Below are 72089 nucleotides of genomic sequence, written 5' to 3'. Positions count from 1 at the left end.
GTATAAAAATAGCATGTCTTCTCTGAAAACAATTTTACTTGTTTATATGTATGTTTCTCTCTCTCTCTCTCTCTGTATGCATGTGTACATGTGTGCGTATGTGTCTGCCTATACACACAGAAGCCAGAAGAGGGTATCAGATCCCTCAGAGTGGGAGTTGCATAGCTTGTTATGTGAGTGCTGGGATCTGAACTCTGATCCTCCTGATTGCTCAGCAAGCACTCTTAACAGAATTCTGAGCCATCTTTCCAACCTGAAAATATTGTATTATGAGCTTCTGAATATCGAAGACAAACTTAGAAAGGAATAAGGAACACAAGGTTCATCTTAGCTAGTTTCCAAGTATTCCAATTATTAGTTTCATAAATTTTAAATTAATGATAAAAATTAATTTATTCAGACAACTTTCAAGGGGGTGTCAACGTGTTTGTTCCAAAGTCCTCTGAAAGCATGTGAGTTTTGTTTTGTTTTGTTTTAAAGATGAGCCATGCATGCTGGCTTCCAAGTTCTGTGCTTGTGTACTGATTAGCATTTTAAAGGAAAGCATGTTGTAAAAAGCCCTGAAGTACTGAGATGCCCCCAGGAAAAGATGGCTCCAGAGGGGAATGAAACAGTTTGAATTCTAACCTAGTGGAGGCACAGACAGGGATTTTCGCTAACTGAAGACGTCAATGAAACTTTAACCCGACACAAATTTCCTAGTTTGTTTTATTGGCTCTAATTTTAGGATTTAAGGGGCATGTTTTTTAATGTGCTTCTGTTTAAGAAAACATCATTATCCATTTAATTCATTCAATGTACAGTCATTGAGTTCTTGGCCCACTGACTGCTCGTGCTAATGGGGAAAATGACAGCGCTGCTGGCCAGGGTGATTCCATGCCAGCACCATCTTGGAGGCATGTGGCTTCAGCAGGCTTTTGGAATCTCATGCTAATCAGACGCATGAATCTCACATCGTGCCCTTTAGCATGAGGACAACAAACATTCTCTTTATTAATGTTTGAGAGTCTAAATCCACAGTCTATATAAAGATTCGATAATCTATTTTAAAGGCAAGGTAGGCACACCAGTCTAATGAACTTAGTACTAATTTGTATGTGCTGTTAAAATGTATATGAATGAGATTGGAGAGATGTCTCTGTGGGTAAAGTGCTTGCTGAATAAACCCGTCAACCAACAGTTTGGATCCCCAGAACCATGTAAAATCCATATACATAGTGCAAGCATTTGTAATCCCAGCTCATTCAGAGAGAGAGGTGGGAGATAGAGTCTGGAAGCTAAGGGAGCAGCTAGCCTGATTTATGTAGCAGTGAACACAAGAGACCGAACCAGTGTAGAAGGCAAGGACTGACCTTGGATTTTGTTCTTTGACCTTCACATGTGTGCTGTGGTATCCAACCACCCACATAAACATAAACATATAGGCACTACATACCACACACACAACTATATATATGTAACTATTTACACATAACAATTAATAATATGCCAGATATCAGGTCCTTTCCAAGTAGCACCTTTCCAATGTACCATAAAGTGTGCACCTTTTGCAGATGCCCATTATCAAAGTTTGAGTAAAAGTTCAGTCCAGCTATGCCGGTGTATGATCATGAGAATTCATATTAGAGAAGCCAGTTGACTGACTTCCAAGACTAACAGGATCAGGTTCTGCTTGGACCTCATCCTGGTACCGTTCTTACTCAGCTTCATAGCAGAACGAAAAATAATTTTCCACTTGCTGACGCCGGTAACATGGTGAATCCTTTCAGCACAGCAGAGAAGGGAGGAACCCACCTAATCATCCAACAGCAAACCCTAACTCAGGCTTTATGCAGAAAAATGCTCAACTCGGCCCATCCTATTAGCAACTGTAAACCACTCAAGCAGCAGAGGAGTGGAGAGATAATTCTTGAGTTGGATTGTCACAATTGCATAATTAATAACATTATGCGTGTCTAGCTAATTTTTTTTTATATATTTTTTGGTTTTTCAAGACAGGGTTTCTCTGTGTAGTTTTGCGCCTTTCCTGGAACTCACTCTGTAGACCAGGCTGGCCTCGAACTCACAGAGATCCGCCTGCCTCTGCCTCCTGAGTGCTGGGATTAAAGGCGGGCGTGCACCACTGCCTGGTGCTAATTTTTGATACTATCTTTTTTTCTCCCTCTGTGAAGTTCACCTTGATAAGCTTAGGGTAAACCACTTTCTCTCATCATGGACAACAACTAACATTTGGTTTTTTATTATGATTCAGACATTTGTTTACCACATGCCAGACACCTCTCTTGATGTATATGCTGCAATGGTTGATTTCCAGATTCAAGAACTATTTCTAACCCTTTATGTTTAGCTCGACCATCCAGTTGTTAGAGGACCTCTTCATGTGTGGAAGAGCATCTTGCACGTTCAGATGCCAAATTCGGTAGGTCTATTACTTGCTTTCCTCCTTGCTATGACCAACTACCAGAGAAGAAGCTACTTAAAGAAGGGAGGGTTTATTTTGGTGCAGTGTTCAAGTACATGGTGAGGAGAGCATGGTGGCAGGAATGTGACCCAGCTGGTCAGGCAGTAGCGAAGGATGAATGTTTGAGTTCATCTCACTGCTTCTTCTTATTCAGTGCTGAACCCTAGCTCATGCCACAGAACTGTCCACATTTAAAATGGACCACCCAACTTAATTAATCCAATGTAGACTCTTTCTCAGAAAAATACCCAGATGTTGGTATCCTAGGAAAATGCCCAGATGTTGGTACTCTAGGAGAAATACCCAGATGTGGTATCCTAGGGGATTCTAGATGTTGTCAAGAGTGATTAACCATCATGGTGGCTTAGTTCCTGCATCTCAAATTTGGGCTGCATCTCTTTATTGGCCGTATTTTCTGATATCTAATATAGCCCTCCCTTATCACAGCAAAAAATAAAAGTACAAACTGTTTGAAGCTTGCCCTTACAAAGACATGGTCAATGGATATATATCTGAGTGAGGAAGCCCAGGAAGCTGATGTTGGTCATATTTCAAAATAAATTATACAGTGACCTAGGGAATGATCTTGAAGCCAGAGATGTACAGCAAAATGGTTGCTGAGGAAAATCATAGAAGTATACTTGTTATTACCTGAGGTCCTGGACTACAGGGGAACCGAAATCTTCAATAGCTCACCCACCAATTTAGAGCAAACTGAATTAAACAAGGAAGCAAGTGAAAGGTAAGTGTAACTCCTCACTGCTCCCAAGGACTTGCATCACGTGAATGGTCACCTACACTTTCCTCTGCTATTTTTATCCTTTTCCCTTTTCAGTTGCATCACTTATGCAGACAGCATGAGACATCTGGAATTTCTCAAATAAATACCATCTTACACTCAGACCATTTTGAGCTACTCAAAATGACCCATGATGGATATTAGTAAGAAAAACTAGCTACATGAAAAAAACATTCAAGGATCAGAAAATAAATGAAGGCGATTGGGTGCACAGTTATTTGTTTGGTCTGCAAGGTGAAATATTTTTGTGTATGAATGATTATACAGATTTATTTTTCTTGGATGTAGAAAACAAAACTTCAGACTGCATGGTTAACATAGATCTTTTCTGCTAAACTTATTCTGAAGTTAATTGATCCTCTATTGTCAAGGATTATAGAGATCATGAAAGATGAAACAGAAGCTATTTTGGTAGTTTATCATTATTACTTGGAGTTCATCATTAAACCTGAAGACACTAAAATATTTTTAATCAATATCTGCTTTGTACTAAGGAGACAAATGACACATCTGGGGAGTGTTTGAACTAGAATTAATCAGGGTATAAATGATTGCTTTTAGAGGAAAATCCCATTGGTCTCTTCTAAAGAGAAACCAAGTCATTCTGTCTAAGGAAATCTTCAGGGGAGAAACATGTATGTTATCTCCTGGGTGATACTGACTCATTGGATAATTGGATCTTGTGTCATAATAAGAAAGAGTGGTTCCCCTGGGGCAATGGTGCACTTAAAAATAGGTCAGAGATATGAGTTTCCAAAGAGGCAGTCACAAAAATTCAGAGTCAGCTTAGAGACTATTGGAAAGAAATTTCTATCTCAGGAGAGAGTTTTGTTTTCATTAATAGGCAAATTCTCCTAAACAACTGAAGTTAGACTGCAGTCAGATCAATGCATGAGGACGCTGCAAGTCTATCAGAGTCCTGTCTTCATGTCCTGAATACATCAGCACAACAGAGCTACGTCATCAGAAGAAGATGGGGGTGCATTTGTGTTAGCTTCATCTAAGAGTAAAGTTTTTGGGCTGGAGAGATGACTCAGCACTTAAGAGCCCTGGCTGTTCATTCTTCTAGAGGATGTGGGTTCGATTACCAGCGCCCACATGGCATCACATAACTGTCTGTAACTCCAGGGGGATCCAACACTTTCACACAGACACACATGCAGGCAAAGCACAAATGTACATGAAATAATAACAATAAAAAATAGAGTAAATTTTTCTTCCACAAACCAAGTATGCACTGTACTGCTGGCCTCAGCTTCTGATATCATTGGTGCCTGCTTACTCTTCACTGTATCTCTAAGGCCACTCCAAGAGCCATTATCCTGAGTCACATCCTTCATCTCAGCCTGATACAAACTTTGAGAGACACTGAGGAATACTTCCATGCTGTGGGCATTGCTAAGAGGAGCTCACCTTGAAGTTGCTCTTTCCTTTACTATTTCCTGCTGTTGTGTATGCTGCTGTTTTCACTGGCATATAACTTATTGGACAAGGACTCTACCCTGTTTGTCTTACACTCCCTGTTCTTTGGTGCAGACATCAGCTTCTCCTACAGGGTCATGTATTGGGTACAAATTCATCCAGATGTTACACATCAAAGTTTGTAAAGCAAAGACAATATATGCAATATATGTTCTTGCTAACAGTTCCCTTATTTGCAATCCCCCAATCTCAGAGTCAGTCCGGCATGTCCCATCTTACTTTTTTTCCCCTGTTGATGGATTATGATGTAAATGAGAAAGTTAATATGAAAATCTAGATTCAGATAACAAGAACGTAATTATTAGCCTTGGCATCATCTCAGGACCAAGAGAGGCCAAAGTTACAGCAGCCTCCATTATGAGCAGGGAGCTATTGATAAGCATGTTCTAGCTTGCAGACTAAGCTTTGATTGTTTATTGCCCCACCGCACACATACTTTAGAAAACTGAGTCACTGTGAAAATGTCTGTGTGGTGATTTATGTAACCGTGTTCTGCACAAAACACAATGGTGAACTAAAGGCTAAAGAAACTACTCAGAATTGTGTGAGGCAGGGTCCACTGGTTTTGTTTAAATGTGAGTGAGACAAAACTGTATTGCCTGTGGTTCAACAGTGTGGACATCTCAACCGGGGCATCCACTATCAGTCATTGAATCCTATTTAGTATTTCCCGTATATTGGATACTAACAATGGTGTTTTGGTTCCAAGAACTACTGAAATGAAAAGAATGGAGCTGAGGAGTTGGTACTGTAGGTCAGAACAGAACACTGGAGGCATGTGCTTTAACAAAATTAAATATTAAGAGTCAACATTCTCTCTGTCAAAGTTTTAGGATACCACTTAGGGTAAATTTATATTCACTGATATAAAAATTAATGAGAGTAGTGGTTAAATATGAATTCAATTTCAATCAGCATCAATATGTAAGAATAGATATGGGCCGGGTGGTGGTGGCACACGCCTTTAATCCCAGCACTCAGGAGACAGAACCAGGCAGATCTCTGTGAGTTCTAGGCCAAGTGAGTTCCAGGAAAGGCACAAAGCTACACAGAGAAACCCTGTCTTGAAAAACTAAAAAAAAAAAAAAAAATAGATATGAAGAGTTAGGAATATCCTTGAATGGAAAGATAGAATATTTGAGTTCAGGTTTTTTGTTTTGTTTGGTTTCTTTCTTTTATTTTATTAAATTTTTTCATTTATTTTACATACCATCAACAATTTCCCTCCTCTCTTCTCATTCCCTCCCCCATGCCTCCCATATACATTCCCCTCATCCTTTCCTCCTCTGTTAAAAAAGAGGCAGGTCTCCTAGGGGAGTCCAGAAAGCATGGCATAGCAAGTTGAGGCTGGAAGTCCTCCCCCTGCTTCAAGGCTGGGTGAGGCATCCCATCATAGGGAATAAGTTCTAAAAACCAGCCCATTTGCCAGGGACAGGTCCTGATACCACTCCTAGGGACCCCACAAACAAACCAAGCTTCACAGTTGTCACCCACATGCAGAGGTCCAGAGTTTGTGAGTTCCCATTAGCTCAGGTCAGCTGTCTCTGTGGATTCCCCCATCATGATCTTGACCTTGCCCCCCTGCTCATGCAATCCCTCCTCCTTCTCTTCAGCTGGACTCCCGGAGCTGGACTGTGGATCTTTGCATATGATTCCATCAGTGACTGGATGAAAGATCTTTGATGACAATTAGGGTAGTCATTAATCTGATTACAGGAGAAGGCTAGTTCAAGTACCCTCTCCACTATTGCTAGGAGTCAGCTTGGGCCATCATTGTAGATTCCTTGGAGTTTCCCTGGCACCAGGTTTCTTCCTAACCCCAAAATAGCCCCCTTTATCAAGATATCTCTTTCGTTGCTTTCCCCCAATTAAAAAAATGGGGTACAGATTTAAACAGAAAATTCTCAACAGAAGAATCTCAAATGGCTGAGATACACTTAAAGAATTGTTCAATATCCTTAGCCATGAGGGAAATGCAAATCAAAACTACTCTTTTTTGGTTTTGGTTTTAGTTTTTTGTTGTTTTGTTTTTTGAGACAGGTTTTCTCTGTGTATCTTTGAGCCTTTCCTGGATCTCGTTCTGTAGACCAGGCTGGCCTCGAACTCACAGAGATCCTCCTGGCTCTGACTCATGAGTGCTGGGATTAAAGGCATGGGTCACCACTGCCTGGCCAAAACTACTCGTAACCTGTCAGAATGGCTAAGATTAAAAACACTAATGACAGCCTATGTTGGAGTGTATGTGAAGCAAGAAAAACATTCCTTCACTGCTGGTGGGAGTGCAAACTTGCACAGCCACTTTGGAAATCAGTGTGGCGGTTTCTCAAAAAATTGGGAATCAATCTGCCTCAAGACTCAGCTTTACCAATCTTGAACATAAATCCAAAGGATCTTTAGTCATGCCACAAGGACACTTGCTCAACTGTGCTCATAGCAGCATTATTCATAATAGCTAGAACCTGGAAACAACCTAGATGTCCCTCAACTGGAAGAAGAATGGACAAAGAAAATGTGGTGCATTTACCCAATAAAGTATTACTTAGCAGTAAAAATCAATGACATCATGAAATTTGCTGGCAAATGGATGGAACTAGAAAAAAAAATCATCCTGAGTGAAGTAACTCAGACCCAGAAAGACAAACATGGTATGTACTCACTAAGAAGTGGATAGTGGATGTAAAGCAAAGGATAACCAGGCTGCAATACACAGCCCTAGAGAAGCTAGGTAGCAAGGAAGACCATAAGAGGGACACATGTATTTCCCTGGGAAGGGAAATAGATAAGGAGATCTCCTGGGTAAACTGAGGGTAGGGGTGAGTGGACGGAGGGGAAGGATGGGGGGGGATGGGAACATGAGGGGTCAGGTTGGTCGAGTTGGAGGTAGAACATTAGAGTTTGAATTCAAACTTGGTCTATCTCTCATGATCTCTCTTGGTGATTATGGGCCCTGGACAAGTGGGTAGTATTTAGTTTTCATATCAACACTCTGAGGAAGGTGGAGTCTTAGCATATCAGCATGACAATACTGTGAAATCTGGAGATTCAATGAACTGGGCAGCAATATATGACTGTAACTTTTGGCTGTGTTGAGTCTGAGAGGCTTTCCTTTAGCAAATGCAACACGCAAGACTAGTGAGCTCTGAGCTATGCTTCAGGAGAGGGGATATGAAAAATCAAGAAAAGGGAGACTTTGAGAAGACTGGGGAAAACAAAAGAGAAAGACATCAACAGGGACTACCACTAGCGTCAAGGAGGTTGGCTCGAGGTCTAATACAAAATCGCAGGATTCGTTGGGAGGACCACCATGGAGTCCTTCTTCAACATTCACTGCAGTGAAAGGATACAACTTCATCTGCATGTGCGTACCAAATACAGGTGCACCTAAGACACATGGGTAAATAGTTGCAGAAGTTCTAAATTGGTTGGTTCAAGTTCTTTCCAAAGAGAAATTCAAGGTACTTCTGTCAAGTTAAATTTGAAATATTAACTGGATGTTGGTGACTGCCAAAGCAATTACTGCCTCCTCACTGCCTCTTTGCCTTGCAAACAGTTTTCAATGAACTTTGTTTCTATCCTCCACTACCCTCCCTCTTTTTAAATTAGAAAGTCTGCCTCATCCAGCGCATACAAATAATACCACACCAGTCAGTACCAGCTGTAGGAAATTTGCTGGAGAACTTCTAGATACTGTTTCTCTAACTAATGAAAGTAAATGTAAGGAAGAGCCTTACTTTGTCCTTGTCAGATATGGATAAGATGCGAGTGTCTGCAGCTATCTTGTAACCATGAGGAAAATAGTTTCTGTGGATACACAGCGGAGCAGAAATGAAACAAACACGGATCCATGACACCATTACCAAACAGTTCGCCACTGATTCATCTCTGGGCTTTTCTTTGTGTTAAGATTATCGGACTTTTCTATTACTTCGAGCTGAGTACAATACAAAAAAGGTTAAGATTATTTCCCAGCTTTTTTTCCTCTTAATTTTCTATTATTATCTTTTATTCAGCTTTTTTTTTGTATTTTATTCAGGTAGAAGAGTTCTTTTTATAGCAAATATAACTACTTTCTGTACAAGTCCAAATTCTAATTTCCACTTTTGTAATTATTGTTACAATTGAATTCTCAGCTGATTAGGTTTGTGGGAGGGGGCATAAAGAGAATATTCAAATAAAGGACTGGTCTATTATTTCCCAATTTTCCTCCCTGTAGAAGAGATTTAAAAGGCACTGTGTGTAACACTATTCCAGAGGAATTACACAAAGCCCCAAATCTTTATATAAATTTCTCAAGCCTTTTGTTTTCATTCCCATTTTATAGCCTTTTCCTCCAGCCTTGGCACTCTCTTTAATGAACACAAGCAAAGCCCCATTGTTCAATATGGCTCTCTAACGAGAAAGAATAAGACTATATATCGGGAATGAAAATTGTACGTTTTTATGTGGAGGTTTATAGACTATTACTTTTAATTGAAATTTGAAGTTTGCCTTGACAGTGAAGGTGGAGCAGCAAAATCACACACTGGGCCCCTCTCTGACATAACAGACTCCAGTGGAGAGGCAGACTTCGGAAATGCTAACACTCACCTGTCTGAAGCCAAAGAGAACTGCCCCTGTTTTCAGAGGCTATGGCTGAATGAAGGCTTATGTATATAAAGAGGCCATCTATGGTGGGCAAGGACCTGCAATTATTGGGAATTTTTTAAAGAGCTAAAAATGGAAGCCAAAGAGGAAATATATTAACGAGCTTGTGCAGGTGATGGAGGCAATTCCTATTTTAGAAAGTAAGTTTGCTAACTGTTTTTCCCTTAGCCCAAGAACCCTGGTGTGGAACCCTTGGAGGTACTGCAGAACGGACAAGAAGTATTGATACCAATCATTTCAGCAATTATATCAGAAAAATTTTATGATAATTGAGCTTTATATTTACTTTATATTTATATAATACTCTGAATATTATACTTCAGAGTAAGCTGGGAACTGTAGTGTCAATATCCTTCCTTTTATCCCATGTGTTCATTCTCAGTGGGGCAATATTGTCCTCTAGGGGGTAAAATAACTTCTTGGGATGGGGGTAGCAAAATATTAGAATATTACATTCAGGGTTGTCCCAATTTGCTTCTCTCTTGGCTGTGACAAAATTGTGGCCCAAAGCACTATTGGGAAAAGAGTTTATCTGGATTACAGATTCCCTTTATTTAGGGAAGCCAAGGCAAGAGCTCAGTGTGGGAACCTTGAGAGGCAGAAACTGAAGTAGAGACCATGGAGGAATGCTGCTTTCTGGCTTGCTCCCTCTGCCTTGCTCACCTGCCTTCCTTGTATAAGCCAGGCCCTGACTAGGGATGATTTGGTACTCCTACATCAATTGAAAATAAAGAAAATGCCCCAAACACATAGTCACAGGCCAATCAGATGGAGGTATTTCCTCAACTAGAATGTCTAGTTTTTGTTAAGTTCCTAAGGACTAGCCAATATGTGCTCATAAAATATCTCTGTGGTATTTAACTTTCATAAGGAAGGGAGTGATTTGTTGATCAAGTTGAATATGTTAAATGTGTTTGCTGTGCAACAGCAGTACGGACAAAAACAGAAGAAAATAAACAACTCTGGCACTAAATAGTCCATGAGTAGCTTCCAGAAACACTTTAATGACCCAGGACATGATATCTTGAATTGCCTTTTTCAGAAACTCATGACACTGCATCCAAACAGAAAATGTCATTGAAGTATTTGAAAGTGGATTTGAAATGGCCTTTCTTAGTGTTCCCATAGCTTCAGCTAAAGATTAAAGGTAAGAATAATGCTTCTGGTACTTCCATGGACCCATTCTGGGCCAGGGAAGGTTCAGCCAGCTGTCTGTGTCATACTTTCCTCCGTCCAAACCCCGGTAATCAAAAATATAGGAAGAAAGGGAATCCCACTCCAGCCTAAGGAGGGTTTAGCTTGAAGAGGAGTTCTGAAGATCTTCCCAGATGGGATGGCAGAAGAAGCTCCCAGAATGAATATTCATGATGGTGAGGAAGAACTACAGTGTGAGAGACCACCTTCCCATCTTTTACTGGAAACAAAGATGGATATCAGACATGCTGATTTGCATGAAGGAAAAGAAAAGGAAACAAAGAGAAGGAAGATGAAGGAAAAGGAAGGGCAAAGGAGAAGAAAAGGTAAGGAAAAGAAGTTGTTTGAATATCATTGGCCCCCATAAGCTCAAAGGAAGGGGCACTATTAGGAGCCATGGCTTTGTTGGAGTAGGTGTTGTCTTGTTGGAGGAAGTGTATCACTGTGGGGGTGGGCTTTGAGGGCTCATAGATGCTCAAGACATGCCCAGTGAGACAGACCACTTCCCATTGTGTGCAAAATGTAGGACTCTCAGCTACTTCTCCAGCACCATGTCTGCCTATACCCCACCATGTCCCACTGTGATGATAATAGACTGAACCTCTGAAATGTAAGTGAGTCACCCCAATTAAATGCTTTCTTTTGTCAGAGTTGCCATGGTCATGGTGTCTCTTCACAGCAATAGAAACCCTAACTAAGTCATAAGGGAAGCAAGAAGACAAGAAGGAAGAAGGGGAGGGGGAGGAATAATGAGGGGAGGGAAGGGGAAGGGAGGCAAGAGGAAAGAAAAATGGAAGAAGGGTTGATATTGAAGCATCACGAACTCCCACTACTGGGCCTGGTTTGCATTTCTCCATTAGTCATTATGGTGTCACAAAGATGGCCAGAGGTTCAGAGTACATTCACAGGGGAAGGAGCTGAGAGGGTTTCAAAAGAGCTCCATACTCCATCTCTCCAGCCAACAACTATGGGGTGGAGTTCCTTCCCATGGTGCCTGTTACAGAATTCACTGAGGTCCCCACAAGACAAGATTCAATTTCTTATCTCATGGAGGGGCATCAGAAGCCACAGGAAGAATACCATATCAACTAGTGTAAAGCAGTTCTGTCCTTTCAACCCTCCCTTCCTACCTCCTTCCTAACCTAGAGTAAGAAGCATCACAGCAGGGCACCATCATGCCAGGGCACCATCATGACAGAACACTGTCATGGGAGGGCACCATCATAGGGGACACCATCATGACAGAACACCATCATGGCAGGGCACCATCATGACAGAACACCATCATGACAGAGCACCATCATGACAGGGCAGCATCATGACAGGACAGCATCATGGCAGGGCACATCATGACAGAACACCATCATGACAGAGCACCATCATGACAGGACAGCATCATGACAGGACAGCATCATGACAGGGCACCATCATGACAGAACACCATCATGACAGGGCAGCATCATGACAGGGCAGCATCATGACAGGGCAGCATCATGACAGGGCACCCTCATGACAGGGCAGCATCATGACAGGGCAGCATCATGACAGGGCAGCATCATGACAGAACACCATCATGACAGGGCACCCTCATGACAGGGCAGCATCATGACAGGGCACCATCATGACAGGGCAGCATCGTGTCAGCGCACCATTGTGGCAGGGCACCATCATGGCAGGGCACCATCATAGGGGGACACCATCATGGCAGGGCACCCTGCAGTCCTCCCTCTGTAGCTTAGAAGCTAGGCAGGGTTTGCTTCTCAGTGGATCCATAAATAAAGCTGTCAGCTGGCAGGTACGTGACCAGCCTCCTGAACACCTGGATTTTATTGCCATCTGTGAGCCTTGCAACTGAGGTCAGCAATGGAAGTTTCCAAGAGATACAGCTGAAGACATGGAAGAAAATTCTGAAACAATTCCTTTCCCTCATCCTTATACTAGCAGCTCCTGTTTTAACAGCTCAATAAAAAAGAGAATATGTTAACTTGCAGTGAGACTAGAGAACCCTTTTGGTTTTCTATAGAAGTGCTTATGATCTTTTATTTTTAAATATTCAGCTAGAATTTGGCAATTCTCCTTTATATATTTATAGATCTTCTTTTACAATCTTACCTTATTGTCAGTATCTTCTTTTTCCAAAAAGATTTTACCCCAAATTCTCAGACAGACTCAACCACAGAGAACAACAGGACCCTTTTCCAATGCAGCCTGAAGGAGTTAGGTCTATTTTTCAGTATTGTTTTCCACACTTCCCTCGCCGGGAACTCATTGGGGACTGGATGTTGTTATAAATTCTGTTTCGGGGGTTATAAACTGAATCATGTCTTCCTATATGTTAGATGCTGGAGGTGTCTCCTTGTAATCTGACTGTATTTCAATACAGGGCTTCCAAGGAGGAACCTAAGGTTAAATAAGAACATAATAGTGGGACCCTAATCCTACAGGACGAGGGTCCTTACAGGTGGAGGAGGAGCCATTATATTCTGTCCAGTGCTGCCCAAGGAGGCCACCCGAGGAAACAGAAGGTGCTTATGTGTGGTTCCAGAAACCGAGGCTAAGCATCTACAGGATCCTGACTTGGGGCTTCTACACTGCCGAACTGTAAGAGGACAAATCTCAGAGGCCTGGGAATTCACTCCAGTAGACGAGCATAAGACCCTGGGTTGGCATCTCTGAATATAAATAGACAAATATTTTTAAACCTCTCAAAACACGCCGGGCAGTGGTGGCACACACATTTAATCCCAGCACTCGGGAGGCAGAGGCAGGCAGATCTTTGTGAGTTCGAGGCCAGCCTGGACTACAGAGCGAGATCCAGGAAAGGTGCAAAGCTACACAGAAAAACCCTGTCTTGAAAAACAAACAAGCAAAAAACCCAAAACACATAAACAAATTCGTCATTTGAGTCTGTCATATTTCAGCATTGCAGCTGGAGATGACCAAGTATGGAGGTCTTACCCTGGAGTCCCTAATTAACAATGTCTGAAATAAATCTGAAGAACTGTGTTTTATTGATTTAATTTTTTTTCCAAGGGAACCAAAGTGGTTTTTATGATCGAGTGAGTGTGAAAGTACTAGTGTCAAGGGTCACTCTTGTGGGCATTTCTGTTAGTGCGGATTTGTTTTAGAGTCCTTTTCTTTCACACTCAGGGATGTTTCTCCTCTCAAGATTTATTGATTCTTTTCTATTTTAGGTGATAAGAATATAACAGGAAATGCACATGAGCTTGTCCTTCTAGAATGTGACATTGGATCAGAGAAAAAAAGGTGCTTTTGAATGGCCACATATGCACACATCTATTATAGTAGTGGGAGAACAGTACAGAGTAGCGTGAGGCACTTTGGGAAAATAAAAAGAAGAGAGAGAGATGGGTGGTAGGGTGACTCTGTCTGTCTGTGGGCTGCAAATTTGGCTTACTGATAAAGTTATAATTGCCTGAAGTTTGAATGAACTTCCTGAAAGCAACCAAGGAGCAGTGCTTGGGGATGTGAGTGGGGTCAGTGAAGTAGAAGACTTAATTCTCTCAGGAAGAACTTAAGCTCCCAGGCAACTAGGTGGAGTCACTGAGGAGGGAGGGTGCAAGGTATCACAGAAAGAAAGCCTGGGGTGCTGTGAGGCAGATGTCAAGGGACTGGGTGGTGGAGGGCAGTAGGCTCTGGTTCATTGCTGAAGGCTTTAGAAGAGCAAGGGTGAAGTAGAAATCAAGGTAGAGAGCTCAGAAGCCATAGTCAAGGTGACTGCCATGGGTTCAGGTGTTCTGCAAGAGGGCACAGGTCAAAGGAAATCTGGAATAAGAGTCTGCAACATCTCCTACTGGGAAGAACTTCGATATTATTCCAACAGCTTAATAACCTTTGGATCCCTTGTGATCTTTCTACTCCTGTGGGTTTTCACCTGAGAGATCCACAGTGAATTTTCAAGCAAATGTCTTTTCTGGGCTTGGATCTCTGGCTCTGCCTTTGGATTCTGCCATCAGAGTAGAACATGTGAGCAATCACTTTGCTTTGCATGGTGTGTTTTAATAATATGAAGAGAAATTTCAGGAACATCTCTTCCCACAGATTCACAGAAACTTCTCTGGTGCATTCCAGATACCCATTCACACAGAGTTAGAAAGAGCTCGTTTGTGTACAATACAATTCCACCTTTCAACAGTTCATCGGCTATCTTTAGTAGGACCTAGCCTTGTGCTTTCCACAGGACAAAACAATGTCACAAGGATGTTATTGTCTTCTAGATTGGGGGTTTAAGGTGATTTAATTATAGTCACAGAGTATTGGTTTTTGTGTATCTTATTGACAAATCTAAACCATACTTCTGAGTTTAATGTCCTCTAAGGAGACATTGAGGGTATGCTGGCTGTTTTTTCTTCTGGCAAAACGTTAATACTAGGTAAAAATGCCTCTGATGGTATTTTAGGACCATTCTATTTTTAACCCTAATCCTTTCCTGTGCTGTGGTTATGGCCTGGAGTGTCTAAATTACAGGCTCTCCTGCAGTTTTGGAAGGCTAATTCGCACCACCGTGTGCATTAGAAAGGTGGTGTATGTAATATTCCACTAAGGGAGATGCTAGAAACATTAAAACCCCGCCAGTCAGCGGTCACGAGTCAGGGCTAGCACTGACGCTAGTCATTTTTCCTCTCTGACAAGTTTTCATTATGTGGCTTTCCCAGAACAATTTAGAAATTGATCCACAGCTGATGGAAGCCAGGATGAATTGGGCACAGAAGTGAACCCACAGCATTGGGCAAAGTCAAAATCAGTGCTGGGCAGGCGGGCGTCAGCTCCAAGTAGGAGGAAGCAACTCCCTTTCTCCCACTCCTCCCCCACCTCCATTCCCACAGTCAGCAGGCACAGATTTCTTTCTCTTCCCACTCTGGGGACATTCCCCCAGGTCTGGAGAGGTGATGTACACAGTCTTTCATCATCTGTTTGCTTATCTCTTGCTTAAATGGATCAGGCGTTCACACCCTTGAGAAAACAATTCCTTATTTGACTACTAATACAAAAAGAAGGTCTTTTGTTTCGCATAATTTTTATTGAAAAATCAAAGGCATAGATCTAGCCTTGCTCTGAGCACATGTGGGTCTGTGGCTTTACCTGATACATTGTTTGTGAAAGGATGTAGTTGGGCAAACCTAGGGGACCTGCAGAGAATGTGATGCTTCAGAAACTGGTCCAGGGTGCCTAAAAAAGCTCAGAGACATGTTCTGGTCTAAGGACACTTCAAGGTACTAATTGATTCGAATATTGAAAGAGTTCAGTCAGTGCTATAGTTTGAATCTTGATAGAATATAATAGGAGGAAGTGAGGCTATTGGAGGCCGTGCCCTTGAGAGTCATAGTAGGGTACTAGACTCCCAATTTCCTCTCTCTTTGCTTCCTGTCATGTTGAATGGGCAGCTGCCTCCAGCAGATGCTCCTTCCCCGGACACTGGCTCATGGGACCAATCTGCCATGGGCTATAATCTCAAAACTATGACCAGAATAAACCCCTTTTGTTTATTAAATTGATTATTTCAGATACTCTATCACAGAAAGTTAACTAACAAACACAATTAGATTACATTGCTGTTTGTGGTGGTGGGAATGGTGCTGTGTGTGTGTATGTGTGTGTTTGTGTGTGTGTGTGTGTGTGTGTGTGTGTGTGTGGAAAATAGGTAGAGGTAGGGGGAGAAAGAAATTGTCTGGACTGTAGCATTATTGAAACCTTAAAGAAAAACTCAGAGGCACCATAAAAATAGGAGTTTATTAAAACCAAAATAGATTGTTCCTTTATCCCATTCCACTTACTTTTGTAAGTGAGCACCTACCCAGTTCATTAGAGCTAGTTAGGATATCTCATGGTATGACTTTTTCCGTGAGAACAAGACTGATAATGGCAGTCATGGATGGAACCACTATCATGGGCAGGAAGAGAGCTAGAGGCTTCTTTGATATAGAACTGGTTAGGAACTGGTAAACTTGGATTTATAGAATCATAGTTTACATTTAAGAGCAGCTGACTTAGTGGTGGAAATTACACTCTCACATTTCCTTGATTGAAGAGGACCATCTTTGTGTGCACTAGAAGTGATTGGGACCATCTTAGAAGTGACCCCTGAAGGTAAGTCAACAGATTCCAGCCTTCTGAACCTTTCTCCTATTGACTGAACCTGCCCAGCCTACTGGATGCTATCCATCCAATGTGCTGACCCCTGTTCTGATGGGACCTTCATCTGTTTGTATCTACAAATCCATGTTTCTCAAGACATAACAGATGGAGGTGTCTGTGTAGAATATGACCGTGACTATTCTGAGAAATGACACACCACAATATGAGGAATTATCTCACACTTACTTTATAACCCAATCCTGAGCCTTCATACCTATACAAGGATGAAATATATATGTTCTGTCACTGAGTTCAAAGATAAATTTCCCCATTTGGTTCAAGCAAAATGCTGTATGCAAATTAAGCAATCATTCTAGTGCTTATCTGTGTTAGTTAATTTTTACATAAATGAGACGATATACTTGACACATGCGTGGTTAAGGAAAAGAAGGAAGGCACAGTGAGGAACATGAGGAGGGAGAGTCATAGCAGTAGAGAGTGAGATGACTGGTCACACTGGGTTTGAAGACAGGAAGCAAATTATGGCAAATGTTGACATTTACTTTGCTTTATTATTTTTTTTTTCAATTCAGATACACTCCATGGAATACGTCCACCCATATTCAGGGAAAACATCTCTCTTCAGCCAAACTTTTTGGGAAATAGCCAAAGGTGCATTTTCATGATAGTTCTAAACCCTGTCAGTTTGATAACAAAGATTAACCATGACACACTTTTGGAGAACTTGTGTGAAGATATTAAGGACTAAGAGAATTCTGTTTTCTTGGCTAGTAGGAAATATAACAGACAGTGAAAATCCAAAGAAATTGGTTGAAATTATTTCTTAACTGAGTCTTTATTTCCTTAATTGTAGAGAGTAAACACTTGAAGCCTGGGGTATTTCTTAAAAGTTTTTCTTCTACCTATAAATCATGTTCATGGTTGAGTAACTAGAGGAAGACACAATAATAGCCTGGATAGTCTCAGTGCAAGATCTGGAAACATCTTTAGAATCTCTTTGTGGAGTTATCCAAGGGAATTTGAAAATGAGCTGGGAAAAGCCTAGGAAAGGGTGGAGTGGTTTGAAGACTCACCAAGCCAAATTCATCCCCACTATATGTTATAAATGGTTTCAGCCTAAGTCCATTCCTTCTCCTAAGGCTAGAGTTTAGAAGTGGGTTAGTAAGTTGACTTCAAAACAGCACACCTCCCTCTTGACCTGACTTCAGCCACTGTGACTAGCTGAGAAGCACTAGTCTTAGCAAGAGGAAGGCTGCTCAACAAACATTTCCTTGGGAGAGTAAGAAAATAAATGAATGATTTTCATATTGCATGCCCTTCAGAGAAGAATGCTCATCCATAGGAGCCAATTTTAACCTAGGGAGAGAAACACTTGATTGATATAATCCAGTTATACCAAAGAGTTAACTTCTTCCTCTGATATTCAGGTAGAAAATGTATCCTCTGGAAGCTGCAAAACCCACTGTAGTTATCAGTTATACTTGGAGATGAATATCAGACTTGGGGACATCAAGTCCTTTGTGACTTCCCATACAGACAAGTGCTAGTACGTTGTCCCTTTATAACTCTTAGTTCTTTCATCTAAATAGTCTTCAGGGACTCTAGATATGACCAAAAAAGGCCAAAACTAAGATTTTTGAAGTAAACACTGGACAATGACTTGAATTATATCTCCAGAGTCCATGTAAAATACTGGGCATCGTGATGTGTATTTTTAAGGAGGAGGTAGAAATTGGGGCACGCGTGTGTGGGGGAATCCCTGGAGCTAGTTGGCTCCTCTAACAAGCCTAGCCTAATTGGTGAGTTCCAGGCTAATGAGAATCTTGTCTCAAAAGAAGGGGATGGTGCTCCTGAAGTTGTCTTCTGGCCTTCCAAGCTTGTTTACAAAGGTACATGTGCTCACGCACACACACACAAACACACACACAAACACACACACACACACACACACACACACACACACATACACACACACACACTTCAAACACTCACACAGGTATTAAAAATAAGCCTATTAAACTGTAGACTATTTTTTTTATTATTATGTGTTTTAATTTTATACATCAGCCATGGGTTCCCTTGTCCTCCGCGCTCCCGTCCCCACCCCCATCTTCCCACCATCCCCTCCCCTCCATTCCCATGTCCTTCAGGGCCAAGACACCCCTGGGGATTCATTTAAATCTGGTGAATTCAGTACAGGCAGGTCCTGTCACCTCCTTCCAGGCTGAGCATGTGTCCCTGTGTAAGCCCAAGGTTCCAAACAGCCAGCTCATGCACTAAGGACAGGTCCTGGTCCCACAGCCTGGCTGCTTCCCAAACACATCAAGCTATTCAATGGGCTCACTTATCCAGAGGGCCTGATCCAGCTGGGGGCTCCACAGCCGTTGGTTCATAATTCATGTGCTTCCATTTGATTGGCTATTTGTCCCTGTGCTTTTTGCAATCTTGGATTCAACAATTCACACTCTTATAGTCCCTCCTCTTTCTCAACAGTTGGACACCTGGAGCTCCACCTGGGGCCTGGCTGAGGATCTCTGCATCCACGTCCATCAGTTATGGGATGAGAGTTCCAAGACGACTGTTAGGGTGTTTAGTCATCTGATCACCAGACTAGGTCAGATCAGGCTTTCTCTCGACCATCGCCAGCAGTCTACTGCAGACTAATTTAAGGAAATGCTTCTCTATCATATCTTCACTGAAAAGGAGAAAGCAATCTCATAAAATACGTTGTTGAAATTAGACAACCAATGAGACAGTGTGTGTGCCAGGGCATTTGAAAAGATATGTAAAACTTTTCAAAGGGTAATACAGTATTATAACTATTAGTAAGTTTCTACCAGCTTTGTAATCTTTAGGATTGTTTTAATTGTGTGCTATTTAGAATCAGATGGCTGCTGGCTTATATTTTAAATGATGGTTATCCATTTTATGCCAGAGTTAATCTGATTACATGTGCAGTAATATGAACATGGAGCTGTGGGTTCTGTGTCTACCCACAAGCACTCATGTTTTGGGTGGGAAGTGAACTGTGGAGGCGCTTGTGAGTGAAGTCATTAGGATACAGTAAGAAAATCAAAGCTTTTGTTTTTAATCTTTGGGTTCAGCCTTGTACAGCAAAGCAAAAATTCCTTAAACTGATCATAAATGTCTGCAAGTGGCATAGAGTTTATTCCTGTTATCATTATGTTGAAACTATATTTAATTTTCTTCGACAAATATGCCTCAGAATCTTTGACATTTGACCTAGTACAAAGCTTGAAAGTCTCTAAAAGCATTGATTCACTAATTCATTCTTTTGCTGCAGTAGTGAACACCAACTTCGATGGGTATTAATTGAGGGGTATTTAATTAAATCAGTAAACGGAATTTCAACACTGTAAGTGACATTTCTCCCCTTCCTTCCAGGAGTCACTCTTCTGTTGGTCACGGTACTAAAATTATATGAGTACATCCCTTTCCAATGTCTATAGCCTGGATACAGGACAAAAACACATAAAAGCATTAGTCATACCTTAAAGTTATAACTCAACATGAAAATATGATTTAATACACTGTGTTCTGGCTTCCCATCTATCTCGACCTTTATAATGCTAAAAGAAAAATTTGAAACCAGGCTTAACGCTACTGTTTTTATAAGATTGGAAGTTTCTTGTTTCAATTTATTCTCCTTTTTAGCTAATTATCTTGTCATCTAAAAGGCTGAGAGCAAAATGAAGCTAGAATATCTGAGGATACTTTAATCAAAAATGTAAATAAAATTACATGTTAAAAATTAAATGTTATAAGTGTAGTTTCTAAAGTATTTCTTAATATTCAAAATATAGATAGTTTTAAAGGATAATACACCATTTACAATTATCTTATAAATAATTTTAATGAGAATATTTAAGGGAAGTTTCACTTCAATTTTTGAAACAAGTCTTATTAAGTATTCCCATAAAAATGACATAATTACTCTAACTTTCAAGGGTACGTGTCCATCCCATGGACATAAATATGTAAAAATTTAAGAAGAATAATAGTGTATAATATTGTATTTCTTAGCCACTGTGCCCAATTATGGGTAATATTGCTAATTCATGAAGCCACAAAACCACTGAGAAAGAATATTTCCTTATGGGAGACTGCTTTCTGGGTGGGTTGACAGGTTAGTAAGTATTACTGTTCTCGTACATGGTTCCTTTGATACCTATGATGTTTCTGTCCTTCAAAGAAGTGCCTGTCTTCCATGTCAGCAGCCTGACCTGCTGCAGCCCTCACTGAAGCCCACAGTTAATTGTTTTGAGGTAATAAGCATTCATTTCTCTAGGGCTTGTGGAGGTTGCTTGCACCAGATCTAAGGACATCATTTCCTGTCACAGACAATCCTGTGTCTTTAGTAACACCCAGGTCCTTGTGTCTGAGGCATATGGGCTCATGAAACTGCAGATGTGGCATTACAGAGCTCAAATGTGCCTGGATGTAAGGCATGTGTTGCTTGTGAATATTGCTAAGGATCACTATATGGTGCTCCAAGTTGATACAATGGAGAGAAGCAAAAACTGAACATGTAGCTAACTCATGATGGGGCATGAATCCCAAATCCCACTGCACTCCAGGCTGATAGTACTCCTGGGATTCCCATCCGATAAGACTATGACTTTTCCTAAGCCATTTTCAGTGAGATCCAGTCATTTGCAGTAGTAGATGAAATCACTTGATAGATCATAAACACAACTACCTCTTCCCAGAGTTCTAATAACTGACAAGGGTTTTGCCATGTCTGATCTCAAGAGGTAGCCAGGAACTAGGGAGAAAGAAACCACTGGATTTGACATTGATCCCTTTCCTGATTTGAATAAGCTTATTGTGAGCTTATCTTAGTTTTTACCAACAGTATCCAATGGGTCCATCTTCACTGGTGCCTTCTGGAAGGATTAGCTCTTATCTAGATGTCTAGGTAACTATGTACAGCTAGATAGGTCTCTAACAAGAGAACAGAAGAAGTCTGATTATGCAAAGAAGAAGGAGCTCTTTGGAAAGCACCATGACTCACACTGACATTCATCCATTGCATGTGGAATTTGTTAAAGGGGGTAAATACCTAATTTTATAGCCCACTGTAGAAGACAGTATTGCATTTCTTCAAACTAAACAACTACCCATTAATGCTTAATTCTCATGATTTGAAAATCTTTTCTAATCTCATTTTTCTTTCCGCCTCAAGCTGAGTGATTTTTTTCTCTATACATTTAATCATTAACATGGCATCAGTGTTGTTTGTAAGGTAACACTACCAAGAAGCCCGCCTGCACACTAATAGCTTAGTGGGGGGCTACACATTCCTAATGATTATACATTCATTTAAAGCCTGCATTGCACAGTAGCAAAACCCACTTGAAGAAAATCACAAACTTCCTTTTAGCCGGGGTATCACATATCAAGATTTTTATACGTACATGTTGACTTTTTGGTAAGGGTCCAACTTCTTAATCAGCTTTCCAAGAAAGGAGAGAGAGAGAAAGAGAGAGAGAGAGAGAGAGAGAGAGAATTATGAATTATGCCCTACACTAATAATCTATTTGAAAGAACACTTCTTTCAGACTACACAAAAATACAGTGATTACATTTTTACAAACCCACAGTTTATGGAGAAATTATTTTATGTTTAGCTATCACTCACTGGTTACTGGTATCAAGCCAGCCTCAGACATGCATACACACCAGGTTTTATACATTACATAGCACATAAGAAAGTTTGCTCTAAGCTGGCTAGTTACTTATAAATCTATATGCAGTTTAAGCTCTAACCCCATTTGGATAGCTCCCTTGCTCCTACATTTTAAAAAGAAATATTTTTTTTTTTGCCAAGAAAAGCAATGGGGATTTTTTTTTTAATATACCAAAAGAAATCAAATCATACATGTGCACTTTTTGCAAACTAGGAATTCCTGTTACTGTAAATCACTACCAGATGTCAAATAGCAAAATATTCATTACTCCCCTAAATAATAGAGTTGATTAATGAGGCACATTTACATTGTGGAATCTTGGTCTCTGTCATAACTAGAAAAGGTTTAAGAAGCCTTTTAAAAAATCATGCAGATGGGGAAATAACTTTAACTATCATGCTTCAAAGGCAAAGTAAATATTAGGCATCATGGGGCAGCATTTGGTCATCTACGGGGTAATAACTTCCAAATGAAACTGGTCTTTCTTCTCAAAGAAAAGATGTAGTAGCTGCATAAGAGACAGAAAGACAGATTTGTTTCTGGACAGTCGACAGCTCATAAGCACTAAGGGTTAGGAAGATTGTCCAGGGGAATCTTGGAATGGCAGGCACATTTTAAATGGTGACCTGCTTGCTCTGCTCTAGTTACCCAACAAATCAATTTATGTGGTGGTATTATTCGCAAGAAATATTATTCTAAAGAAGATCCACCTTGTCTACTGAATAGGTAGTCTTCATTTGAAAAACAACCCAATTTAGTGAAGTCACCAGATTGTAAATAAAATTTATTGCTATATGCAATCAGTTCTCTTGAACGGACCACCAGGGCTTCACGTCAAAATTTCTTCAACTAATGTTCAGTGTTATTCTTACTCCTATTAAATGGTAGACAGCTTTAAATGCATTCCTGGGTTTTGTATTTGTGTTCCATTCATGGAGATATACAATTCTATATATATGGTATTAGAAAAATTAGCACAGGGAAGACATTTGACATTGGCAGCTACTCAGAAAACCAGTTGGTGAAGAATGATACTGTGGGAGCTAGAGTAGAAGCTTGTATACCTAAAACTGTACACAGGCACCATGTCACCTGCATGCGTATACACAGCCTAGTTCTCCATCAGGTATTTCTTCACTTTAATATAGACATATTTTTCTGCAACATGTGAGCCAGCACATGTGTGTGCAGGCACACACATACACAGCGTGCAGATGGTATGGCAACTACTTTCTTAATAGTTAGCATTATCGGGTAATCATTAAAAACATTGGCTTAGTCACTCGTGATGTTGTACACTTATAGTCACAGCAATTGGAGGCAGAGGTAGGAGGATCAGTTTAAGGCTAGCCATATATATGTGTGTGTGTGTGTGTGTGTGTGTGTGTGTGTGTGTGTGTGTGTGTGTGTGTAGGGAGAGAGAAAGAAAGACATTATCTCAAAAACAAACAAACAAACAAAAAAAAAAACCAAAGGCAAATTGCCACACAGCACAGTGGTTTTGATATTTAAGGCACACACAAGTTTGAACCCCCAAGCCCATCACTCATTTGCAGTGTACCATTCACCAAATAATCTTTCTAAAGTTCAGTTCCCTTCTACATAAAAGCAAATATTCATGACCATGTCTGTTACTTAAATCATTAAATAAGATGTAGACAACCAAACGATTAATTTTTTTTAGTCTCACACAGGATTAAGTACCAATGCCCCCTCTCCAATTAATAGGAATTAGATTCTTTCAATAAAAAAATCAGCTTGTCACACTCAGTTCAGACTCTCTGTTTTCCATGTACTGTTCCAGATGTAATTAGTTGCGTGAAGCATACCATGTTCCAGGACTGAACAAGGACTCAGCCACAGGAGTCATTATGAGCATGAACATTAATTTAAAAGCAGAACTGTAGTCAGTGAACTGGTTTGAAACATAATACCAAGAACTTAAGTGCTACCAATTACAAGGGATCCAGAACTTGGAGTTTGAGATCTTAAGGAATGATTCCTTCACTTTGAGTCTAGAAAAAAATGGTTAAAAGAATAAATTTCACCTCAGAACCTCATAAGGGAGTACACTAGTACTAGAGTGTTCATAGTCACTCATGGCCACACACCGGTGGCACTCTGGCACTGAGCTTGGTATCTGTTGCAATTCTTTGTATCAACAAGAGATAAACACTGGCTGTATTGCAACTACCAGTCCAAGAGAAGTGTGTTGGGAAGACTTGAGCCAGTCATAGCATTGAACATGTGAAAACCTCCTGGATCACTTAAAGTCAGGCATGCATGGCAGCCCACTTAAAATCCCAGCTCTCAGGAAGCAGAGATAAAGGATCTCTCAGCCAATCTGGCTGCCTAGACTTGTCAAATAGGTGAGCTCTGGCTTCAGCAAGAGACTCTACCTCAGCAAATTAAGTGGTGAGTGGCTGAGGAAGCAACGTGTGCCAACCTCTGACCTGCTTCACACAAATGTGTCATTGTGTGTGTGTGTGTGTGTGTGTGTGTGTGTGTGTGTGTATGTATAGTGCTTTTTTCACATGATCAATTGAATCATACAAATTGGATAACAGTATGGTATGACGATGGGGTGGACAGATATTTATGGAAGGAACAGATTAATGTCATGGAGAAGAGGGAAGCAAAGGCAAAGGGCCATTTTTTCAAGAACTCTTGACACAAAATTAATTGCTGTCCCCAACATAGTGTGTAATTTCTCATGAAAGATCTGCCTCCACTTAAATATGGCTGCGCCTAACTTTTATTGCCAACATAACCAAAGTCTAGGAGGTTATGGTGAGATTGTGGGAATACATGCTGAGTCCAGGAAAAATTCCAGGTTAAAATTCCTACTTTATGTTCATGAGACCAGATTCAGCCAGGTTATTGATAACTTTTAAGCATCTTTACATTTTAGCCCTCTAGACTATAATGATAAGACTTGGCTTAAATCTATACTTTATTATTTAAGCAATTTAAATCGTATTTTTCTCTATGTAGAGAGAAATGACCTTTGTTACATTCCAATCACCCACTTGTTCTTCCATTTACTCAGTTTGTAAGTCTTGTCTTTAGACATTTAACCTCCCATTTAATAGACGCAAGACTCGTTATCAGAGGAGGTGTTATGTGAGGAGATACTGGTCCTCTCAGTGGTAGAGGACAGGTTTCAAGGCCAATTGCTAAGGTGTCAGTGAAGAGCCCTTTTTCTTTAAGCATCCCTCCATCCTAAATATTAAACCTCTGTGGAGGCTGGCAATGATTTCAGCAAGCCTTCCTATCTCAGAGGGTCTCATTTCACACATAATGTAGAAAGTCATCTTGTTCAAAAACAAAGGTTTTAAACCTGTGGATCATGACCCCTTTGGCAAACCTCTATTTTGAGAAATATTTACATTATAACTCATAACAGTAGCAAAATTACAGTTATGAAATAGCAATGAAAATAATGTTATGGTTGACGGTCAGTACAACATGAGGAACTGTATTAAAAGCTCACAGCCTTAGGAAGGTTGAGAACCACTGGGCTAAGGGAATTTAGAATGGGACAGTCAACCTACTGAGGCTCAGCTGAGTGAAGCCATCTCCTCACTCTGAAGTGTTGGGGATTCAATTTGTTTTTCTGATCATCCTTACGATGCCAACTTTCCTTTTCCTCATAAGTTAAAGGGCTCAACTGATTCTTCCAGGATGTGGCTTTGTGTATCTCCTACTGCATGTTGGACCATTGGCATTTTACCATCTTCTGCCTCAATCAACTCCAAACTCTTTTTTCTGTTGATGAAGACATCCAGTTGCTAGAGGGCTTTCTTTTGCCTAGATTTAACAGCCGTTTGATGCTGTGGGATTCTGTAGTGGGAGAACTAGAAGCCAGGTGCTATCTGATGAATGAATCATCCCATGTATAGAAGGCCAGGTCCACATGTGTGAGACAAAAAGACAAAGGGGGCATCCATGTCCATCTTTGCCATCTTTGCCATGAATATTGATCACTACACATCAGGACAGCTGGAGCAATTACTGGCAATCACAGAAAAGGCCAAACGAATTGACTGACTGTTCTATGGTCCAGTTTCCCAGCTGTGGAACCAGCTGCATAGCCAAGTCCCAAGATAAATCCTGTTTATGGGGTTCTAAAGCGTTTTGATCACAAAACCACTTGCGGAAGCTTGTTAAAGGGTACTTGACGATTCCACAGCATTTAGAGTACCTTCCAGGATTTCTAACTCACTGAAGAGGTAACCATTCAACCCCAGGACTCCCATCCAATACTCTGTTTACCAGAGATAGAAAAAGAGTCTACGTAAAGTGTAAAGAAACTCCAAATCAATCAACATTTTGAACACTAGCTTTGTTGACCCCTTATTCTCTTACCAGGTACAGATTTAAAATAAATGAATACAAATAATATAAAGGTATGTATTATGGGTATGAGAGGTGGTTCAGGCACAAGGAACTGAATTTTATTTCTAGGACATATAAAACTGCCAGATGTGGTGGCACACAATTGTAATCCCTGTGCTGGGGAGCTAAAGGGATCTCTGAAGCTTACTGGCCAGCCAGCTCAGTTTACTTAGCAAGTTCAGGGCCAATGAGTGATTCTGTATCACAGGAGGTGGGTGAAGTTCCAAAAGGTGACACCAGATTGTCCTCAGGTCACCACATGTGTGTGACTCTCCACAGAGGCATACAAATATATATGCACTAATAAAAAAAAGTACATTTTGTGCTAAAACTCACCCATGTAAATGCCAAGCAGGCATGGCACTCTGTCTGTAATTCCAGCTCTGGGAAGGCAGAAACAGGGGTATTCCTCAGAGCAAGCTAGCTAGCTATACAGTCCATGCAAGTGATCTCTGGGTTCAATGGAAAGACCTTGCCTCAGTGACTAAGGTGGAGAATAATTGAGGAAGACATATGATGCCAATTCAGGCCTCCATACACAAATACACACAGGTACACACCCCTACACACATATACTATATTTTAATTCATTTACTTCCAGTCCACTTATACACATTAGTCTCTAAATGGAATCAAGATGCCAACACACACACACACACACACACACACACACACACACACACACACACACTGCCATCCTATTTTCTATCTCCTGATAATTGCTTAGGACATGAGAGAGGCTGAAAATGATTTAAAGTCACCTGACCTGTGGAATAAAACTCTTTGCACTGCTGAGTTCTGTTGTTTGCTAATAGAGGTTTGCGAGGTGTTTTTGTTTGTTTGTTTGTTTGTTTGTTTTTGTTTTTGTTTTTCGAGACAGGGTTTCTCTGTGTAGCTTTGCACCTTTCCTGGATCTCGCTCTGTAGCCCAGGCTGGCCTGGAACTCACAATGATCCGCCTGCTTCTGCCTCCCGAGTGCTGGGATTAAATGCGTGCACCACCACCGCCTGGTGTGAGGTTTGTGAGTTTAACGTGAACATTGGTTTTATACTTTATAAGTCATCTTTTACATTTTCAAGAAAATAGAACAACCTTAGCCCAAAAGCAATGGACTCTGACCTCTCTTATGCTTTCCATCTGTACTACATTCATCAAACCAAAGAGCTTGGAATCCGCAGCTTTTTTTTTGGGGGGGGTTGCAATTTAAACAAGAGAACAGAGGGAGGGGAGCATTAATAAGCCTCCCCTCTGGGGATGTAAGTAGATTCTAGCACTATCCCAGGGATTTGGGTCAGTGAAAGACCAAAGCCTGACACTTCAGCTTGGGATAAGGGCAAGTAATGGGCACAAAGTGAGTCTGTGTCTGCTGGTCTCACCCTGTGGAATTCAGAATCTCAGAGGTCACGGTCATTTGCAAGAGATGCCTCATATTTTCCACACAACAGGTTGCAATCCTTAGGTTGTCACCTCATGGCCTGTGGGGAGGAACAAATCTTGGAACAAAGTAGCTTGAGTGGACTTCCAAAATGGGAGCATGGGAATAGTGACCTATTACAAAAACCTAACCAGGCTCTTCATGATTGTGTTTTTAACTGAAAATTTTGAAAAAAATTATGGAACACATGGTTTAATAATGGGGCAGGATATTGGCAATCAGGATTGCTCTGGAAATCAGAACCCCCCTTGGAAATCTGAAACACATGGCCCCAGTAGTCACAATTGCAAATGACTCTAAAATGGAGCCGTAGCGACTTCAAGTCACTAGTAGTTAAGACACCAGAGGAGGTTGGGGCAAACAATTGTTGGATGCAAAAATAATTTTCCATCATTTTCATCAATAGCTGATACTTGTGCTTTTATAGTTGACTTCTTCCTTTCAAAGCACTTGGATTTAGATGCACAAAACCTGAATATCTGCATTCCTTTTCTGATGAAATGTGGTGGTGGCTGTCTATGCTGAGGACTTCTCAAGGAGTTAACATTCAAGTGTGGTCCTTGTTACCAAAGATGGAAAGAATTTATTAGGACATGTGATGTTCTTCCTTTAGCTAATTTCACCATTAGGCCTTGATCATTAGTGTTAATGAGAAGAAACAGTGTGCGAATAACTCAGGAATCATAGGTAATCCAAAAGGTATGTGTATTGAATTGAAAATGTGCTGTATTCTTTTTTTTTTTTGCATGGGGTATGTCTAATATTATCAGCACTCTTGTTACTTCACATAGTATAATTAGGTCATATTATAAAGAAATAGTTCAGAATGAGAAATGTAGTGGCTTAGAATCTGTTGGGTTTGGAATTTAACGTATCATGATAGTAGGCAATATTTACAACCAGCCCATCTCCTCCCCTTAAGATTTAATCTCCCCATTCCATTGCTGTATAGCTTGGTTGTTTACTTAAACCCTAACTCTCGACCATTAACAGTTCACTCATCTCTGTACTGGCTTGCAAAAGAGAGACAGCTAATTAATAAATATTTATCCGATGTCAAACTTCCAACTAGATTTGAACAAGGGAAAGGGCTAAAAATAATTAGAACATAAAGCTTCTACCTCCGTGTTTCACTTTGCTCGATCCAAGATGGGTATAAAGTGTTCACAAAGTCTTAGATGCGCTGGCACTGACCTTGTGATGTTCTGGGAACCAAATCATTTCTTCAGATATGAGAGTCCTCATTAGCAGAGTGGGAGGGTTGAAGCAGATGATGAATGCTTTTCTAAGGGGGCTTATGTTTTCACAGAGTTGTCTGGGAGTGCAAGACAGTTTTTGAGAGGACAGGATGGGGTGGCAAAGGTCAACAGGCAGGGTCTCAAGCCTTCCTCCTGGTGCAGCAAACACAGTTACATGTTTATCTGTGGATGCATAGCCTATGCTGATGTTCCATGTTACAGGGTGTGTGGGAGTGAAAGAGCAGAAATCAGAAGATGGGATAATCAACTCTTGAGGCATTTTCTGGTTCCATGAAACTATTAAGAATGTTTACAAAGCAGCACAGAGTAGTTAGACAATTCATAAGAAGTATGACTAGAGCCCTAAGGTTGAGTAATGTCAAACTTATGGACAAATTAGAATGTGGTTAAAGTGGAAGCTTTGAAAACTCTTACAAATAGATGAAGACAAGGATAAATAGAGACTGAAGAGAATTTTTGTAGTGAACCCCTTAAAATAAAGAACATTTAACACAGAATCAGTATTATTCTTCATAGTCTAAATGTGTGGAAATTTGCCCTGAAACCGTAAGTGTCCCTGCTTCCCTTCGTCATGATGTGGAGTGAAGAAAAGATGTGGAGATCAGTACAAAGAACAAGAGGTTCCTGGTCCCCCCTTCTCCAACCCATGGATTTACACACATTCAGACACAAAGTTCAGTAATAAAAATTGTATGCCTACCAATGTTTGAATCACCCACTTCTTTTCAAAGGATATTTTTTCATCCTTTTGAAAATAGCATGAAATATAAACTGAGCAGTCTGAAATGTCCACTCCCACCTCCTTATACATTTGCCAGAAGCCAATCTAGCCATTTTTAAAGAAATCCATTTGCATCTCTTTACCATCATATTTCAAACTAGAGTGAGAAATGACTGAGGGATCTGGAGATTGCCTCATTTTGGGTCCTAAACTTGTCTGTTTCTCTTCACCATTCGAGAATGATCACAAGGTCTTCTGATAGAAGATGAGAGTGGAAATCAAGTTTCTTGGCAATCACTTGACTCAATGTGTTTGAGTCTCCTGGTGACCAAATGTTTTGCAGATGCGTCATCTAAAACATGCACATGTGTGTGCTGGGGAGGGAGGAGAAGAGAGATGGCAAACCAGTCAGAGCTGGAAAAAGCTGAATGGGGAATACCGGTGGGATGCATCCTGTTTCTTTACCAATGCATTCTTTTATTGAGGAGTTCAGTTTCTTATAGTTCCTCCTGGGCAGGGCTCCCTTGGAAGTTCAAAAAGTTTAAGGAGGCTTGCCTTTCCACACAAATCACTGCTTAAGTAATGGTGAGAATTTGAACGACAAAAACTGTAACAAAAATAGAGTTTGTGTTCTTTTTGTTAAAAAATAAAGAAACCAATAAATAAATAAATAAAAATAAACCCTCAGAAATATCTACCCTTACTAATTATGATAGCTTTTCCTCTCCTTTATTTTATGAATCCATGAGTCTTCTATACAATCATCTACCAATGCGTGTGTGTGTGTGTGTGTGTGTGTGTGTGTGTGTGTGTGTGTACATGTGGACATATATGCACACATGCATGCAGAGGTAGGGCATAAGAGAATAGGTGATGAATAAGGAAGCTGCCTATTGGTAAGAGAAGACATATGAAAACTCATAACTTCTGTAAGTCTCTTGCTTAAACCCCCAATGGCTCCTTCATGATGTCCTAAATACCTCTGTCCCACTCCCCGGTGATCTTGTGTCTTCTTACCTATACAGACTAGTTCCTCGCCATACTTTCTTCCAGGAGCCAAAAAGAGCTTTGCTAACTATAGGTGTTTCTGGGTGGTCAATTTGTTTCTCACTTTTTTAATGAAACAAAGGAGGTTGCTTCTTTATGGAGTCCTGTGTCTTCTCCCCCTAGTGTTGTTTGGTGTCAGTGAGACTCATACTGCCCTGGAGAATTTTTACACCATGTATATGAATGGTCTACTTCCTCATCATTTAGCATCTTGCTGTATTCTACTATGACTGATGGGCAGTATGTAGCTATAGTGTGTTTTCACAGTTCACACACTCAGATAACAATGCTAATTTAAGAATAGATTCCTACGACTCACTTTAATTTCTACTTACAGAGAATACCTTTTGTTTGCTTATGGGTAAAGTCAATGCACATGATGTTGTTTTGTTAATCAGTGTTATACTCTTAGTCAGTGATCTGCCGGAGTCAAGTCTATGCCTCTCCCCAACTCTAGAGATTGTCTACATTTATAGGTGAATTTGCAGGAATAGGCCAATTAGAATAGCTAACTCTTAAAAAGACTCCATTAAAGTCTTTTATGCATTTGTACATTCTTCACAATAGCCAGGAAAGAAGAATCATTATTTGCACAGCTAATTCAAGACACAGCATGGATTGGAACCTGAGCACTTTGGGTCCACAGCACACACTCTGCTGACTCCCCAGTATGATCTCCACGAATCTAGATACTGAAAGGATTGGAAATGAAAAGTTTCCTTCTTTGTATGCACAGGGGCAATCAGTCAGCATTAAATAAATAGAAAGAACGGAGGAAGAAAGGAGATTTTAAAAAGGGGGACACAAAAACTAGGAAACTGTTCTAAGAAGGAATTCGAAGTCTCCTTTCTGAATCTCATGGAGCCATCAGTATGAGAGGACTGCCAACCATCACCTAACAGGGATTCGCTTGCAGCAAAAATACAGGGGTGAAAATTCATGCAGAATCAGTTTCTGCTTTGTGTGTAAGCATGCATGCAGGTGTTTGTGCATGCTTGTGCACATGCATGGAAAAGCCAGAGGATAGAGACACTGTCTTCTATCTTTTTTTTAATGCAGCGTTTCTCAGTGGCCTGGAACTCACCAAGTCATCTAGGTTGGCTGACTTGCAAGCCACAGGGACCTTCCTGTCTCCTCCTCCCCAGCACTAGAATTACACATGTACGGACTATGCCTGGCTTTTATGTGGGTACCGGGGATTACACTCCAGTCCCAGTGCTTGTAAGGCAAGCAGTTTACCAATAGCTAGCCCCACAGAGTCAATTTCTGCATTTTTAAAGCAAGGAATTACCAATGTGTTTTTAATTTCTTAGTCTGAGCAAAGACAAACTGACGAAGAGCGCCCCCCCCCCTCCCCGAGATCTGAGTCAGACCTGCGAGGCTGTAAGAGGATGCTGGAACAGAGGCCTGACAAGTAGCTGGAGGACTGAGAGTATCTGAACACTGCAGTGTGAGGAGGGCTGGAAAGAGCAGGGCTCATTATTTGGGGCACTGAATATGACATCAAATTGCATGTGACCTTCAGCATCTTTCAAGGTTTTTTGTTTTTTGTTTTTTTTTTCCTAAAATGGGAGTCATGATCTGAGTAACCACTTAATGTCTGCACTAGGCTGCATCCTGAGGGTTGCCCTGAGTATACCCCTTGCAGGTACAACTCTGAGCTATCACTAAATATTTTCCAGGTTATTTCCTAGAAAAAAAGTGTTCCATGAGTTAGAGCTCTCTTAATTCCTATATTTGATAACATTGCAATATGGCTATTTAATAAGGCATAGCCATAATCAAACCTATACTCTGCATTGAGTGAATTTTGATGAGACTCCCAGAACAATACAGAGATATGCAATGTGCTACCACCAGAAGCCAGGCTAAGTATGCATGCAGAAGCATGGTTCTCCATGCATGTTTCAATAATTGCAATTTAGCAGAATAAATAAGACGAATGCATAAATAATCATGCAATAAAATACACAAGAGGTTACAGGAGAGAGAAATTACTCTGCCAGAGGATACAGAAGCCTTGAAAAATTCATAGAAGTTTTAATAATAAATATGGGGGAGGGGCTAAAGGGGTTTGAAAAATGGAAATACCCAAGTACAAGGTACAAGCTTTATTCCATTTAAAAAAAAAAAAAAAAACTACTGAGATACTGGGTTTCATGTTCCTCTGAGTACAGAGCAGGGAGTCACTGTGGAGCAACGACCTTTGAGGCACATATGTAGGATCAGCTGTGTGTAGCAGTGACTTTCTTTCCCTTGTCACCTTAATTAGAGTTTTGGCAACGGTGGCTCCACTTGCCATTGAGTTTTTACTAAAGAGAAAAATTCATTATTTCCAATAAAATCATGATGAAAAATACAATCAAAATGAAAGTTCATTGTATATACAGCAAGTTACACATAATTAAAGGCAGTAGAAATTGCCAAAACACTTACTTAGCAAAGACTATAGAATATTCCAAGCTATGTGATGCTAATATAATCTGTTCTAGAATTTGGAATGGGGAAAGACCTGAACATCTGTCAGTATCTTCTGGCTGAATTTAAAGAGTTCTTGTGTGACTTCTAGAAATAAGGAATCTATTTAGAACACTCCCAAATGGAGACTATAATACTGTTTACTAACGTAAATGCAGACCAAATAGCTTAGATGTTTCCTATATACTGAAGCTATGTTGTCAGTCTTAAGAATGCTTTGACTATGAAGATGGAAGGTATGAATTCAGAGGAAAAAATGGTAAATGTATATATCAAGGCCAGTATGATGTTTGTATAATGTATATGAAATATACATTAGATTCATACTTTATAAGATGAAAGAAGTAGCTTATATAATTTGAGGTATCTACTATTGTGACCGGTACATTAAAAAGTAGACATCTAACATGAAGTTTCTTATTTTTTTCTCAGGAAATGATTATTAGACTAATGTCTCATTTATAACTAAAGAAAGTTTCAGGCCTGGGACCACCACAGAAAATGTCCTGGGTAAAATACAGGTTGCAGGAAATATCCCAAGGATATTGCTTACTTGTTATATTATATGCTTTGGTATTCCAGAATTGGTTCCCATTAAAGTATTGATTTTTAAGTAAATTACATTTTATTGTATGCTGTGTATGAGAGATGCCGATTAGTAATCAAATCTAAGTACTTTTGATTTATTTTTATGGAAGACTATTATAAAGGCAAATTATTAAAATGAATGTAATTATCCATGCTTGATTTATCTAATGTAGGGCACAGTTTATTAATCTTTATTTTCTAAGGGTATTAGAGAAATTCTTAAATTCAAATTTTAAAAAGTACAGGCATATGTGGAATCTAAGGACACTCATCATAGGAGTAGAGAAATTTATAATGCCAAGAAATAATAGCCAGCTAATGACCTCAGCCCCAACATGCACTGAGTCGAATACAATTACAGCCCATTCTCCATTACCCTCTCAAATGAAGGAGAACCAAATATTGATGATACAAAATTAATGCATAGAAAGTAGAAGATAGTTGGGACAGTTCCCCTCATCGCTGAAACTCATCTGCAGTATAGCTTGTGGTGGGCCTGTGCTTGCTCATATCAGTGTGGCTCTACCAGCCTCTAAGATCTGATGGCAAGGTATTTCCCCATTTACAGCCCTGAGAATCTTTGCTCTTCCCCTGGGAGGAAAACAAGAATAAAACTGTGATCAAAATGTGACATGCCAAGAAACACCTGACACATACTTCAAATACTAAATCATTTCCCCAGAAGTGGCTGAAGATATCTTATTTCTAGCAACAGATTGTATTTCAGATACATCCAGGCTGATGTAAGCAAGCGTCTTATTTAACAAAGAAGTCTTTTTATTTGGATTCAGATACCCACAGCTTGACTCATTTCTCTTCTCTGTTCCATGAATGAAATAGGGAAAGAAACTGTAAAGTTCAATGAGTATTCCTTCACGTTTGAGAACCCACTTAGCACAAAACAACCCTTTGAAATTCTAGGCTATGATTCCAAAATTTTAGAAGACACCTGTAGAAAATTCTATGCCAATTTATGAAGTAATATTTTTCTTTGGGATACTGACTTTACCCTCTTATATAATAATTAAATGGGACATTTTCAAAAGTTTTAGGCAATGTTTCTTCATGTCTTGCCTATACACTCTTGTAATGAATAAAATTCATTAGAATATATATATATATATATATATATATATATATATATATATATATATATATATATATATATATATATAAATGGATAGGATCATTCTCCCTTTTTATTCTGTTAAGTCCAAGAAACCCCTGACTGGAGATCTGAGGTCTAATAAGAAGTGCACTGCTTACAGGGAGCAAAAATAACCATATACAAGTTCCTCTAAAGTTACTATTTATACATAAAAGCCCTGAAAGTAGCAGGCATCTATAATGTGAAATTATTCTTAGCACACGGGAGGTAGCTTTATGGTAGGGCTTTGAAAGAATTACATTCTCTTCATTTCTTCAACCTCTCTTTCATCTTCTTTTAAGATATTCTTGTGTGACCTTCGCCACAAAAGAGAAGCCAGCCCAATGTCACTGGAAAATTAGGGTAGGGTCATACAGGACCGTCTAAAGACTCCTTTTAGACAAAGCTCTTTTTAGAACTGTCTAAAAGCCACAGACCATTTAAAATGGACTGAGAACGGGGCCACTCCAATGCTCAAGGCTTAAAGGGGTACTGGAGGTGACCTTTTGTCCCTTCCCTTATCAAGGAGCTCTCTGAAGATTTGAAGATCACAGTCCAGGTGTTTCACCTCCAAATACACCTTCCCATACTCCAGCCTTGCTCCTTTTTCAGAACTTATCCAAATTCTCAAGAGTCATGAAAAACAATTACCAAGAGCCTTTCGGGATACACCAGGTTCTGTAGCATTGAATCTATAATTATCAAACAGCTAATGATGTCTTCACAAGTTAGGACACAGCAGATCTTGGGCACATTTTCTCTTTCCTCTCTAAACCATAAACATCTTTGGATTTCAGAGTCTGGGAGATGAAATTTGCAATAATAAGAGCTCTTGTAGTCTGGATCTCCAAGAGTTTCTCCACCTGTCTCTAGATATCTAAGTGGGAAGTGATAGTTTGTACTGTATTTCTACACAGCAGTGAGTTCTCCTTAAAGTCTTCAAAGTGAACTCATTAGTCTGATTATATGTCATCTCAAACCAGCTTCTTGAAGCTGTGAGATTTGAGAGGAGTTCATTGCCAAAGCAGTTAATGAGTATTTGTCAGCACAGGCAATGCGTTCTTGTCTCCTGTCTATGACCACCAGGAGAGAATCAGATGTAGAGGGCTGCCTACATCTGTATGCTGTGTGATGTTGTATCTCCCTTTCCACCTCTGTGCACCTTGGTTTTACAATGATGATACAAATAGGATCTACCTTGAGGGACTTGGCAGAGAATGAAGTCAGCTCACATGTACGTCTTCAGTGAATGTCAGCTCTTCGCTGTGGCTTTCCCCAAGTGTTTCTTAGACAGACTCACATCTGGCCTCATACCACATGCCTCTTCCTTTGATGTTCATTTCTGAACTGAGAGCACACATAGCTCTTTCACTTAATTGAGATTTAAATTATTTAAAGCTTGAATAAATTATTTCTCCTTCTAAAGATATTTACATTTAAAGACACATTTAAACCCTAGGTTTACTTATATTAAAAACCAAGTTTTAGAGTTATGACTTCATCATTGGGTGGTCTTAGGCAAATGAGTTAACTTACTTGTGTCCTCTAAGCCTTAGATATTTGGAATCTGATAAATGAAGGTAATATCAGCCTCTCAGATTATCATGAGACTACTATCACAAATCTACTCAACTAACACACTTTAATAAGTACATTTCCAGCCCCCAAAAGAAAACCTAACAAGACATACTACTCATGCATTAAAAAAAATTATTTATCAAATCAACTACAAAGTCCAAGGAGGGACCAACTACAGGCACACTTGGAGCCAGATGCTTAAATGATGTTCGCAAGGATGAGCTCCTCTTCCTGCTCCAATTCTGTCCCTCAGTCAGCTCCATGGTTGGATGGCCTTTCCTCCTAAGACGTCCCTGATAGTAACATAGTAACAGGGAAGGGCATTCACAGCTTCAGGGTTTGTGAGGTAAGCATCTTATTTTGAAATGTTCCTTCCCTTATTTCTTCCTTTTATCCCCCTGTCCCTTCCTTCCTTCCTTCTCTACTTCCTTTCTTCCATTCTCTTCCTTCCTTCTACTAGATCCCAGGCTGGAAAACCTGAACTCAAGATGTCCTCTTTTACCTCCAAAGTGCTGGGATTACAGACATGTTCCACTATGCCTGACTTCCCAATGTTTCTAATCAGATTCTGCACCAAGGCTGAGGGCTGTAGCTTGGCATTTGACTTTACGCCTAGCATGTGTGAGACACTAGGTTCAATTCCTAGGACTGTGAGGAAAAACAAAAAGATTATGTCCCAGCCCTCAGAACTGGTTTGGCTTATATGGTATCTACCCTCCCCGGTACCCCCCCCCCCCAAAAAAAAAAAAAAAAAAAAAAACCTGGAGACACTTGGTACCAAGTGACCAACTTATCTAGGCCTGGCTTCTGTACTCATTCTCGAGTTCAAGTGCCCTGATTGGCAGGTGGGGTCCCTGGTAAAAATCCAGATGCTTCTGTCTGAAGAATGGATGGGGTGCACTGGCTGAACAAACATCAGAGAACTTTCCCACAGAACTTAATTTCTCTTTCTAGAGCAGTGTTATGGGACAAGTCTGGGGACACACGGGCCTTTCTAATTTCTTTAATATCTGACCTAAGTCAAAGTGGCAAGGAGAGTCTCATTCAATTTCCGCAGTAATCAAAGTCATTGTAACTACTCTATATAAACACATATACACGTACTTACATACTTGGACATCCTATGTGTAGCAATACATTTTGTGTATATGTGTATCAACATACATGATTACCGCGAATGTACATGTGCAGTGAGTGGTGTGCACTGTTTTAACTCGTTGTTTAAAGAAAGATGTCACCTATGTTCACTGGTGCTTGAACATAGCAACAGTAGATGATAACGTGGAGGGAAGCTTTACAGGCTTATTTTACATCTGGCACTACTGGTTTATTGGAACAAACATACAACTCATGTGAAGGTGGTTAATACTGGGTCCTCGCACTGGTAATGTGTTCCGATCGCTTTATGCCTCTTTAAAGTGCCTGCCTATCTGTGTCTGCCACTTTCCAACATGCGCCACGGGCTTTATAACCATGACCGCACCACTGCACAAAGCTCCAAATGAGAATTCTGAAATTTAACTACAATACAGCTGGTGAGAGATCTGGGGGTGGTTAAGGGGGGATGGGGGTAAAAAGCACAAGAGGTCTGACGTCTCTGTTAAGACCCAGGTAGAAACATTTGTTCCAAGGGGCGCCTCTGGGGGTCCACAATTGCTCCTGTATTTCCCCTTAGCCGGTACCACTGTATACGTTAAAACCCACAGCCCTTTCTCTGGGGCATGCTGCAGAAACTTGAGATCACAGAGTTTCATGTTTGAAGAAGTCCAGAAGTTTCTCATTAGAAGCTCATTCCTCAACTACCTACGAGGCAAACAAAGGCCCCTGATCTTCCCGTGGAGCGCTCATTATGTGGCCCAAGCGGTCAGTACCGCGTGGGGGTTGTTAAGAAGTTAACAAGACCTCGGATAGCGAAGCAAGCTTTGTGTTTTGCTCGAGAGGAGCGAACACGGACGGCTGCCCGCGCAAAAGCCGACCCTCATATTTTGAATAAAGCTGTGCTCCAAATCTTGCAATATTCTCCTTTGTTCCCCGCAATCTGATACTGAAAAGTGGTGCTGGGGATTGTTATCAGATTACATATACAAAGTTCTGGGATATATATCCATATTTCTTAGAAAAGGAAAAACTGTTAGTTGTCTGCTTACAGACACGGAAAAATTGCCCTTGGCCCTTTGGGAGGGCAGCCTGAGTCCTGAATTGAACCAGGTGGGCAGTATTTAGCTATTCACCTCACAGGACTGGCTACGCCCTAGGTCCCTGGGGTGATCCTGGCACACCCTCACTGATTTCTTTCCACTCTACCTCATGCATTTGGACTCCTTTGATCCTCGGGTGCCCTGACTCAAAAGAAAGGGGAGAGCAAAGGAAGGCACAGAGTTCATCCGAGTGCTTGAGGCTCTGTGGAAGGTGGGGAGAACAGTGGGCCCAAACTTCAGTGAATGCAGCCTCCAGGCCTAGCCAGAGATGACCCCGATAGCTGATAGGAACTTCTCTAGAATTGAAACTTTCTCGGGATGGGACTTTGAGGTGAAGTTGAGGCATTAACTTACTCCCCAAACAGATAAGCCTTTCATTACCCGTCTTCCTTGGAAAGCAAGTTTGACAAGTTTGATATTTATACGAGGACCGTGAAGTTTACTGGCAAGTTCAAAGGCATAATCCATTACTGCAGGCAGCTGTGAGTGGAAAGATGTTTAGCCCTTTTAGATTTTCACTTGAATGATGGAAACACTTAAGAGGGCATGATTTTTTTTTTCCGCAAGGAGAAGGCCGAGGTTAGGTGGGCCACACTTGTATTTTAATGAGCACGACTACATTGTATCAAATTGAAAAATAGGGAAATGCATATTCAGTGCTCCGAACAGGCACTGTTTTGTGTTATATTTCTCCAGCTCCAATGCAATTTTAACTGCAAAATTCAGAAATCTAGACTCATGATATTCATATATAAAAACATGTGCATGAACGTACACACACATACACAGTTTTTAGCTTTGCTCCTTTCCTGGAACTCACTCAGTAGCCCAGGCTGGCCTCGAACTTACAGAGATCCTCCTGGCTCTGCCTCCCGAGTGCTGGGATTAAGGGCATGCGCCACCACCACCAGGCTCTCACAGTCTATTGTATTCAGCTTCAGCCTCTTTTCTCTCCTGTGAAAGAATACAACCTATCAATGACTAAAACATTAAATATATCAATGTCTCAAATGCTCACTGGGATTACAGCACTGTCTGTAAGCTTTTAAAAAATATGAAGATTGACTTTGACAAAGTTTGGTTAGTTCGGACAACAGCCCATTGGTGACCTTGACAAATTGTGGCTTCTGTTTCTCTCTTCTACAAGATAGAGAAATAGGCAGCAATCTGATTCTGGGTGGAGACCCCAAGTGACAGGAAAAACTAACATGCTCCCTGCGGTGATTTCTAGACAGAGGCCTAAGGAGCCAGTGCAAGCAGGGATTGTCTTTGGAATCTTACTTTCATGTTTCAAAATGAAGTAAAATTTTGTTCCCTGCTCCAAAATGTCCAGATGTTAATATGAACATAATTTTTTTTCTTCATACGTTTTTAAGCCAAATTGTTATTGCAGGAATGCATGCTCCATAACAACCCTGTGTGCTTACCTAGTCCCTAGTCACCTACCAGGTGAGGCTGAGGCTGGGTAAGATCATGTTTGAGAAGCATTGCTCTTGGGTTTAACATTCTCTGAGAGGCCCTGGCTCTCTTAATTGGGGTGATGGGCATTGAAACTGGCATAAGACTAGTTTGAAGGCAAGTGGGCCTTTTTTTAATTTTTATTTTTGCATATCAGCACCAAAGATCTTGGAATATTCATCATCTTAAAAATCTTACTTCGGATTTAAGAAAGTTCTATGGTAACAGTCTCTAGGAATTCTGGAATTAGTGTACAAAAGAGTGATCTAGGAAACTCTTTGGATCAGTGTGGTATTTGTGATTACAAGTTACTAGAGGCCATGAGACCCTGCTTTAGGGGGTCCAAGACGACCATGGACCAGCACTATGTGCTGAGTGAGCCCAGAATGGAGGCTTTGGGGGCTCTAACATCAGAGCTGCCATTAGTCTGATTGCATAGGTTACTTAGGTAAAAACAGAACTTGAGTTTCAAATGCAGTGGGCCAGGAGTGCCCAGAAGATGGGTCTGGTAACCACTTGTTTGTGCTGGCTGACCAGCATCTGGTCTAGAAGGCAGACACCGCAGGCTAGGGTGCACTTTGAAGGATACCACTATTCAGTTTGTCTCAATGATTGTTGGGCTCCAAAAATGGATTTTTTTTCATGCATCACAGTTACATGTTCAAAAGGCAGATGAGCCTTCCCCTAAAACCATGTTGTAAGTCTTATTTCATTTTTCTTGTGAAGCCAGATTTTGCTGAATAATGGAAGCTTTGTAATGTTAGGGGGTGTTTTGTTTTGTTTTATGAAAATCTCTGTTCCCCATGTTCTTTCTCTAACATTCCCTGTTAACTCCAAGTGCTATCCAGCAGCCTGTACAATGTCCTTAAACCTCCCAATGTGCCTCACTGTTCTGTGCACAGAAATCAAGACCCCAGTGGCAGACAGAAGGGTCCACCTATTCTGGAGAGACATGGAGAAGCCACAAACACAAGCCTTACATCGAGAGAAGTATGTGGTCAAGGATGATTAGGTTTCAAAATGAATGTGCAGCAGGTTCTGGGCTTCTGGCTGAATCAAGATTAAACTGAAGGTGATGTCGTTTCAAGAGGTAATTTTTCACTAACTGAGAATACAGAGTGAAGAATCTTTCAGTCTTTGAAATCCCCATTGTCTGAGACCACTTATCCATCTTAGCTTAATAATCATAAATGCACAAGGAAGGGAATAGAGAGGATTTGGCATGTGTTTAATATGTCATCAGTTCATAAGGGATGAATATTTCCAAATATATTTTGTGGACCACATTTTAAAAATTCACTAGTGCATACTTATAAAAATGCAGATTTGTGGACTGAATGTTTACCAAGTGTGATTTTCAAAAGCCTTGGAACTGGTATGTTTTAATCACTTCTCCAAGTGATGGTTTTAAAATTGTTATTTCAGAATCATTTCAAGGAAATGAAAATTTTCTTCATTCACTGGAAAGAGGTGTTTACTTATCTATTTTCTTCAGAGTGACATTCACTCAATGTCTTCCTGGTTGGATACTAGGTCAAGAATTAACCAAAAGACGGCTTTAGTAGAATAATGGCGGGATAGAGTCAGACTACATTACATGGATCTTTGAATCGTACTCAACTGTGTGGTTTCCAAAGCAACCTAGGGGGAAAAATAACCTACAAATGAATACTCATGAAAATCAGGTTAAAGTAACAAGTTAGAAGTCGAAGAAATGGGATTGTGCGTTGGGTTGCTGGATCCCAGTTACATGTCAAATTAACCACACAATTGCTGTATCCTGAATAGAAGATGGCACTCTGCTACAGCTGGTAAGTGCGATGTTTAATTGACCTTCTGCAATTAGGTTAGCTTGCTGGTTCTTTTATTAGAAATTCCAATATTGTGATCATTTCTTTCAGGGTTTTTTTTTTTTTTTTTTTTTTTTTTTTTAAGAGGGAAAATGTAACCAGGAAAGAGCTACATATAGAGTTTACTTAGAATCGACAAATAAAAGAATGAAATAACTTGGTCTGGTGGAGTGATATGTGATCATCCAACATGGTGAGCCGAAATGTCCTTTCAGAAGTGGAAAAGGAAGCAAATGTATAACACAGGTGGCACCAGGGGCCTCAGTGTGTTCTCAGCCTGGGATTAATTTATCTTGGACAAGTCATGTACTATTCCTGTGTATCAGATCTTACATCGACCATGAAAATGACTGCGTCTGTGACAAGGTAGACCTACAAGTATTTGATAGCCAAGACCTTTTTAGGAAATGGTAGAAATTAACTGAGAGTCCAGCTGCTGAGAGAAACCATCCTTTGTAGGCAGATTAGTTCAGAAAGAGCTTGCTGGTGGTCTAACAAAAGTTGCTTAGGGGTGTTGACGCAGTGCAGACATGGAGCCCTATGAATTAGGATAGCATCAAGGTTTATAGACTGAAAACGAGGCAGGATCTTCCTATACTTGAGCATTAAGATTGCCAGTATTGCTTTACCTGTACTCTCTACCTGGGCCCATCCCATGATTCAATCATGCTCTCACTTGAGATGCTATTAGGAGTTTTCCCCTATACCAGTGTTGTTGAGCTATAGCTTTCCCTCTGACTCTTCATCTTTAGGGCTGAGTTGACATGCACAGCAATGATGCATGCCAAGTAATATCTAATCTATGGCTGATGCTAGCTGGTTGACACTAGCTTTTATTTTTTATTTTTTTGGAGCTGAGGATCGAACCCAGGGCCTTGAGCTTGCTAGGCAAGTGCTCTACCACTGAGCTAAATCCCCAACCCCTTGACACTAGCTTTTGCCAAAACTCCTCCTTCTATGATCCATGTATTGCCTAATGAAACCTAGACCCCAGGCTACAGACTTCTTTAGTGCAAATTGATAGCTGTAAAAGTTTCTGTTATCCAAAGACTCCTGTTTGTGGAGTTTCTAGCTACATGGTCAGGTCAAGACCAGGTCATGGTCAGAATGATTAGAACCATCATTTCTGCTTTAGGGATATCTCCATGCTGACACTTATTCCTTTATTTGACTAATGTATCCCTATGTTCCAGTCGGTCTTATGTGTAGGTTCCAACAGGCCATACAACACAAATATAGATGAATTGCTAAACAGTCTTATTAAATAAAGAACTCAGGACCAGAAATTGGGGTTAGAGCCTGAGAGAGATCAGAGGAATAAGAAAAGCCACAGCTAACCTCACCTCATCAACTCTTCAGCTTCCAAGTAAGCTACTTCCTGTCTATTCACACCTATATGTCTTTCTGTTCTGTTCTCTCAGTTGCTCTCTCAGTCCAGCTACATCACTTCTTCCTGCCCAGCTCTGTCACTTCCTGTCTGTTTATATAGACCTCTAGACCTCCATAGTTAGTACTGGGATTAAAGGCATGAGTCACCACACTTTGCTCTATTCCCCAGTATGGCCTTGAACTCATAAAGATCCAGACAGATTCCTGCCTCCCAAGTGACAGGATTAAAGACATGTGCTACCATTGTCTGACTTCTGTGTTTAATATAGTGGTTGGCTTTTTCCTCTGATCTCCAGGCAAGTTTTATTGGAGGACACAATATATTGGGGGACACAATACATCACCCCACACAAATGCTGAGCTCAAAGAAGAAGCAAAATTTTTATCAAGTATACAAGCCATCTGGCATTTTGTCTTTACATTTGGCATTTCATGATTGGATAATAGAGTTGCATTTACCCTCAAAAGGTCATACAATTTGTTCTAAAATCTAAATTCATCCCAGTAAGAGTGAAAGAGAATTAAAGAAATTTTCCATAAAAATTGGGAAATATCAAATGCAACTCATTGACATAGGAGTATTACATAGCCCATGTAATGCCTTGAGGAACTGGACTGTCTGCCCCAAGGATTCACACTCTGGATCAGCAGTTCTCAACCTTCCTAATGCCATGACCCTTTAATACAGTTTCTCATGTTGCAGTGACCCCCAACCATACAATTATTTCATTGCTACTTCATAACTGTAATTTTTGGTACTGTTAAGAATCATAATGTGTTGGGAATTTAGCTCAGTGGTAGAGTGCTTGCCTAGCAAGCGCAAGGCCCTGGGTTCGATCCTCAGCTCAAAAAAAAAAAAAAAAAAGAATCATAATGTAAACATCTGATATGCAGGATATTTGACATGCGACCCCCATGAAAAGCTCATTCAACCCCCAAAGGGGTCACAACCCACAGGTTGGGAAATGCTGCTCTATATCATATTCCTGGATTGTTGTGAGAATCAAATAAAAAAAGCCTCTACACTCAGGAAAATATTTTATTACTTTGTTAAATATAAACTTTACTGGATAGTCAACTTTTAAGTGAAATACAATAACAAAAATGTGGGTCTGCTTTAAATGATGAATGATGGTTCTCTTTCATGAGTCTTGAAATAGTACCAATGCTGGGTACATGCATGTCTGGATTTGAATCCACATACTTGGCCCACATTTAACCGGCATCTGTAGTAATCACCTCCCTCTGTGCATAGCATGAAATAATAAGAAGGGGGAGGGGGAAGAATAAGGGAGATAGCAAAATACCCAAAAGACACATAAATCCAATTTGGAGGAAAGAATGAATTTAACTCTAAAAGTACATTGCAATGGGACTTCAGATGTGGAGATAATTATGGGGTGTCCTTGCAGAGCTTGTAACCCTGAAGAAACCATTCCCCCTCAATGTTTGGGCTAACAACAATGTTGAGCCTCCGCAGGGTCTTTGTGGTATTACTATAGATCACCCAGAACCTTAAAACATGATGTGAGTTAGACAGTGCACGGTGACTGTGGAAAGAGCTATTCTGTGCTCTGCCTATTTTCACATTCCTGTGTGAGCCTTTGAAGATTTCATCCCCAGATGGGTGAAATGCCATCAACAAAAGAATGGGTGTGGGGGAGTTGTTCTTGTCTTTTCTTTGTTTCTTTCTTATAAAATTAAACAATTGTTTGATTTATTTCTGTACGCAGAGAGATTTAAATTATCAAAAAGGTTTTGCTCCCCTGACCATGCTCACATATCCATCATCAACTGAAAAGGAAAAGATAGAGCATGGTTTAGACTTCTGGGTCCTAAACACCCTGCCCCTAAGTCATTCACTAGCACATTTATGGGTGTCTCCTCTTTTTAGAGAAGTCCATAGGACAATTTCTACCTTGGCCACTGCTCAGTAGAGCTTAAATATTCCTTCCCAGAAACTGATCATGAACTCCACTCAGGTTAAATATGCAAAGAGTCAAGTTTGTTCCATCTCCAGTGCTGCAGGAGATGAATTGCTATGTCCTTCAGGGCTGGAAGACAGAAGCGAGGTAGAGCCCAGTGCCAAGAAACAAGCTTTGTATGTGTTGTCAGTGTAGGTACTAGGGAGTTAGCAGAGAAAGGAAGTATCTTTCTTGGACTGAGTGAAGAAATGACTTATCAGGATTTTCCTTCAACTCCCGCCTTCATTCTATTTGCTCCTAGCTTACAACAAAGTAGGTTGCCTTGGCAAAAACATGGAGCCAGTCAAGGAAGAAATCTCTGTGTACTGGAACCTCGCCATTGGTGGAGAAACAGGATCTCAATAGACAGCTCTGGATGTCCTTAAACTTGTAATACCCTTGCTCCAGCATCCCTGGTGGTGGGCTTAGACGGCTTCCAGTCCAGACATGTCTGTAATCTCTTCTGGAGTTTGGTTGTAGCATGGTTTATTTGCTAGAGCATCCAAACCTTAGTTGGATGCCATCACTTCGATGCTTCTTCCAGGACGCTTTTCAATATAACGCATAATAGAATAAAATGGGATGCATCTCTGTTTTTATTCAAAGGTGATAAAATAGTAGCATTAACAAGCTTGTAATATTCTCGATGTCTAAGGGGAGAATGGTTGAGTAGCTTGAATACACAGGAGGATTATATTAAATGGATTTTAAATAGGAAGTGTATTGTTTCAGAAAAGTTGAATTTATTAAGGGTACAGCCAAATGTTTTTAATCCTGCTATTTTTGGAGTCTTGCAATAAAGTGAGACAGAAAAAAATTCATAGAGTATATATGAAGTCTAAACCAATGATACCAGATAAATCCATTTTCAAAGAAATTATGAACACATTTATAGAGAAAGAGAAACCTTTAAAATGTAACATTTCTCTGCAAGTACAGCCCATAAATTGATCAATTTCAGTCTAAATCGCCTATGCAAAGTGTAAGCTGATTTCTTTTAGAGTTTCCATGAAGACAGTGAAAACCTCTGGAGTGTCTATAGGTTCTTTCATTGATACAAATAACCCTCCAGGCAGAGCTATTCATGCAGATGTGTAGGGTGGGCAGCATCCTTCTCCTCTTGCTGATCTTTCTTATCTTATGAGAATCAGTTGCTACCAGTAAATTCACCTTCTAGCCCGAAGGCTGACCATATCAGTGATTATCATAGCTTCTCTTGCTCTGCTTTGCTTCAGGTCCTGGATAAAACCCACACCACACAGAAGGGTGGACAAAAGCCTGAGGTGCATGGCCATCACTAGGGTAGTGTGAAAAGATGCGAAGATATGTGGTCTAAAACAGCCTGTGTTAAGTGAAGAAACATATATACAAGTACATGCTGGGCTGTGCCAGCCTCAAGACCTTCACCCTTCCTGTTTCTACTCAGCATTACACTGGTATCTTTGGTTAACCAATTGTCTGTGGCTAGACTGAGCACAGTAGGGTATTGAGCTACCTAGGCCCCAAATTACCAACAGAGGGTGCTTCTTCTCTCATTTCCCTCACGTGGTCATTATGACAACAGAATACATGCCTACGTGATTACAAATGATCCCAGGGAGGAGGAATCCCATTGTGGGTTCAGAATGGCTTCTGGCCCTTTTAACCCATTCCTGATTCCCCATAGCTCAAAGCACACCCACTCTCTGAGACCTCCCTGCTCAGTGTGCCTCAATGGTAAGCCCAACTCCTCACTCAGCTTTGTTTTCTTCCTTTTAACTGACTGGTAAATCATTTTTGCTTATTTCTTCTCTGTCCCCATGTTCCACCCACCATAATAGGTACTTAATAAAAAAAGCTAAGTAGACAAAGATTAATTGTGCTCCTTTGCCCTTCATTTGCCTTCTGAATAGAGGCATAAATCACAGTACAATAACACCAAAAGGAGGCAAACAGTTTTGCAAAATATCCCACAGGCTTATTAACCCGAGTGATGCCAGGTGTTGATCATCTTGAACAAATCCATGCCCTGAAGCAGACAGTGAGATGACTTCCCTCCCCATCTCCCCAGCTCCATCTCAGGGTCTTGACCATTCGGCAGGGTACCAGGATGAGAATAATTACCTGGTAAGCACAGGAAACAAACAGCATACTCAAAGGAGGTTGATTTATGGGTGGTTTTAATAGAGGAGCTGCTCTGTGCTTCAGTCTGAATGGTCAGATGGGGGCTGGCGAAAGACTCAGAAGGAAGGTCATGACAAAGGCTGGCGAGAGGAAGGAGGAAGTTTGTCTTGGGGACCAGCCAGTCAGAGGCACCTCTTTAAAGAGAGAGCAAGGCAAAGACATAGCCCGTCCTCACCATCCCCTGTCCCTTCATCTCCTACGTAGACCCTGTAGACTGCTTGGTTCCTTGAACTTCTGATCACTGACATTTCCTGTGTGAATGTGTTATGGACTTGAGGTTCATAAGAGCTAAACAAGTAATTTTTAAAATTGATTAATTAATTAATTAAATTTATTCATTTATTTTATATCCCTACTGCAGTTTGCTCTGCCTCTTCTCCTCCCATTCCATACCCCCACCTCCCCTATGCCCCACCCCCAGCCCCAAATCCACTCCTCCTCTGTTCCTTTTTAGAAAGGGGCGAGCCTCCCATGGAAGCTAACAGAGTATGGCATATCAAGTTGAGGTAGGACTAAGCTCCTCCCCTCATATTAAGGCTTGGTAAGGAAACCCAGCAAGAGGAGCAGATTCCTCAAAGGCTGCCAAAGCATCAGGGACAGACCCCACTCCCACTGCTAGGAGCCCCACAAGTAGATCTGGCTATACAAATATCACAGATATGTAGAGGGTCTAGGTCAGTCCCACACAGGCTCCTTAGCTGTCATGCTGGTGTCTATGAGCTCCTATGAGGCCAGGTTGGTTATCTCTGTGGGTTTGCTTGTGATGACCTTGACCCCCTGTATTGTACAATCCTTCCTCCTTCTCTTCAACAGGATTCCCAGAGCTTGGTCCAGTACTTGGCTGTCGATCTCTGCATCTGCATCCATCAGTTACTGGATAAAGACTCTCTGATGACAATTATGACAGTCACTAATCTGATTACAGGGGAAGGCCAGTTCAGGCACCCTCTCCACTATTGCTAGTAGTCTTAGCTAGAGTCATCCTTAAACAAGTTCTTTTGAAAATAGCTTGTATGTTTGTTAAACAAAACCAAATAGACTGCATTGATGTCTTCTGCTTTGTCCTCACTCCTGGAAGGCTTTGAGGCTGGATCACACAAAGGCACCCGAAAGAGGTGATGCTGCCCTGCTCATCCATTCAACAGTTCAGATGGAGACCTATTTGGGAGGAGAAAGTTGAGGAGGGGCAATGAGAACTGCATCAGGCGAGGAATATATCGGAGAGGCATTGATACTTTCTCTGGGTCATGTGCACATGAGACACGGGAGATGGGAGAAGCAGGTGTCAGGAGGTGGGGAAGGGTGAGTAGTGTAGAACTGAGGACTAGTGACTTGTGGGGCTGGAGGAAACCAAGCCTGATGCAGCATCTCCTTTATAGTGGAGGTTGTCAGGATGCAGTGACCAGCTATGAACAGATCACACCAGAATACATGGCCAGAATCTACCGGCTGCAGAGGTCCAGCTAATGTCACAGTGGGCATGCTTACCCCGGGGCCTGTTTAAGGTCTCTATGAAGCTGGAAAGGGAGACAGTACTATTCAGATGTTCACCCCCCCTTTTATGCTGCGTCCTTCACTTCATGTAGAATTTGCTCAATTTTTTCCACAGAATCCCGGCAACCCTTGTGCCATTGATGTCTCACTTTTCTGATTTGACTACCTAATTCATGTAACTTCATTTATGCTTTATTGATTTAAGGGAAATGGAGTGTATTTGACAGTGAGTAATCTGAATTGTTTTCTTGTCTATCATCCATATTTCAGGAAGTGTACAAAGCATATTGTTAGCATCCTGAAGCAAAAGTGGGTAGGATCCCATTTCATTAATTGCATAGATTAAATTCTGTCAGAGGCCAAAACTAGGGTTTAATTTTTCAAGAGAATTAAATATACACCAGGAGGAATTGTCCAAACATTATTGTTAATGCTGGCAGCAAGAATTGATAAAATGTCTATCATCCATGATAGCAGCATCTTTTTTGATTTGTGTACTTGATGGGGTGAAAATCAAAATGTCACACAGTAGCACATATTGCTGAAATAGCCCATGAGAGAACACAGGAACACTGAGAACACCTCTATAAAAGTGCACGAAATGTCATCAGTCAATCCCAAGCCTCTAGAGGAGGTTCAAAGGGTTTTAACAGACCAATCATTTCTTAATGAATGTGCTCTTTTAAAAATGGTCTTTGGTGAGGGCTCATTAAGACAATGCAAATATGTTGAATATTTGTCTTTTTATATCTCTTGTTTGCACAGGCAAGGTGAACACTTCATGACCCAGCATGGTATCTATCAGAATCTACACACTCCAATCAGTCAATCAATTTAGTAAGTGTGGAGAACCTGGGGAGTGTCAAGCACAGTGCTAGCTTTAGAGCTACAATAACAACCAAGCAACCCCAACTACTGTTTCCTTGGAGCCTGTGGGCCAGGGAACCAGATCACAACAGGTGGGTGAGATATTTCCTTGTCACTGATGTCAGAAAACCCCAAAGGAATGGAAAGTGACTTGGAAAGGTCACTATACCCAGTGTGGTCTGTGATCTTTCCAAGAAGAAAACAATGGAGGTATGTCCCAAGTGACAAAAATAAAAATATTCCAACAAAACAAATTGTGTAACAGCCTTAAATTGTAAATAAGTTCGGAGTTTTAAGAAAAAGAAGCAGACCAATGTGTTGATTATGGTAAAAGGCAAGGGGGATCTACACTGAGGACTTAGAACCAATGTGATCTAGAGCCGTGGTTCTCAAACCCCCCAATGCTGTGACCCCTTAATAAAGTTCCTCATGTTGTGCTGACCCCCAACCATAAAATTATTTCATTGCTGCTTCAGAACTGTAATTTTGCTATTGTTATGAATCGTAATGCAGATATCTGCTACGTAGGATGTCCAACCCACAGGTTGAGAACTGCTGATCTGGGGCATCACAGAGATTTATTCCATGATAGAATGTCACTGGAAACTTTGTTGGTGAGATGACACATGATTTACACTCCTAAAATGTTCCTCTGTCTACTCCATGCAGAGTAGATTCCGGTGGTGTGAGAGAGGGCTGGAACCCAGACTAGGAAACAATTTCACAGACAAGGAAAGGGGTGATGGAGTCTTGGTCCAGGCTTCAGTGAAAATAGAGGGAAGTGAATGAACTTGAAATGCAGGTTGGCAATTGGACTGATAAGATGGAGTTTTAGTTTAGATGTGGGGAGGGTGGAGGAGAGAGAGATACATAAGTAAACTCCTTAACCTTGAGTTCGAACACAAACTGCACTTCTGGTTATTTTCACGGACATCTGAACAGAGACTATGGCAAGAACAAAGTCAGTAGTCAAATGCATGATGTAGACGATGGTGACCCTAGCAAAGACATAGGTCTTCTGTTTGTTGAAGAGCTGACTTTACAGAGTCGTGAGAAAGTTGGCAATGGGAACTAGTCATTCAGAATGCATTTTCTAATATATTGATAAGCTATTGATTTAGAGAAACATAGTTAACACGATCAGCTGTACATGTTAGGGACTATGCATGCCTTTTTTTCTTCCTGTTTTTCTTTCTCTTTTCCTTTCTTTCTTTCTTCCTTCCCTCCCTCCCTCCCTCCTTCCTTCCTTTCCTCTGTCCCTCCCTTCCCTCCCTCCCTCCCTCCCTACCTACCTACCTTCTTTCTTCCTTCCTTCCTTCCTTCCTTCCTTCCTTCCTTCCTTCCTTCCTTCCTTTCTCCTCCTCTTCCTCCTCCTCCTTCTCTTTTTTGGAAAAACTTTGAGTCAACAGAAAGAATGCTTAAATGTTTGCCAAGATGTGTGACAAGTTTTCTAGACTTCTTCCTTATTTTAAAAGGGCTGGGACAGGCTATTACACTATGTGGGACTTGTGGTAAATGCTGATTCTTATCTAAGGTGAATGTACCCTGGGTTCCATTCAGCAAATTGATTTCTCCTTAAGATTTCACTTAAAAAGTATAATTTCATTGCATAATGAAATAAATTAATGCTTCAGAAACGTAATATGCCTGTGTGATATACAGAGCGGTTTCACTTTTATGCATTTAGCAGGCATTTATCCTATTATCACATAATCGTGTCTGGCCTAAATAAAGAATCTAGTGCTTAATGCATGATGAATCCTATCTTTGAGCAGCTTTATTGTTATATCACTTATTAATTTAAATTTGTGTCATTTTTAGTTAACAGGAAAGATAGTTTCAGGATTTGTTTGCTTAGATTTTATTGAAAATCCAGTATGTAGGAGTATTTAACATTTCAAGGATATGATGTTATTATTTCAATTCAGACTTTCTTGCAGTGTGTATAATCCTCCAGTACCCACGAGTGTTTTTTAAATCATAACTAAGAGAGACTGATTTAATGCCCCCAGTTTTAAAAGCCATCAAGGAGGGAGGTTTCTGAGCCACAGAAGTGGTAGGGCTCCTGGTTCTAGGGCTCCTGGTTCTGCATGATCTAATAGCTATATGACACCACAGTATGTGATGCCCCTCGAGTGCAGGCAAGGTTAAGAAGGGTACACTTAAGAATGTAGAGTTCCACAGAATACTCAAAATCATACCAAATGCATCTAATCATTCTTGTTGTTGTGTTTGAAATACCTGTTTCCTGAAGTGGATGGCAAAGTCCTTTCAGCCATAACTCCCATCACCCTGTACCTTTGGCTGCACAGCGTCTTCATAATCACCATCCCCTAACACCCATGACATGCCAGCAGCCCCAGGCATTTCCACATGGAATTCTCACATCCCTGTGAATATTGATAGATACAGTGTTTAATGCCATGTTCCTGGTGAACTGACTGGAAGATCCCCGGTTCTGATAAATTTTCTATTTGATGATTTCAAAACAGTGCTCGGAGAGCTATAACTGCAGCATATATGGCAGACATCTTGAGGCATTATTTTCTCCTTGACAGCTTATGTGATGTCTTTTCTACTTTATTCTCAATCAGAAAAGATATTTCCAAGCCAAAAATGAGGACTAGATTTTTACCTGTTAAGGGAAGGAACATGTATGGGGCTCATGTGCATCAATAATCCTTGGTGAGATCTTAAGATGAAACACTTAGAGAGATTTTGACAGAATTTTCCCATTGGCTGTCGCAGATACAGCTATGCCATTTTGATTTTTCACTTTTTCCCCCTCTGATTGTGAACATGGCAGCCCAGGGACAAGCCATGGAGGGACGGGGTGACTGTTCATCACAGATAGTCAGGGTAGTACTGGACTAGGGCCAGCAAGATTGCTCAGTGTATAAAAGGAGCTTGCTGTCAATCCTGTCAACCTGAGTTCAATCCCAGAATCCCACATGGTGGGTGGAGAGAATGGACTCTGGCAAGATGTCCTCTGACCTCCTCACATACCATGGCATGTACACACACACACACACACACACACACACACACACAGATACAGACCCACACAGACATATTCACACACATACATGCACAACACACATAGTCGCACACATACATAGATACACACATAAACATACACACATACACACACATACACACACACACACATGCACACAAGCATACAAAGACCCACATTTACACACACACATACACAAATGCATACAGACAGATATGTACAGATATGCATACACACAAACACACACACACAATGTATATTTAAAATAGAAATCTTAGACTATATGATGATCACATAAAGAATATATGGATATCAATAACCCCAGCTAGGAGGTTCTTGCCACCTCCTTTCTTGGGGCAGAAAAATACAGAAGCAAGAACCCCCCCTGAAGGCAGATGGCTCAATAGTGGGTAGAAGTGATGAGTGTCCTTGTCCAACTTGCAATATCTGTATACTAGCATGCCGTAGGAGAGCCCCAAATCCAGTCCTCCAACCCAGCAGCGACCTAGAATAGGACACTAGCCACAGAGAGAGAAAGGTCACTTCAGCAACCACATTTGTGGAACCCCTGGAGAACAGAGGACCCTTGGCAAGATAATTTGAAGGCTTGATGTTGCCCCTCAGATAGGATCACTAATGCCACTTGATTTCTTTTTTTATTACATTCATTTATTAATTATTTGTCTGCATATATGCATGTTTATGTGTGTGTATGTATGTGTGTGTGTGTGGGTCTGTGTGTGTGTGTGTCTGTGTGGTGTATGCACATGCCACGGTACACATGGAGGTAGAGGACCGCTCCTGACAATCCATTCTCATTCTTTCCACCATGTAAATGCTGAGATTCGAACTCAAGTCATCAGGGTAGGCAGCAGGCACTTTTACTGCTCATCCATTTTGCTGGCCCTCAGACAGAATTTCTTTGCTGCAATTTGGAGACGAAACTTCCTTTCTCAGGGGAGTCATCAGTCATTTGAGGACTTCATCTAATTAAAAAAAAAAAAAGCTCACTGCCATTAAATTCAATAATCTGCATTACTCAGATTCCACTATTCTAAATGTTAATCATATACAAGAAAGTACCCATTTTCATAATGATATTTAGACTGATGTTTGACCAAATAACGCAGGCAGACACCTGAGTACCCATCACAGAAGACATGATACTATTTTTTCATTAGAAAATAATGTTGTACAAAGCATAAGCAAGATATGACTTCAAGGTGAGAGTTATATTTTAAAGCCCGAGGCAATCCTGGGATGCCGAAATCTCTATAATTTCCTAAGTGCATATTCTCAAAGGTAAGTTAGGTCTGAACGTGAGACGGGGTAATTAAATTCTCTTTTCTTTTACCTCTGCTTCTGTCTCCAAGCAGAGGAGAGTCTGAAGTTCCCCTCCACTTGGTTTAACACAACAGGCTGAGAGACATCAAGCTCAGCCACATTTCTAAAGCTAACAGACAAACACTGCCTGGGAAGGGCTCTGAGAGGCACAGTAAGGTAAATACTAGGTTGTAATCTAATTAGCCAATGATAATAGAAGCCAGTGGAAAACAGGCCACAGACCCATGAACTACAATGCCCTGGGGAATAAATGATTGATTGCTGGCAGGCAGGAAACTGATCAAGGAAAGCGTGTTCTTGCCTTTGACCTAAAACCCAGCTCACAGCTTCCAACCCAAGTCAGAAGCTTTTGTAAGACGCCACATGCTTTACTTTGCCCTACTTCAGTAAGCGCCTCACTTACAGAGAAACCCGAATATGTTCTCCTGTAGGACTCCAGTCGTTCACCCTGCTCAGTTCCTAATTTGCTAGGAGATGTGACACCATGTGGAACTGCTTCAGCAGAATGATGTGTTGCTCATTAGTAAGATAAGCTCTAATTTTTTGTGATGCCCTTGCCCATAGTGTGGAATTCATGCAAACAAAACTCAGAAGACACAAGGCAATCGGGTTTACTCATTCTGGTTTGCTGTGTCAGACTTTGTTGTTTCTAGGATGTCTCTCGAATGTGACCATTCAGATCCAGTGCTGGGCTTGGCCTCTGGATGGGACTTCAACCAAAGGACTCGGGTTTTAGGAATAGAGAAAAACGTGGGGAACTATATGAGCTACGGGACAATGAGAACAACATCTCTAAGATATTTTGAAGGGATCCCACTGTAACATTCTGGATGACGGGTGCTAAAAGCTCCTCTGGGCCTCTTATTCTCTGACCCCAATTTGGCTGAAACTCAAGAGATAAGTATCATTTGGAAGTGGCACTGAGCAAAGGAGCTGGGAGGATTTGAACCTCTGAAACCAAACCTGGAGGGCAGAACAGATTTGAGAGTCGCAAACTGTTGAAAGCCACTGAAGGACCTATGTTTTATTGTTCCAGGTGAAAGGGAGCCAAGGAGTGAGGAAAGAAAAGAATGTGTCTCCTTTGTCCAGGCCCAGAGATACTTACATCAAAACAATAGAGAGGGATTGGAAATTCACTTGAGAAATGAAAGAGAAAGCAGATGTAAGAACCAACAGCAGTTAAAGATGATTTATAAAGCAGAGCTGAAGGGGCTGGCATGTTCTCTGTAGTCAGAAGAGCCGAATTAAAATTCATATACAATTTGATCAAGGACAAAATAACTCTTCCAAGTAGGAGTTTCAAGCAAGTTATTTCCCCGTTTAAATTCCCCTCAATTACTTTCATTACCTTTAGTTACCAATTCTCATAAATAAATATTGACTACACAGAGTCACAACAATCTGGAGCCAGGTAAAACAAACCATCACACTTGGAAATGGGCAAGAGTCCTGTGCTTCGAGAGCCATAAACATCCTTTCTGATTCAGAGTCCGCATCAGCAATCCGGCCGTGGGAAAACAAACCAGTTGAAAACATAAACAAATATGTTTCCTTCTGTCGTTCTTTCAAATATATATGCTATTTGAATCTATGGAAACACTCTCAATGTCCCGAAAGAGAAAAACATTCAGTTCAATCAAATGATTGCCATTCAGTAGAAGCCTATAAACTATTAAAATATATCTATTAAGCTCTTGATTGAATGGGAAATGCTTATAACGAAATACTGAGAAAATGTTAAATGGTATTTTTCTTTCAGTAGCTCCTTATCTTTATTCATATACATATAAATTTATTTGGCTTAGAAGATGTCACATAAATATGCATATGTATGTGAACACCATGCAATAATTAAGATATTAATTATAAAAACGACTTTGAGTTTTTTTACTTTTAATTGAGTTGATTCCTTGACAATTTCACACATGTTTATAATGAATTCTAGTTCCTCTCCCCCAAGCCTCTCTTATCTCCCTCCTACACTTTTCAAGCCCACATCCCCTTTCCCAGATTAACAGTTTTTGGTTTTATTATATGACTCATCTGGTTTAATTAGGGCCATCTGAGTGATCATTGGATTGGGTCTATCCACTGGAAACTGGTAGGGTCACTAGTAGGAACACAACAGAAAGCAATGACTCCTCATTCTCCTGGATCTATCCACAGGGAATAGTTCAGTAGTGAGGGATGGGGGCCATGAGTCCTTCTTCATACTTGTCTGGCTATTAGTGTTTGCATTCTTGTGTATAGCCTGTATAGCCATCCATAGTTGATAAAGGTTGACTATGGCAGTGACTGTGTGTTGTCCAAAAGAGTCCATTTCATTGCTCTTCCTTCCATCTTCTGGTTCTTACAGTCTTTCATACCCCCTTTCTACAACATTCCATGAACCTTGGAGATCAGACAAACACTCAATGTTGTTATTTTTAGCATCCTGTGAAGCCATGGCTCTGCCTTCATCCTCATTGGAAAGAGGAGTTTCTCTGTTGAAGGCTAAGAATAGTAATTGTCTATGGGTATAAATATATGTTTGGTGGTATTTCAATTTAACTAAACAATAGGGTTAAGTCTCCACCCCCCAGGTCCTATGTCCTTCCCACTTTTGATGAGGTTTATAATATCAGGCATGAATCCCTTCCTTAAAATCAGCTTTTAAAAACATAATCACAGGGGCTGGGAATTACCTCAGTTGGCAAGGTCCTTGTTCAGCATTCATGAGGGTCTGGGCATGATCCCCCATACTGCATAGGCCAAGTGTGGTGGCACACTTCTGCTATCCCAGTGGAACATGGACATTAAATGTTTGGGATTGGACTGGAAAGCTGCCTCAGAGGTTGTGAGCACTTGCTCTTGCAGAAGACCTGGGTTTATCCCTAACACCCATGTAGTGGCTCACAGCCCTCTATAACCTCAGTGGATCTGATGTCCTCTTCTGACCTCTGTGGGCACCAGGCACACACATGGTGCACAGACATGCAAATGAAACATTCATGTGCATGAAATTAAATAAATAAACTAAAAATGTTTGGATTCAAAGAAACATTTTTAAATTATTGTATATTTGTGTGTATATGTGTGTTTGTGTGTGAATACATGCACATACACTCATATGTGTGAATGTGGTTCCATGGGTGCCACTGTGCCTGTAAAAGTTGGAGGACAGTCTTGAGTGTTGGTTCTCACCTTACACTTTATTTCAGACTGGAAAACTGTTGTTTTGTTACTGCATACACCAGACTAGCTGCCCTGTAAGCTTACCAGGATTCTCCAGTCTTTGCTGTACATCCCTCCATATTAATGCTGGGATTATAGACAATTGCTCTATACCTTGATGATTTATCATCTCTATCTTCAAATGTCTAAAGTCAGTTATCAGCAAAGATAACTTGATGCGAAGGGACTTAGAAAAACTAAAAACAAACAAACAACAAACAGTATACACAGCAGAAAGCATCAGTTATTTGTGAACAGAGTTCTGGTATCCTGACCAAGATGTTGACTTGAAGACAGACAGTACTATTGTTGCTTTACTGCCCTTTGCATTTCTGCCCCTTGTGACTGGGAGGTATGCCACAGCACAGTCCCTAAGGAGAACTGTCACTTCTGAACACCGAAGAAGAGTGCACCTGGAAAGTGGGTCAGGACTGGAAGCAAGGAGTCTAGGAATGCTGTGTTTCTTGGGACTGTGGCAGAATAAAATTAATGAATTAGTAAAACAAAGACTAATGAGTTAGTGTTGCTTATTAATTCATCTTTCTCTTTCTTTCTACTCTAGACATCTAGCTTTACAGAAATGTCATTTGTTATGTGGGTGATTCAAAACCAGCCCCAATACTATATGCGTTTTTCTTAACTGAATTGTAAAATATTCAGATGTGACTGGTCACATATTTTGTGTTTGTATACAGGTATAATGAATATTGGTATGAACTTCAAATTAGGATAAATCTACCCATATCTCCAAGTAGTTAGCATTTCTTCCTGATAAAAATGTTCCAAGTCCTCCTTTGTGTCTTTTGTTTCCTATTAGCTCTGGATGACCTAAACCCTCATTCTATTTTACCATGAATATGAAAATACGTTGGTCTCAACATCAACATCAACATCAACATCAACATCAACAGCTACAAAACAGCTACACTGAGGCTATAAATTGAGAGAAATAAGTCACGGGAGGAGGAGAGAGGCATGCCCTGGCTTCATATAAAAAGTGGTGATATCCAATTACAAACTTAAATACAACTTCAATCCCTTCCCCCTTTCTCCACTTCTTTTCCCTCTTTATCAGAGGAGAGCCATTAAGTCACCAAGATAAAAATGAGACAAACTCAAATTCAACAACCAGAGAACCTGGAGCTGAGGGGGAAATATATTTTTGAAAAATCCAGAAACAGTGAGGAGATCAAGACTCATAGATAATGAAGCTGGACAAGAATGGCATTAAGGTCATGAGAGTTACAAAAGAAAACGTTCTCTCTGTCTCTGTCTCTCTCTCTCTGTCTCTGTCTCTCTGTCTCTCTGTCTCTCTGTCTCTGTCTCTCTGTCTCTCTGTCTCTCTGTCTCTCTGTCTCTGTCTCTCTGTCTCTCTGTCTCTGTCTCTCTGTCTCTGTCTCTCTGTCTCTCTGTCTCTGTCTCTCTGTCTCTCTCTGTCTCTCTGTCTCTCTGTCTCTCTGTCTCTCTCTCTCTCTCTGTAGTATGTTGTGTTACTGATGTTGATAGTAAGGAAGTCCACACTTCTTTTTAAACCTGTAGTAATAACAGACAAACAGAAGGATAAAGAAAAACTGATGATGATGTTTACATCTAGCAGATTAGGGTGACTTTTAAGGTTTCTGATGTGGGGAAAAGAAAAACAAGCAATAACTTGTGAGGGGGTTGAAGTAGCTAGTATACATAAGTCTATTATTCATTCATTTTTTGTTTTCATTTATTTATTTGACAAATATTTATTGAGTCCATAAAATGGATGAACACTTGTTTAGAAACTTGGGGTCACTGTCATCCAAAGACAATGCACTCACCCTCTCAGATCTCCCAGGGAACCTTCTGGAATTAACTTCACACCCTGCCAATGGAATAGGTTCAGCACTTAAATAGTTCCTTTAAAAAATCTTTCATGGAGACATTTGTGCATGATTGAAAGCAGGGAAAAACATGCTTAGAAAGGAAATTTAAGCATTAAAGATATAAGAACAATGAAATGTTAGAAGACAAAGTTCTCTTTGGACATGAGAAAGAAAGGGTAGGAAAGGAAAAGATATCTGGCTATGTAACAGAGACTCGATTCATTCTCTGGGACAGAAAACAAGGAACATGCTGCAGAGAAAAGGGGAGGTAAAGGAGAGGTAAGATATTCCTTGCTTCAAATATCCCTGATGATAAATGTAAGCACGGAGGCATTCCTGAAAGCAGAGGAACTTTAACAGTAACATTTGTATGTGCATATTTTATAATCAAAGCCTATAGTGTCTAAATATAACCACATAGACATTTTTTTAATTATTTAAACAATAAATGTAGACTGCTGATTTTTTAGCTTTATATTTTATGCAAAGGTAAAAAGGGCTAAATGATGTGGAGATCCTCTTTTGAAGGACCTTAATTCCATTAAGAAGGGAAAGTAGAGTCATCATGACCTTATGATCTCATCATCTCGTAGAAGCCTCACTTTTCAAAGGCCCCAGAACACTGGGCATTGCACTATATAGAGCATGAACCTTGGAAGAGACACAATAAAACAGAGCATTGGGAAGGCAGCATGCTTGATGCATGGGCCACTTTCTTGGGAACCCTGATGGGTATCACTTCAGCCATCCAGGTCTCAGAAACAGAGATATGCAAGATAATTCCCAGAATTGGCATTTTGTGACTCTTGGTGGGTGGCTCATCATCTAGGGAGACTCCTGATTTCATTGGGCCTGATACCCAGCCTGATTCTGGAAGGTTGTGATTCAACAGATCTCTTTATGCTTTTAGACCATGTATCAGTTGTAGATCCAAGCCAGTTCTCAAAGTTTCTAAGATAATTGGTTTGTCCAAGATGCAATCTGTTCTATCTATATCCTGGTCTATTTGGTTGACAGGAAATATGGCAAACCTCTGAAATCCCCTCCTTTACCCTGAGGGGAAAAAATAGCACTCTGTTCAGAGGGATACAGCTGGCTTGTGTCTTTGGAACTCACTCTGGCATTCAGCAAGACAGCCATATTGTAGCTGCAAGCTATTACAACACACTGACTTCCAGATCGACAACTGTGTGCTTGTCATTTCCAGATGTAGTTTCATTCTGACAGTTGTACAGGAAACATTGTGAGAAGCAGCAGATTCCCAGTAAAACACGCCTATAAACATGATGGTTTCTGGCAAAGGGGAGGAGAGGTTTACACCCAGATGCAACAGAAAAAAAATATAGTCTGTGCTTGGTTCATATTCACCCTGAAGGTTCAGGTGTGATCTGCAGCGTTCCTTAGCGTTTTGTTTGTCCCGGCCTGAGCAATAACTCTAGACTCCTATGCCCTAGAAACAAATCGGATCACTGAAATACGTCTTTTCTGCCTCTTCTGCTAACCACATAGAAACCTGCTCATAGACTCCAACGACAAAAGCCATTCCCATGGGCATTTTGAACTGATCTCCATAATCTAACAGCCTCTAAGCAGCACCTGGACAGGTTAATTTAAAAGCAAAAGCCAAAACTTCCTGTGGGAAGTCACAGAGCCATGACTTCATGAATATTTTTCTACATTCCACTGAAAGTACTGCCTGGATTCTCTCCCCTTTGCATGAGCCTACATGATTCAAAAGACATGTTTTGGCAGGAAACAAATTAGCACATATGGGTGTGGGTGGCAGTGTCTTAATGCCCAAAATGGATACACTCTTATTTTCAGCAATGGCATTAGCTATGTAGTACCAAGTCAGGGAGGAAAGCAGTTATGGACCCATCTCTTAGCAAAGCTGGGTAGTACATTAAGGGGCATTCCTAACTCACTACCTATTATTCTTAGTTTTTTTTTTTCTGAAGCTACTGTCTTTTCTTTAGGAACCTGGTGCCACCTAACTGTGGAAGGATGGCTACAACGTCTCTGCTCAATCCTCTAGACTACTGTAACCCCCTTCAGTCTTCCATGAACCTATTTGCGCGCGCACACACACACACACACACACACACACACACACACACACACACACACATATACGTATGTATTACTTACTCTTCTGTGATAAGAAATTATAATCAAGCAAACTACAGGGGAAAAAAGAGTGTATTTGGGTTTGCAGCTCCAGAGGGATAAGAATCCATCACTGCAGGGAAGCAGGGAAGCAGGGAAGGTAGTAGGCTGAGAGTGCACACCTTGAACCCCGACCACAAAGTAGAGAGACTTAGCTGGAAGTGGCATGAGGCTTTCACTCACAAAGCCTTCCCCTCCAGCGACATACTTCCTCCAAGGCCACAGCTTTTAAACCTCCCCAAACAGCGCCACCAACTGGGGACCAAGTGCATTCAAACCACCACAGTGTGTATAACTAGAATCAATCCGTACGGACACAAGTCAATAATGCATGGACTTCTGAGGACATTGGCAAATATGACAAGAAGTGATATAGCCAGAAGGGATGGTGCTTATACAATGAATAATTCAGTGTCTTAGCATTTCCAAGCCTTTTGTTATTCCTACAGGTACATAGGTCTCTACAGAATACACTTCAGATACACTTAAAGTGCAAAAGATTAGAGAATGAAGCGGTCTAGGAAAAAGAAACAGAAAAAAAAAAAAGAGAAAATCTTGCCCATTGTGTAACAGCAGCTTGGCTTATTTATAAAGTATATTCTAGAATTCATGTGAGATTTGAAGTTATAGAGGGGTTATAAAAGAAAGAATGTCACTACCATAATCCAAAGAAATAAATCAGGTTAATACTAGGGCAGAGCAGTGGAGAAGATAGATCGGAATGTCTTATAAAACACTCCTGAACAGCACATGTGTGTGAAACACATTGTTCCCAATTGTCTGGGAACACATCATCCTCATGATTTAAAGCTTAGGTTCCTGAAGTGCAATCCAGCTGCCTTGAGTCTTTGGCAATGCTGATGTGAAACCATGCTCCTCAGAGCTAAAAGTTGGAGCAAAAGAATGACAGGCTAGTAAGTGAGAGCCTCCTTTTCAGGGAGAAGGGCAGATCTTGGAGAATCGTCATGAGTTCATACACTATCTAACATGCAGGTTCCATTGCTAACTCTACCTAGGATGCTGAGATGTTCAGGCCAGCTGGGCTTGCACTGTTGATACACCATAAATACAAGCAGAATTACATGATGTTAGTAAAATGATTAAAAGGCAAATCAATATGGAGTTCAGGTTGCAGTGGTATATGCCATAATCCTAGTACTAGAGAGGCAGAGGCAGAGTGAATGAAACTCTGTCTCAAAACAACATTAAAGAAGGACAAGAAACAGAGCTCCAAAAGGAATTAATTCGGGGTGATAATTCGGGGTGAGGAGAGCCGTGTTTCCCTAAGGTGAGGGATCCTGAACAAACACACCATATACTTACAGTAGAGGGGCCGAGCTTGACAATCCTGGTAGATGCATCTGCTGACAGAAAAATACTATGTGCTTTTTTGAACATGCTTTTTAAAATCAGTTAAGAATATGATGTGGGAATGCTTTTCTCTGCACATCAAAACAATAATGCTGAATGATATATTCCTGGAAAGTGTACTTCTCAGAAAGGGGCTCATCTCTCCTGTCAGCGATCCTGTCTCTTTGGTCAAGAACTTTGAAGCCAAGATGACATTCATACAAACAGAGAATGGACCAGTAGCGGTGTCAGCCTCAGAACCGAAATTCTGATTCTGAAGTCTTCACTGAAGAGAGAGAATATTCACCAAGTAGAACCAATTAAGTAAGAAGCATTATTAGTCAAGATTTCATTTGTATTTCATAAGCCTCTAAAGTAAAATGATACAAGTGTATTAACGGGAGCTGGTGGTTATTATGGAGAATTATTGCCCTATGGACTGCACAGTGATTGACAGTAACTTATACAATATTCCTCACATTTGGCTTAGAGCAGTGCCCATAAATAGTCATGGTCATTTTCCCAAAAGTAAAAGACAAGCACTTTTGCCCCCCATCCTAAATTTACAAAGCTTTTGCATGTTTTCTTTCTCTTTCCTTGGGACCAGCTTTCATTCTACAGTTTTATTTTCAGCAAATAAGATTGTTTTTCCCAGAGCTGAAGACATGGCTCAATGGTTAAGAGCCTGTACTGCTCTTGTAGAGCATCCACATCTGGTAGCTTAGAACTGCTTGTAATTCCATCTCCTGAGAGATCCAATGTGTCTAACCTCCTTGAGTACCTACACACATGTGTGCACATCCCTTCTGATTATTAAAAATAATAATAAATCATTTTTTTCTTCCAGACCTGCGGACCGAACCCATGGCCTTGGCTTTGTGGGGAAGCACTCTACCACTGGCCTCCAGCCTCAGTGACAACAAATATTTTTTAAAAATTCTTCATTAACTTATCCACAGTGATACATCCTTCTGAAAAAGAAGGGGTTTTTTGGAACAAAACAAATCAGTTGAGGTATGTAATATATAACTTACAATCTTCAAACAACGATGACAAAACAAGCCTAACAGATAATCTCAGGAGCTTTAACTATCAGATTGTCTTTCAGATTGTAAAAGGGAATGGCTTCTTAGGGAAGTGCTTGGCGGGCAGAGGGAAGGAGGAAGGAGAGGAGGTGGGTCAGGAGGAAAGTACAAGGAAGGGTGGAGAAGGGGGAAACACATGGTCCCTGTGCTGAGGAAGTAGTGAGCATAGGAGGTGAGGGAACACAGTCTGGTCCCAGACTTTCTTTTCACATGTTCAAGCCATCGCATCAGCTGGGAGAAATGGAAGGAAGGCTCCTGGCAACGTTAGGTCACCCCAACGAAAGAAAATAAAGTATCTCTTTTCCCTAAAGAGGTGGAACGTTTTATTAACTAGCATTTGGAGAGTGTTACTATGTTTTTATGTCAAAGACTTTATGGCCCCTATACCTGAGAGGCTGTAGAAGAGACAAATATTGAAGAGACTGGAAACTCCTGCTTGGTGTTTCTGAAACAAAGCAAACAAATCAAGAGAAAAATAAGTCAGAGAGCCTTGCCTTTATCTATGAAGTTCAGATGTTAACATCATAAAAATCTGCTGCCCCTTCCATATTTAGAGTAGCAAGAAGAAGTTTATCTGGCAGAACATAAGCATGCTGGGTCATTGGAATGTTGAGTGCTCATTAATTTTTTTTCAGATATTGTAGATATAAAAGAGGAAAAACAAAAAACAGAGGTGAAGTAAGAGAGGAGAAAGGATAGGAGGGAAGACAGGAGACTGAGTGAGGGAGGGAGAGATGGATGAAAGACAGAGTGAGGGAGAGAGATGGATGAAAGACAGAGTGAGGGAGGGAGAGATGGATGAAAGACAGAGTAAGGGAGGGAGAGATGGATGGAAGACAGAGTGAGGGAGAGAGATGGATGAAAGACTGAGTGAGGGAGGGAGAGATGGATGAAAGACTGAGTGAGGGAGAGAGATGGACGAAAGACAGAGTGAGGGAGATGGATGAAAGACAGAGTGAGGGAGAGATGGATGAAAGACAGAGTGAGGAATGGAGGGGGTAAAGGAATAAAGGGAAACATGCAGGATGAGGGAGGGAGGGAGGGAGGGATGGAAGAAACAGAGAAGAAAGAGTGGAAGAAGGTATTATGTGACACCATTTCTGTGAAGATGTAATCAAATGCTTTCTCACCCTAGAGAAGGAACAGGTGACAGATGAGTTTTATTTGAGTTTCTTACAGGAATAAGAGGGAGGGGTTAGTTACAGGAGCTGAAATTACTTAAAAGCAGCTGCATCACTAAAACCCTACAAAGTACAGGTTACAGATTAAAACAAACAAACAAATAAAAGTAAACAAAACCTAGAATGTACAGCACAACTTGCAGATAGCTCAATAGGTTGGAAAATGTCTGAGCCTCTTTTAGGTAACCCAGCTTGTCTGAGAGTTTACTATGAAGCTCCTTTTCTCTCTCTCATCAGTCTTTATTGCTTATATATGACTGAGAGAGTAGAACCTAGTGAATCTGGTCACTTTCAGGGACTTCCTAAAACCTTCCAGTTGTTTACTTCCTGAACTTAAAAGCTTCCAAAAAGGATAGAATGTTTCACCTCCCCTTAAAGCATCCACTGTCTTAAGCTTTCTTCAAAGATGGATGTTTTCATCTCCCAAGAATTGCTAGCCAACAGGAAACATAGTAGAAACAGAGAAGGAAGGGAGAGAAAAAAAGGGGGTGAGAGGAAGAAAGAAAGAGGAAGGGAGAGAAGTAAGAGAGAAAGAGCTGATGAGCATGTGCAGATGTTTCCAATGAGGAATGCCATAATGGAGTAAGTACTGTGGGAAAGGTCAGCATTAGCTAGTCTTGAAAACCTCTGAAGGATTGAAATCTTAGAAACAAACAACCAAACATACAGAAATTGATAACTTTACACTAATAGCAAAACATTTGATTTTGTAAATAATGATAGCTGATAAAATAGCATGTTTTGCACTTTTGAAAATTAATCATAGATCACATTATTCTAATAGTCATCTGAAGTTTATAGAGAAGAATTGGTTGAGTAAATATTAATATGCTCTACAATGTTTATGCATATATAACACACACATATATATATATATATATATATATATATATATATAAATACTACATAAAACTTCTTTAGTTTTCATTTTTCCGTTGTTCAGAAATAACACAGATTCAAGAGGTATAAGCACAAGAATTTCCATGTTCAGTAATCAAAAGCTATTGTATATTGGGTAAAAAGTCTTAAAAGCATAAAATCTACAATTATAACAGCAAAATCTTGGTTACAGCATAGAATAGAATAAAGTGAAACAAAATAGGATCACAGCACTTGAGCTTGCATAATGCCTGCCAAATCTTTAGACAAAGAGAATGCAACCTCCTGTTCCTACCTCCTGTTTAAATAGTTCCCGTTAAACACAAAGGAAGCCCACCATGTTAGCCGGCCTGAGAACATAGATTCCAACATAAAGAATGTCCACCCTGAGTCCAGCTACCCAGCAACTTGCCTTGTAAATATATGAGTGCATTTCGTTGGAGTCTGAGTTCCTTCAATTTGCTGTCACACTGTTTTGGGGAAACTATCTGTGGACCCGTGTAGGTCAAGGAGAAGGGAGAGTGAGGGTCATCCTGAGTTTATACCATGCAGTGTTTTCATTTCCCCGTCCAGCTAAGTACATCCAGGCTCCCTGTTGGGCAAGCCGCCTTTCCCTTGTCTGTTCTTTCCTGAGAAGTCGGCAGATGACAGTCTCAGAATCATAGCAGGCCGAGCACAGATGGTAAAGATTACAACTCGCTCAGTACTGACCTTTCAAAGCTGCTTTTCTTCCCAAGGTTCTTGTCTTTTGACAGCTAGACTGGCTTTTTCTCAATTAATTTCATTACCTCAAACTAGTTTTGCCTTTTTTTAGTTTTTCTCCAATGACTTGAGGACAAAATTGAATTCTAGTGTAAGGAGGTCTCAGACTTGTGTACTGTTCTCTTGGTTGACACCCTGGCCTGGAGAGGCTGATGAAAATGCAGACATTATCTGCATGTTGGCTTTCCTATTTCAATAGGTACCTAGGCTAATGAATTTCAACTGGTTGCCTAAGATGAGCAATGAGAGAAAGAGGTCATGAGTGCCAAGAAGGAGGCCCGCCATAAATCAAAGGACAAGGGACATTTATAAGCTGGTCGTAAATTGTCAGCATAAGGCTACAAAGTGAGCCTATACTTTGATCATAAATAAAGAAGAAATCTAAACCAATATAAACCAAGGTGCCTAAATTAAATAGAGAGTACAGTCTTATGATGATAGAGAGAAAAATATGTCATCTCAGCCCTTGAAAAAGATGGTGGGTTGGAAAACTCAGAATAGAAATTAGAGTACAAATATTTTCTTTATCCCCAAGCTGAGGTGATCACAATGTTAGTCTGTTAGCTTACACATGCACTAGATTTTTATGGTTACTCAGAAGCAACAGTGGGTCCTATTTTACTCCATAAAACAAGAGATATGAGAGCAAATCCTTCTTTCTTTATGGAGAAGTTATACGGTGAGTTCTCTTTTGACTGAAAACCTAACCCCATTAAGTTTCTAAGTTAAGAATCAGCTTCCTACCATACTTAAAACCGTGGTAAAAATCACCGTAATAATATCATCATTCTCTAAAACATGTTGAAATACTACACTGAACCACTATCTGCTTTGTTTTGTTTTGCTCAAATAAATTAAAGCTCAGCCATTGATCCAAGATAAAAATTATCATTTTAATACACACTTAGAATTTGGTATGACTTTAGAAGGCTGTACAGTTAGACTTTTGATCTCCAATGAGCAAGTGATAAAAGTGTCGTGTAAGATTTGCTTATATTTTACAATTTCATTAAAAGAGGATTAAGTTTTCAGGGAAAATATGAGAAAAAAATAATTAAAATTGAAAGCCTCAATAAATTTACCATTGTGGTGTCATATAACATTCTGCAAAGTGCAAGAGGATGTTGGGAGCAAAACGAATCATTCAAAGAAGCTTTAAAGCAAATATAAGAAAATCCATTGTTACACAAGCTAGAGAAATTGCTCAGATTTATCTGTCACCCAGGGAGCCAGCAGAAAAGAAGTCAGGCGTTGGTGCCATGATTGCTCACTAAAAGGACCAGCAGTTCCCATATTAGCAGAGGAAAGTGGAAACATTCTTCTAATTTCCCTGAACAATTTTGCCCATAACCATAAATCAGTTCTGTTCCTTTAAATGACTCTCAAAAACCAGGGCTGAAAGCCAGATAGTTGGGGCATGAGGTACTTGAGAGATCTGAAGTTCAGAATTTTAGCATTAGAAATCAGATCACTTTCTCCGCTACGCTCACAGCAATGATGAAAGTGACTGCTTTAACCAATGATACAGATGTCCTTGGGAGAATTGAAACTGGAACTCACTTACATGGATTCCTGGGTAGAAATTTCTGTTCTCTGTATCTGTGCTCTGCCCCCTTCCTCTTCTCTTGTCTCCCCTTTCATTCCTCCACTTCTCTCTCCCTTCTTCCTTTCTTTTTCTTTTGCATCTGGGGTTTTTCATAATTTTATAAGGATTTGCCCCAGCCCTGTATTCAGTGATTCCATCCCATTCTTCCCACACTGGTGATGGATTCAAGGGTGGTTCAATTTGGCATGCTGGTGTTTTAATGCTGTTTGCTAGGAACCAGAGATGCAAATGTAAGTTGACTCTTTCTTCAGAAGAAAAAGCTCAGAAGGGAAGATTTGCCGAAAGTGAAAACCACCAACCAATACGAAAGTAGACAGGACAGAGAAAACAGCAGATAAAGGGAATTGTCATTACTTCAGGCATGGCTGAAAGCTTCCGTCAAGTTTCCCCATTTGGTAGAAGCCAGCACATTCTCTCTATTGATTAGACCTGGACTGCCTTTTCTTCTCTGTCACTAAGAGCTTGTACATACCTTCCTCTCATCACGTTTCCATGGTGTGTAGCCATCTTCACCACAGAGCTCAGCTCCTGTTAGATATATGAGAAATTGTCCAACACACTTCTGTTCTGGTAAGTTTTGAGCTCCCACCGTAATTGCTGAAGATCAGTCTTCCAGGCATAGGATTTTCTCTTGTCGTTTAGGTTACCCAGGCCTCAGTTTCGTTATGGACAACCATGACAGTAAATTAACATGTTTTGCTGTTGAATAAATCTCCAGAGGGCCAATAATGAAGCACTCAAATAGTGAAAGAAATCTGGTGGTAGTGAAAATATTTTTCACTATATCAATAATAAATTAATAAATAATAATTACTATAACAAATGTAATAATAAATATCTATTTACTACTTGAAGTGGGTATTAAGAAATCATAAGATTGGGAACCTTGAAGTCAGTCTCTGAACTACATTGGAAAGGAACATTTTGGTCACTCTAACCAGTTCTTCAGGTTTGGGCCATACCTTCCTTGAATCCACAGTTTTCTAGATGAATTGTTACAGATCTTAGCCACTGAGTATTCATTCCTACTGGAGATCCAGTTCTGAGGCTCATTTAAATGCCCCAAAGTGGTTCCAACCCAGATGCCATGTCGTTTGAATTATCAGGGTTAGATCTTGGTAGCATAGCCAAAGAATAAAACCAGAGTACTTTCTTGTCCCTCCTGTAATTTAAGCCTTTTGTATGATCATCTTTTCAGGTTGCAGGTACACTTAATGGTCACTCCATTATCTGACTACAGTTCAAACACTGGTCTGGATCCATTATCCTTCCCATTAATGGTTTATTTGTACCACTTGTAGACCTAGCCACTGTTTCTTAGGGCATGATTAAGACCAAATGCAATGACAGTCTTTGGAAGATGAAGGCAGACATTAGCAGTTTTTAACAATCTCCCCAGGTGATGCACAGTCACTTGGAGAAACAGTGACCTAGATTATCCAGCATCTCCAACACCCAACAGTCTGGGCAGGAAATAGGAAGGGCCACGGGAGAAGGTGAGTGAGAAGGGTTACTCTTGTCTCAGGTCTGAGTGGAAGAGTGCCAGCTGCTTCTTTAGCTTTTACCCTCTCACAGTGCAGAGACGCAAAGGACCGAGAGATATTACCCAAGTACTGGCTTGGATAAGAGACCCTTGACTAGAGAGATGGCTCAGTGGTTAAGAGCACTTGCTATTCTTCCAGAGGACCTGGGTTTAATTCCCAGCATCCACATGATAGCCCACAACTGCTTGTAACTCAAGTTCCCCTGGATCTGACTCCCTCACACAGACATAAACGCACACTAAATACCAAAAAGGAGGCACTAAGCCTGCTTCTGATCTAGAACCTGCAGTAAAGTGATTTCAACAAGGAGTATTTAAACACCTAGGTTTGATAATTAGTCTTAGTTATTTAATGTCTCTTTTTTATCTTCCTTAGATTTCAAAGAAAGACTCCATGGTCCTTTTCATACTTAGTAGCTCCAATGCCACATCCTGATCTCACCTTATACCCATAGCTGTCTTCACAGCTGTGTGTCACACCTGACATCTCAGCCTTTCTTTTTGCTCATGAGTGAATCTGTGCTGTAGGAGACATTGACAGAAGATGATGGCATCAGGAACACATTGTGTGCAATGTAACCTAGTAATCAGTGATACCTTATGTTCCTGGAGCCTCCTCTTCCCCTGCCCTAGAGAGATCTAGGGAATCAGGAACAGAAAATGAGCCTCTGGTCCCGACAGTCATCACCACTGACCAAAGAAAGCACTATTCCCATCTCCATGGTAACCCAGGAACATCTTTCCTGAAGACAGTTGGTTGTTGTTGCCAGCATTGTGCTTGGTTTCACATGTCCATCTCACCTCCCCACACCAGGTTCAAATTCCACTCAGCTCTGAGTACATATGCACATTGATTTCAGTAGGCATAAATATTATAATGCACGTTGCAATGCTGCCCTGTCAGTTCATTTCTCCTTCACTAATAAATATGACAAAAAAGAACCAGGTTCATTTTATCTTAATATTTTCATATTGAAAATTTTTATTCATGACCTAGGTTACTGAGATCTTGAATGAGCTTTTATTTATTGTCCCTAATCACTAATAAGTTCTGCATATTAAAATTCTGGACCATTCAACATTGCCGTCATGTTGAAATACATCTCTATATGTCAATATAGTCAGCTGAGTAAACATTAAGGCATAATTGAATTTTTCAGCAATGACATTTTAATTAAGAAGTGTTCTTGGGCTTTTAAGAGTTCAATACATTTATAAGAGTTGGCCCCTTCAGAATGTTCTGGGAAAATGTTATTGGGCCTGCTACTGAAACTGTATTCTAATTGGATGGGTAAATCTTTTCTTATGGTCATGGGCTATACAACTTTGATATCAGTTATTGCCAAATTGTAAGCAACAAAAAAAGGAATATGAAGCAAGGTACTCCACAAGATTGTTCTAGTTGGAATTTATAGTAAGTAAACTGATACATATATAACAGGAGGTAGGTCTGGTACCAGCTTTGGAAGAAAATAGAACCATTTAAAAATTTGCTCTTCAGCAAAGTCAGATATTATTAGGATGGTCAAATATGGTATTATTTTTAGTAGACAATTTTGAAATTGAATATGTTTTTGAAGGAATTATATATCCAGGGTGAATTCCTAGTCTTAATGGTAATAATTTCCATTGGATTTTGAAGAAAGAAG

This window comes from Onychomys torridus, chromosome 23 (genome assembly GCF_903995425.1).
Source record: "Onychomys torridus chromosome 23, mOncTor1.1, whole genome shotgun sequence".
Classification (NCBI taxonomy): Eukaryota; Metazoa; Chordata; class Mammalia; order Rodentia; family Cricetidae; genus Onychomys; species Onychomys torridus.
The sequence above is the reverse complement of the archived record's forward strand: the minus strand, read 5'-3'. Positions refer to the sequence as shown.